Raw genomic sequence first — 68,347 nt, 5'->3', positions numbered from 1 at the left:
CCTGCCCCAGCTCACTGAGCTGCCCCTGGAGGAGGTAAGAGAGGTGCCCATTGTCGGCAGAGACTACTGGCGTCTTCTCCTGAAGTGTAATATCCTCCGTCCACAGGTCCTGGTTGTTGATCTCGGAAACGGTCGATTCCTCAGACAGGTAGGCCGTTTCCTTCTGACGGCTCGGCTTGGTGCACATGGATAACGTTTGACATTTGACATCCTTTAGTTGGACGACGAGGACTCCATCCTGCCCTCTAAGCTCCTATCGGCCCTGGAGAACATCCTGGAGAGGAGGAGGGAGCTCGCGAACGAGAGGGGAGGCGACACGCCGACGGGTGAGGCAAAAACAAGGACAACTTCTGTGCAATTTTTACAACCAAGAAAGTTCAGCAGGATATTCTGGTCGAAGCGCATCATTGAATTTCTTCTTCCCGTCTTCAGACTCTGGCCATCTCAGCACCGTTGTGTCAGAGGCCTTTGTTCGTTTCTTCGTGGAGCTGGTGGGCCACTACCAACTCTTCATCGTCGGAGAACGGGAAGACGGCTACTCCTCCTCTTCGTCCTCCCCGACCCCCTGCACCTTCCGGCGGGACGGCTTTCGCAAAGCCGTCCCCTCCAAGACAACGCGCCGCTTCCTGGAGGTCTTCATGGAGACCCAGATGTTCGGCTGGTTCATCCAGGAGAGGGAACTCCACAGGCAGGCCCTGAAAGGTAAAGACCCGCACCGGGGAAGAGAAGACTCCGGTGATCCGGATCCTCGTGACTCCTTCTGTTGCCTCTCAGGACTGTTTGAAGTGAGGGTGCAGGAGTATCTTGAATCCATCCACGAGAATGAACACAGGAGAGTCAACCGGTTTCTCAAAGGATTGGGTAAGACTATTTGCAATTGACTTACTGTCGGCTCATTTTCATCTATAAACGCTTTTGTTTCTCTTCCTTTGCTCCAGGAAACAAGATGAAATTCCTTTCCAAGAAATAAACGCTCCATAGTTCCAGACAAAAAAAAAGAAAAAAGAAAAAGTAAAGTGAAGAAGACGTGGCGAGACGACTTCAGAGATGACGTAGATTTTCAATTCATGTAATGAAAGTGTATAATGTATAAAAAGTGACTGAATATTTCGGCTCCCACTTGCAGTCTTTTATCAATCCGCCAGGGGGCAGTAGTATATTACGTTGACATTGATAGTGGCATATCTGCTTTCTTGTTTTTCCTTCAGTCGTGACGTCACACGTCTGTGAGGCTTTGACAAGCAAATAAATAATCTTTTGCCATTTTGCCACAGACGATCATCGCCTTGATGTCGCCGTGGATTTTTAATTCCCTGAAATCCCCACGTATTTCGAGCTAAAATGACTTTGGAAAAGTCCGTAAAAGAAAGTCAAAGAAAGCTGAATTGTGTTTGCTCAGCATTTTGCAGCGCCTGTTTGAGCACGCTATCCATTTGCTAACCATCCGTCGCTGCGTTTTCGCGCCTGAATTAGCTCGGCCGCTTCACTCCAAACAGCCGCGACTCCGAGTCTGCGACTGCTTCGCTATTTCAGTCTCTGAGTCACGGAAACAAAGCCGATCTTTATCCCGCGAAGAGGAAAGCATGTCTTTGTCAGCGTGAAAACAAAACACAGGTGCAGAGCAGAGCATAGTAGTGCATTGTCTGTGCGCCGGTGCTTCTGGGTTCGTGCACCCTGACTCAGCCCGAGGGCCCACCCCCCACCCCCGGGGGGCGTCGCGCGGTGCCTAACCTGACACCTTGTTAGCTGCAAGTTCACGCCGAACTGCTGACACAGATGTTGATGCATATACACAAACACAAACGCACAAGCGCATACATTCCGTCCATACGAATATAGCGGATAAAAAAAGGGGGGCCAGAAACACATGTGATATTCAGAGCCTGTATTAGCAGCTGTCACGCCACCTGGACGCAGGTAATGTAAGACAGGGCTCAGATAATCCATAGCAATGCTAAAATGACCACCACAGGTGCGAGGTTGTTTGCGCTCGCACCTGTGTCTGGCTTGTCTGACCTTTGACCCTTTGCAAAATCAATTCAGAATGTATTTATTGGTTTAAAACGGTTCAAAAAGGCTAGCATAGCAGTGTGAATCCAAAATATATTCCGGAACCAGATCCCCTGTTCTGTAATTAAAGTTGTTAAATAAATTCGAGTCAACATCGGCTACCACGACTTCCTGTCTGGGTCCCGAGGTGGGGAAGTTGCGGCGCTGCGAGAGACAGGAGGCGTCTCAAGGAGACGCGGCGAGAAACTAGATCTGACGGCGGCTTTTCCGCTCGTGTTTGTGTGCGGATAGGCGAACGCCAAAGCCACACCGTCGCTCAGCGTTTCCTGATAAACACACCTGGCTGCCGCTGAAGACCGCCGGCTCATTAGCGTGGCCGTAATTAGCGTGGCGGCGAACCCGCCACAACAGCCTCTCACCCTGTTTGCACAACAAACGTCTCGGGGTAATCATCATATTGTCGCATGTTTTAACTCTAAAAGAGCCTTTCAAGATCTTAATTACACCCAGCAGGATCGCACTTTTAAAGAGAGACGCTAAAGGCTAACGCCGCGATTAGCTGGCAATAAACAACTCGTCTACCTGAAGGCGAGAGCCGGCTGCAAGACTCACTTCGGTGCAACGTAATTATGCCTATTATTCTCAGCAGGAATAGAATCATACAAACATCACGGCCCATTACAGCCGACCACCGATTCAATTAGAACGTCTCTCCAGAGATTTGCAGACCTCATTTTAAGGCTCGCAAACTTGCATCTGAAACTCTCCGAAGGTTGCCTCTGCTAATTACATGATTTATGGTGTAATTTATGGAGGCAGGGGGTGCGGCGACCGAGCAAGACTTGCTATCAATCAAAATGAAAAGTCATTTTCCATTATTATGCCTTTATAGATTTAGACCCCCCCCCCCCCCCCCCGCAAGCCTCAGTCAAAATGGATTTTTTGGCACCGGTTGAGTTTGCTGAAAAGCTTGGGGTCACGGTGGCAATTTTGCTCAAATTATGCTTGTGCGCCTCGGGCATTCTTGTCATCGCAACACAAATATGGAACCTACGGGTTCCCATAGTCGGTTTGGAGCGCATAGAGTCCACAGCTCCTCTAAACGTCTCGCGTTGATTTTAATTTGTCTGCCCGTGTGAGAGCAGAGAGACGTGTGGGAATGAAAACAGAGCAGAAAGCAGGAAAAGAAAAAGCGCGGGAAACGGCGAGGGGCTGCCAAAGAAAGTGCAGAAGTTTCGATGCACGAGGAAAAAGTCGTGCACGTGGAGAACGCACAATCACACGCACGGAAAAGTTTCCGAACATGCGTCCGCCGGCTTGTTTTTCCGAGTTGCAGGTGCAAGTGTCCAGCTGCAGAGCTGCCAATGCATGCCAGGGGCCTGAATCATCCCCCCCCCCCCCCCCCTCTCAGAGGAAGGAGCCATCGGAGCATATGGACAACATACCGAGCAGGAGGAGGTGGGGGAGAGAGGAGAACGGAGGAGAGGTGAATTTGACAGGGGGGGAGAAGTGAAGTGGTACAAAGTACAGAGGAGGGGAAAACAGGGATTAGCAGTGGAGGATTTCCCTGCTGCTAATCCGTGTTACAGAAAAGTCTTAAGACTCTGGAATCAGACCAGGAGCTAGCAAAGATGGTGGTGGGGGGGGACGGAGGCTGCTGGACATGAACAGCAAGGGTGGTTTAAGGAGAGCAAAACAATCGTTGGTTGTGAGGTTGACCCTTTTTCGTGGCCTCTGGTTCTGTAATCTCAAATAGAGGATGGGGGGGGGGGGGGGGGGGGGGTGCAGAAGGAGGGGGCAAGGAAGCCGAGGCCACACACATTGATTTCCAGGCTTGAGGTTGCATCAGTCAGACCTGTCTGCACGTGGTCTGCCGTATTGTCCAAGTTTATCCACGCAACTCTTGCGCCACCATTAGTCATGGCGTCTGATGACGGGGGGGGGGGGGGGGGGGGTTGAGGTCCCTCTCCCTCGCTCTTTTGTCTTTGTCTCTCGCTCGCTCGTTCAGCTCAAACGGGCCCTTTAGGGAGTCGCACCCACAAAAGACTTGACATTTTTCAATCTCACCTTACTGGCTTCGCCTGTGGTTAGCATTAAGAGGAGTCTGTCTGGAGCCCAAGAAGTGAAGGCACACATCGGGGGGGGGGGGTTCTTTGTCAGGACAGCTCCGGGGTGGTCCGTCCTGCAAGTCAGGGCGTCGCTTATCCATCTTCACGCGTTGCGTTTCCTCGCGTCAACCTATTGCACTTTAAAGATTTAGCAAGACAATGTGCAGCTCCAGAAATGATGCAAAAACAATGGCCGAAGGGCTTCGAGCGTGAAAGTTCACGCCTTACGCGGAATGTTGCTCAAATGCAGCACGTACGCTACGTAAGCTAGCAAAAAAGCAGAACCAGAGTCGTTTGAAAGATGCAAAAAAATATACTGGCACGCTTAAAATGACAAATCGAATACTTTTACATTTTGCAGCTATGTCGGCCATCTTCAGTTAGCGTGTCCTAAAATGTGCTAACATTAGCCTCGAGTATAGTCTGATAAATAATGTGCAGACATGGCGAGAGAACAAATTGACTGACGACTGGAGGCGCCGCCTGTGAGTAATGTAGCCACGAGGACGTCTTTAAGCTGCCACTCAGCCGTTCATCACTCCGGGTTCTTATTCCCAGGGATTAGAAACGCTCATGTCCTGGCAGCCGTGTTTATTTTGCTCTGGAGCTGTCCGGAGAGCGCCTTTAGCAGTCGTATCCGTGATGCACGTCTCCGCTCAGGTGTTTCTACGTGCTTTAAATGTCATTTTTTTTTAGGGGTTTCCTGTTGTTGAAATCTCGTACATTCTGTCTCAGAGGATTTGCAGCATGTTGTTTTTCTCTCGCCGCTTCCAGCTTCGGTAATAAAAAAACATGTTGCGATGAAGAAGAAGACGGACCCCCCCCCCCCCCCCCCCCCTCACGGTTCTGCTTTATTTTGATCCTCGTTCATTTTCCACTTCAGCCGGTCGTCGGAGCGATTCGTGCTGCTGTAACTGAAGTCTGGAAAATTACGGAAAAGGGTTATGGCAAAGGTTTTTTTTTTTTCCACCGGTTCGGATCGTGGACGGTGTCGAATCGGTTATTGCGGGTCAAGGGCTTTTACTGCCGCATCGTGATGTGATTCACATTGATGCTCTAAATACTGAAAATCCATTACTGTAAAAAATAAAAAATAAAAATGGGCTGAAGTAAATGCGACATGTTTTCACCTAAGCTGATTTGACAGGCTCAGAATAGAGAGCGGGAGGAATAGTAAAGGTTTGGCAAGCAGCCCTGGGGCACATGGCGAATCCATCACCGAACAGGAGCGTGGTCGTGAGTGAGAGAGGAAGAGCTTGTATACCTAAAGAAACAAAATATTAAAGAAACCCACCCCATCCTTCAGCGTTGGGTAGAAATCTGTCCAATGGGAGACGAAGGTGAACCGCTGGGCCCCGCCCCTTTCCCCCCCGCTAAAAGATGCACCCTAGAGAATTCTGGAGGGGATCTTTGAACGCTCGAGCGGGACCAGAGTCGCTTTGCTTTGCTATTCATACGCTAAACGTACATATGTTGCACTTTGTCAAGTTGCTCACGCAAATCATTGCCTTAAATGACCTGGAGCAGCACTGGTGGTGGGGGGGTGGGGGGGACTCTGTAATGGTTGCAACATGCCAGAGACACATCCGCTCTTGGCTCATGGCCGACACCGCGGCTAACACACGGCGCTGCATGTACAGTTCACACGAGGTAGCCGGACCGTATTTTGATAAATGTGGGAAGCGGCTGAGCGGTGCGTTATCTCATCTGCGTACTGTCCAAGCCGCTGGCCGGGAATGACAAGCACAGTTGTGTGTGTGTGTGTGTGTGTGTGTTTGTGGTGGCTGGCAGCTGCACCGGGCCTGCATCACCATGCATCCGAATAAGCCGGAGAGGTTTCGGCTCCGTGGCTGCAGGATGTTCCAGAGCCGATGGCGTATAAAACTGTCCGGCGAGAGAGAGAGAGAGAGAGATAATGTCGTTGAGGAATGTACGGCGTAATTGCACTGACCTCATAAGCTCGCGTTTTGAATAAAGAGGAAACCAGAGAGATTTAATGACCTGCAGAGACGTTTAATGAAATTCCCTGAAGGCCGATTTGCCTGCAACGACCTTCGGGGGGGATTGGAGTCCAAAAGGAGAGATGAGAGCTCCGTTACTGGAAGAAAGGTGATTCTGACGATTCAGACGCAGCAACTGACCCCCCCCCCCCCCCCCACCCCCCAAAAAAAACAACACGCTACCTTTTCTGCAAATGCACCATCCTGACCTTCCCGACCTTTTAGATTGAACAACCGATCGGCTGGTTCATGGACTCTGAATTAGGGAGGCCTCCTCTGTGGTGGGAGATAAGCTCTCGTCCTCGGCTTGTGTTTTGGTCGTGCGCTTCCCGATACACTCTATTAACGCCGTATAAATCCCCGGTGCGATGGAGCCAGGTACCCATAGATCATCCTTCCCCCCCAAACTTCTGAAACCAAACATACGATGATCGCAATGCAGTCGAAATTTCATTCATAGTCGAAACTGTTGAAATTTCACAACCGGCGCCGCCACAGATGTCGACTGCTGATTAATGCAAAGCGTGCAAAACATCCCGACTCGTGCAGGAATTGAGGACACGAGGGCAGCGCGCGGAGCGGTGGCAGGTGGATTCCTGGGTCTGAAGACTCCGGGATCCGGAAGAGGAAGTTCAGATGCAAGAGAGACAGAAATTCAACTGCCCAGATGGTGGAAACGATTCGATCCGCGTTGGCATCGGGTCGTTTGTAGCTCTCAAACCGACGTCAATTACAGTTCACCGTCAAGTGGCGAAAACAAGTCTCTTCTGTTTGTCCGTGCAAAATGTGCTTTATCCAAGCTTGTTATTTATGCATCCAAGACTAAAAGAAAGCTCTTTGCCCCCCCCCCCTGCTACCATGGTAGCAGCAGCTGTTGACCGGAACACCGGTCACATGTGCGAACAGAAAAAACATTTGTGTGTTCTTTATTTAATGACTCCACGAGGAAAAAGAAAAGAATGAGCGTCGTTTGCTGCACAGCGGGAGAAGAAACATTCTCATTCTTCTTCTTCTGGAAGCGGTTTTGCTGATAAATACGAGTTTGAATTGGACAAGCCGAACCCGGGAGTCAGCAACAGTTACACCAATTTATTGAATTGCTATTCAATCCAGATGTGTGTTTATGGGAGCCTTCAGGTCGCTGCAGACTCATCACCAACTCCCCGGCTAGGCCCGCCCTCGGCCCCAGCCCTGACGCAGCTCATTAAACCGACCCCCCCCCCCCCGCATCCCAGGTTGAAGCAGCAACCCTCAGCATCGCCCACCAGGGTGCATTTTGACTCTTGCAAAGAGAGCAAAGTTATTTTCCACACAATTGGAGGATGGAAAGAGTTACTGGAGAGAAGACTCGACTGAACGCTACTATCGCCGTTTCCTCCCTCTGAACTTCAGCTCGTCCTTCTCGGCATGTCGGGCTGGCACAGATTAGAAGTGGTGTCGAGTATCCGGCTCGACAACCTTCCTCCCGTGTTTTGACAGTCATTAATGAGCGCAGATAATGCAGAGCGCTAAAGCCCCTGACGGAGAGCACATCCAGACAAAAGCCAAAGCAAGCATTCTTTGTGAAGCGAGGACAGGATGTTACTGTAACACCGCCGAGCAGAGCGGTGCCAGGCTGTGGGTACCGGTCCTGATGATAGCTGGCGTGGCGAAGGCCAGGCTGAATACCAGGACCGTCAGCCAAAGGGGATACGATAGCTTTAGCAGATGCTAATAGTCTTTTTTTTCTTGGAGGCCTTGGAAATGAAAAGTCCTTTAACCGAGACAGTGTGAAATATGAAGGACACTGCAGGACAGGAGCAGGACAGGAGCCCGAAGCAGGACAGGAGCAGGACAGGAGGAGCACAGGAGGAGGACAGGAGCAGGACAGGAGCAGGACAGGAGGAGGACAGGAGCAGGACAGGAGCCCGGAGCAGGACAGGAGCAGGACAGGAGGAGGACAGGAGCAGGACAGGAGCAGGACAGGAGCAGGACAGGAGCCCGGAGCAGCGCTCCACCTCACTCCCGAGCGAGCTCATGTGTCATGTTCTCCGGACACAAAACCGAGTCTGTGCACCGGATGTGTTTATTTTAAAATCTCCAGTAATGACTTAACTATGTCTTAAAAAGATACGCTCGGCCGAGGAAGAATGTTGTGTGTATATCTGGAGTAAATTCTGAGATAGTTACAGTCAAAACACTCCGTGGCAGCGCTGATACACCGCCGGCGGTAAAAACGAGCGGCGTCCTGGCACCGATGTGCTGGAAAAAGTCAGACTCGAGTTTAAGAGACGAGTTTAACCCAGTCAAGTGTTTTCAGCGTAGTTCGAGTGTGTGTCTAATCACACACACACAACACACACACACACACCCTACAGGTGCAGGAAGCCGTCAAATCTAAACTCGGCCCATATTTGGGTCCGTCACATGATCACACTGAACCCAAAGTGTTGACTTAAAGGCTTACAGTTTTTTTTTTTAAAGCATTCAATTGAACAGAAGACCACTTCTTTCCGCTCGCCACGGCAGCCAGGAGCTTTAGCCCGGCTGGATTCGGATCCTTCAATGAATTCACCTCTTTGGATCTTTTCTTCTTTCCTTCTTCTTCTATAAAGTACAAGCAAAGAACGTAAGAATCTCATCCAGGGTGAGATTCATTTTTCAAACGCGGTTCGTGATTCTGGGTCGAAGCCCTTCGCTTTAGTCGCTTCCCTCACCGCCGTGGCCTCGCTGCACCGTCGGAACGTGTTTAGCAGCGATTAAAAGCACAACAGAGAACGTCTGGTCGACTCTTAAACAACACGTCGGAATTAAATGGAGGCTGCAGAATGTAATAAACAGTAAAAGCCAGAAACGAGGCTATTCTGACAAATATTGTCCTTGGATGGCGGCCAGATTCTTGTCGCCGATGACTCGGCGCCAGAGGCAAGACTCATCCGAAGCCAAGAGGACTCTCAAGTGGGCCTGAGTGTTGTTTTGGAGTTTGAAGCAAAAGTGAATGGGCCAATGGCTCCCTGCGAGATAAGCTATTAAAATCCACTCAACGCTCAAACACGGAACGGCCCGGTTCTCCAAAAATGTGCACGGAACAGACGTGACGAGGACGAGGAAATGGCCGATGTATTTGGTTTTAGAGAATAATGTATGCCCTTTTAAATAAAGTTAGCTTTTTCCCCTTTGATTCCACTCCTTATGCTAAGCTAAGCTACGTGGCTAGCATTTTATTTAATATATGCAGGCCTTACAGAGGTTTGACGCATCAGTGTCGTGCAGATACTTCCCCTCGTTTGATTGGTCGAATCGCATGCTCTATTTGAGCATCTGTATCAAACATGCTGTGTGTGTGTGTGTGTGTGTGTGTGTGGTAGCCTTTCCCTCGCTCCTTGTCACGTCTCATGCTAAAGTATTTCCCCTGTCATTATTGCCATTATGAATAATATTCCTTCTCGTCGCGGCCCTTGCGCTCGGCCACATAGCTTACTTTTTTTTTTATTTTTTACACACAATCTGTTTACACAGCTGCGCGTCCTTCGGAGCCCGGTTTCGGCCCGTTTTGGTGCCATCTGGTACCTCTGGCTTCCAGCTAAATCTAACAGGATGCCGAAGGGAGAAAGGAGATGAGAAAAATCAGAGAAGCAATGGAGGAAGCGGAGGGAGAATTGGCTGAAAGTGGACATAGGGCAGCAGAAGTAGATGCACTGTAGACAGGAAGAACGATGGGGGGGGGCTTTGCCTTTGAGACTGGGGGGGTTTGTATTAGGAAGCAGGAAACAGCAGGCTGAGCAGGAAGTGTTGGCATTCTGGTGCAAAATGTCACACTCAAAGCTACAACGCTAACAAGAAGACGTTTGACCATTTCCTTACGTTAGAACCTCGATATGAACCGCTCTCGACTTTTAGAACCTTCGATTTCTCGAGCGAGTCGGTCCGTCCGTCCTTGCAGGGCAGGATCCAGCTGCTGAACGCGGGCGAACGTTATGAAACATCTGGGCGATCAGTGGTGAACCGTCATGTGACTCTGGCACAGGCAGCTTTCGAGCCATCTGACTGGTCATAAGTGTCGGAGGGCCAAACCGAAAGTACAGACGGCGATTGTGCTGCGTGCAGGGCTGGGGAGCACCGTGTCGACTTCGCCGCGTGATCCAATGATCCAAAGTTCACCGGATGATGGGCGCGAAATAGCGGAACGACTGGCTACGCGGCGTTCTTTGACCTCCTCCCCCCCCCATCGCAGCAGATACCGGCTTTGTCCTTGAACCTTTTGAAATGAGTTTGATTTCCTACCAGACGACGACTGGCAGGAAATGGAGACCGCTGCAAGCGACTCGCTGAAATTCCATCCAGTCCTACTCCATTCTAAAAAAAAAGAAAAAATCCACGCACCGTCTGCAGATCATCGCCCCGAGCCACGCCACTCCTTCCCCGTCTGCGCCCCTGCCACACTTTGATGCAGCTCAGCTGCAATAACAATATGTACATGTTTAAGTCATGTAGACCTACCCCTGTCTTCGAGCTACGCGTCATTCGGCCACTAGGGGGCAGTTTGAGTGCGTTCAAGTCTGCAGCAGCTGAGGTCAAAGGAGAAGGCCCCGTTTTCCTATTTGAAACAAAGTGGCAATGAAGACCGATGCGTGGGATTTAAACTAACAACTTTGTTTGAATTGATGTCTCGTTGTCGTTTAATGCATGTCAAAGGCGTCCAAAGACTGCGCCTAGACATAGTGCACCGCTGAAAACGCCACCCCTTAAAGAACACGTTCTTTAAGCTGTTTCTAAAGATGGTAATTCTTGATTTCATATCAGAGGAAATGTTTTACGTTTTAAAATGCTTAACCCCCCCCCCACCAGTTTATGAGGTATGCCTCATCCGAAAGAAATCCCACACACAGAATGAACCACAGTTCAACTTGTCACCATGGCAACAGCAAAAAACACAAACAACAAACAGCGAGAGCAGGAAGTTTTCCTGAAAGAACGTAAACCGCTTTGTGAGTAATGCTGCAGAAGGTCAACCTGACAGGCGGAGCGATGGGCAGCACTTACCCCACACTTACGCTACGCATCACATCAGCGCCGATCAACTCGTTCTGCGGGTTTTAGATCGTGGCCGTTGGCTGGAAGGGAATTGAACTTGCTGCAGCACAATTAAAAAGCTCCGCTCTAATTGCGCAGATGGTTTATTTTATTTGCACGAAGCGGCGCTACGCTCCCCTCAAGATTTAGATTACACTCTGAGGTATCCAAATGCCCCCCCCCCCCCCCCCCCCCTTCTGGCGCGATCTGAGCAGAAATGCGCCGCCGTGTCGGCCCGTGTTGCTTTAGAACTTCTACCAAAGGCTTCATGGTGGACAAACTGGTCCCTGAAATCTAAATGGTGCAGGCTTGGGGCCTGCACAGGTGCACACACACACACACACACGTGCCACCTGCGTCTGGTTCGCATCCCGCCGGTGAGTCGGGCTCTACGCTGAAAGACGAGGGTTCGAATTGCATCTCTTTCCATGTAGCGGCGAAGGCCGATGTGGCAAACCTGGATTTCCTAAGCGGCCCGCCGTCTGACTCAGACGGTTGGCGTGTGGCAAGTCTGCTCGGAGGAGGAGCTCGGCGCGATTCTGTGGCGTGAACGGCGAGCGGAGCGTGGACGAACCCCGCGACCTCCACATGCTCCTCCCCCTGCTCGCAGCTCCTGCCAGGTCGGGGCGAGCTAGGCTAGCATCGCTTCACACAATAAACGCATCGCAGCGGAGGAGGAGACAGAAAAGCGGCGTCTCTAAATGGTCCGACTCTTCGAGTCTCTGGAGACCCTTTAGCTGCAGAGCCGGACTCCAGCTCCTGGTTCCTGCGGAAATCTCATCCCATTCCACACGGAGACAGTTCTGGAATATTCCTGCGTCACCTGCAGCAGCCGCCTCCTTCAGATCCCAGGATTCCATTCTGGGACGGCCTCCAGGACGTCTTTTTGGAACCGGGTTCCTCACAGATCTGCGTCTGAGGAGCGGAATCTGGAACTCTATGGCTATAAAGACGGACCTTCTTCTGAGGGATGCTAATCAGTGATTATATAATTTCCAGCCTGCAGCAGCTTCTTATGTTGAATAGTATAAATCGTTTAAATCCCAAACTGCGTTCTTGTTGCTCCGCCCGGCGCTGGCTGCGTGTTTGAGGCTCTGAACATGACAGTTGTAGTTCCTCTTTACTCCGACCTCAGCGGTGGTTTCACAGCCCCGAGCGGTTTTAGCTGCACCAGACGGGATTTATCAACAGTCTGTATCTCGGTGTATCACACAGCAACCCCCGGGCCGTCACTCAGACACAACCGCCGAAGACGCGAAACAAGCGGCGGCAAACATCCACACGCCCTGCAGCGGGCGCCGCATCCGTCGGGCGACCGGTTCGTGTTCGTCTTGCTCATTTGTCTTCAGACACTTTGAGCTAAACTCCCAGAAAGCCATGCAAGAACCGAACGAGTTTCTCCCCAGAGTTCCTGCACCAGATTTATTTTTGTTTTACAAGTTCATCCCGGAGCAATCGGAACGCCGCCACGATTGCTTTGAGTTATTTTCAGCTGCGAGCGGTTTCGCTCTTGCATTGCGGAACAATGGCGTCCGTGTAACGGCGCATTTAGGAATCAAGCAAACCCACTTTGCTTATTGACACCTTTAAAAAGTTCCCCGCGGCGTCGTTCTCACGCGCAAAGGCAAAGTCGTGTTTACGAAGGACTTACTTCCCCCCCCCCCCCCGCCGAACAACTTCGTTAGCACGTTGCTTTTCTCGCTGAGCTTCCTCCGCTGGCTGGAGGAGAAGTGAAAGGGAAGGAGAAGGGTTTGTGGCTGGCGGCTAAAATCACAAAATCACGTTTCTGTACGAGAAAGGAAAGACACAGAGATTCCAAAAAGAAGTCGCGAAAACAAACCCGAACGGTGAATGGCGGATTATTGGGACCGTCCCTGGAGCGCCTGGCGAGGACGACTACGCTCGGAGGCCTGGCAGCGTTTAGACTCAGTGTCTCATGAGAGACGAAAGGATGCAGATCCTTGGCCACGGGGGGGGGGGGGGGGGGGGGGGTCAAAGGTCGGAGCCCGGATCGCATTACGAACGCCTGAACCCGCCGACACATCGGCGCGTGATGAAAGGATCCGCTGACTCATTTGAAAATCCCAAGGAGAGGTTATTTATTTTTCAGATTCAGAACAAAGAGGAAGAGGAGGAGGAGGAGGAGGAGGACGACGACGACGCCAGCGAGAGAAACGGCACGCTGGTCCCTTCGCCTTGCTTGTTGTCGACAGGACGCGACATTTCCATCAAGCGCCACATAAATAAGTCGGGTTTAATCATCCAGGCGGAAACTCGCCCAATTTGGCGTTTTCTACCCGGAAGGCGTGAGACCCAATAACTGAGCTGATTGATGCTCTGTCCGGGTCAAGAACCCGTACTTTCATCCGCCGCCGCCGCCCGTCCACGCCAACAAGCGCTCCCTTCCTACAGACTCTCCCATTGTCTTTAACACCGTTCGTCATGTTCATCACGCCTGACCCCCCCCCCCCTTATGATCCTCCGAAAGACGCACGCCACCGTCTGACAGATGGACGCGTTCTTTTCCGTCGTTAGGACTTTCCTGCAGCTGCCCGGCGACCCCAAGGTCATCCGAGGATGCCCGACAGTGGACGTTCTTCACATTCCTGCAGCATCACATCCTCGGGGAAGGAACAAACGGCTCCGCGGAATCCTCCGCGGGAGCTTTTGAAGTCGGGGAAATGCAGGAAGTGTCCGAGCAAAGGTCGCCGTGTTCATGCATCAACTTGAATTTTAACGGCTTCGTTGATGTACGGTACGGGTCCAGCGGTCACCCGTCTGAACCAGCTCGGACTTTGGGAGACTCGTTCTGTTGTTCGACGGCTCCCAAAAGCGTTTAGCCATTCAAAAATAACTTCCATTCAACAACTATTGGATTTCCAAAAACGATAGAAGTCCATCCAAATGCACCAGGGCTCACTGTTGGGAATCCTTTACTTCTCATGCACTTTGTGAGCATCCGACATGCAGCGACAAACCAGATGTGCTGGACATCGTGTTCCAGTGAAGCCCTTCACCCCGACTTGTCCTCCAGCCAGCCAGGCACTCAGTCCCCACTCCCCCCCCGGGACAGCGGTTGGCAGGACGCCCCGTGTTTTTGTCTTGTTATCCATGTCTGCCACTTGCAGTTCCTCTGGCTGCCGCCCCCCCCCCCCCCCCCCTGCCTCGGCCAATCGCGGAGCGCCTCCAGCTTCCACAGAGGCCAGACAGGGCGGTGTCCCCTCCTCTGCAGACGGGCTGGAAGAGGCGCTCACGTGAGTCCTGTTTATTTGTCAAGGGGGGGGCAGGAGGGGGGGGGGATGCCTGTGGAATGAAGTAAAAAAAATCTCAACTGGCGGGAAAAGCAGGAAGGGAGGGAAGTAGGGGAGGGGAAGAGGGGAGGGGCAGGACCGGGAACTGGACTTCGCATTTACGGGTCCTGGGACTGTAGCCGACTCGTCGAGTCGACCTTTGTCACTTTAAAGGAAAGTCCGGTGACTCAGATACATGATTCAAAGGCAACGCAGTGACCTCTGTGACCTCTGGGCCTGCCCCCGCAAGGGTGCATAAATCAGGACCTTGTCGGGGTAGCTTCTACCGCTTCAGGTTTTTGGGTCACGCTCGCCACATTTTCACCAGATAATGAAATTGAAGCTTGTAATTTCTCATGTTTGACTCGCCTCAGTGTGCAACTGTCTCCCCCCCCCCCCCCAAGCACCTACTTTCTCTTCACCCAGACTGAAGCACAGGCCGCTTCTTAAACCAGGCCCTCCCCCCCCCTCGCATTTCCATCGCTCTCACCAGTTGGAATCAGCTGTGGGTTTGGTTTCTCTCTCTCTCTGGAACATCCGAAGGGTCAGAGAGGGGTCAGGACGGGGGGGGTAAATGTTCCTCACCTACAGGTGACCCGGTCCCGATGCCCTTATTAAACAACTTATTAGTGTTTTATTACCCAGTAAATTATTTCTGTGCCTGCAAACGCAGCAAATTCTTCAAGGGCGAAGATTTTAACTGCCCACATAAACACGATAAACGCCGGCGCCAGGCTCCTCGCCGTGCTTTAGCGCAGGACGGGTACGTTCCGTACACTCTGTCTCTAGCCCCGCCCACTGAGACACGCCCAGTCAAGGATGCTTGCATGGCCGACATCCCTGGAAGGTTCCCGTTGCTCTCGGGCTGCAATGATTCCCGTCGTGCAGGCGGAGCGCTGGAATGTTAATGTGTGCTTTTTAAACCCGTGAAAATCTACGCTTCGCTCCCTCACACTCGTTTAATCCCATAATCGCTTCCTGCAAGTCCCAGACTTTTCTTTTCCACTCGAGGCCTTCGAGCGGAGCGTGCAAACCGGCGTCGTCGTGGACTTCAAGCGGAATTCTATTCACCACCTGTTCCTGATCCGGAGGCATTAAAGGACGGGTGGAAGCCTCGCGTGCTGCCTGCGGTCCAGACAGACAGACAGACGTGCGCTCGGCTCCTCGTGCACATAAAACAGAGACGAGTCCAGGCACGAGGGGGGGGGGGGGAGGAAGGTGAAGGCGAGCCTGCGGGACAAAGTAGACGATGAAAGGTGGCGCGAGTGGCTTTTACATCGGTTTCCTGGTAATTAGAGACGTTTTCCATCCGGACGAATTTATGACCGGCGCTTCGTAAAGAGAAGATCGGAACGACGGCTAGAAGGAGCCGTCGCTCAGACGTGGAGCCTCGTGGCAGCGTTCAGCGCAACCACCTCGCCACTCGCCACCCGCTCCATCCTCCCTTTCCACTTCTCATCACTTACAAACCCGTGGCCCGTCAGCACCAGCCGGCTGGCGGGATCAGTTATCCGGCTCGTTTTGGAACGCTGCAGGTGACTTCAGGTACGAGTATTTGGCCCAAAAAGAAAGAAAGAAAGAAAGAAAAGACACTGAAGGTCGGCCTTCTTCATCGATCTGAAATAATTCGTTTTGCAAATGTCGGCCTTGAGGACGGATTCCGGATATTTGATGGCTGCACACGTGCAGTTTTTGGGATGTGAAAGCTCTTCCTGTTTATTTGCCTCCAGACGAGGATGCCGTAACTCCTCCTCCTCCTTCTCCTCCTCTGGATTGAAATAAGCAACAAACCAGTAATGGCGAGCTGAAGGCGACAGCAACCAGCGGATCTCTCGATCTTATTGACACGGGTCTGGATTAGAATAAATGATCAGAGACGAATGAGGCGTGTTCTCTTTACTTGATGACCTCAGCTTGATAAGCTGTGTGCTCATGACGCGGAGGGCAGCGGTGTTTGCTCCGGCGTCCTTCCTTCAAGGTGAGTTTCGGTGACATCATTTACCAAACAGGACTCTTGTTAGCTCAGGCTGCAGCGTTCAGACAAGCCGAGTCTCCGTTCGCTTCGCTTTACGCCCGCGAGGATGAGTCGACTCCCCGTCTGAAGCCGAACGCTGCAGGCTACAGATGCTGCATGTGGATTTATTACAGCTGTGTTATAGCAAACAAAGAGATGGGGGGGGGGGGTCCACCTGTTATAATCGTGCACAGGAGTTGATCTCTTGCTTTTTATTAAATGTGATCGAGTTGTTTTACGGCCTTTTCACACGTGCGTGTGCAGAACAACAAATTCTAAGCTACGGTAGTGAATGCTAATCGGATTAGCATGATCATGGGGGTTTGAATTTCTCACGCCTACTAAAGGCAGTTCTGTTAGCGACAGTCACATCGCCTAGCAAAGCTACGTCTTCTGCACCCTGCAGGCTTTAAAGCACATTTACTTACTAAATTTGGCGCATGCAAAAATCAATGCATGCTAACACAGGTGTCTGTCGGTGGCATCGAGCCGTGACGGGACAAAGAAACACTCAAGACATAAAAAAGAGCTACGTGCAAACAATGCCACACGATTAGCTTCAACACTGTTTTCCCCAGCTTGGATCACCTTTAGCAACATGAACGCTCTTTGCATTGCAAATCATTTGGACCTCACGTGCAGCACTTCCCACCTCATTTGAATTCCCAAACGGCTGGAAGCACGAGAGTGGAAAGCGACCCGCCCGTACGGTTTTGTACAACTTCCCCTTTGTGTTTACCTGCCCAGGTGTCGGGCAGCGGCGTGGGGCCACCCTGCATGCAGGGAACAGAGCGTCGCGTGTCGACCTCGCTCTCCTGGGATCTTTTGAGTCGGCGTGCAGCCCTGAGCTCGTAAGCCCGCTCGCACGCCACGTCTCAAACCGGTCCGAAGTCGTGCGCCTGCACGCGCGCGGCGCCATTCATTCAGTAAATCTGGTAGAAGCTACACAATGCGGCCTCGCTAGCACCTTATTAAGCCGCCACGCCGCAGCCGTTGAAATTACCATGTAATCTTTGCAAATAGTGGGCGTCCTTTTTTTACTGTAATTGGCGTGCCGCTAACGCTCGCCAGGCGCACGGGGCAAGCAAACAGCCTGAAGCATTGTGACATCGACAGAGCAAATATACTGTAACGGTTCATGTTTTAGGAGTGTTCATTATTCCTACGCTGCAGAGAGTCCGCAAAGGCATCCAGGGAGGAGGGGCAGTGTGTGTGTGGGGGTGCCGCGGGGAGGAGGAGGAGAACGGCAGAGCTGCGGGAGTTAGGGACAGAGTTACCCGTTCTGTTGTTGTGGCGTGGTTACGGCCGACAGTGACCATTCATTAAAAGCTCTTTGTGAGATCCGCCGTGTGCTTATTCCAGCGTCCGACGGACGCTACAATACAAATACAAAAATATAAATGTACACATGTGGCATTCTTTCCAGTGACCTCGGCGGCGAGTTCATTCTCCCCCCCTTGCACATATGGAGGCCTGGCATCGCATCAGCGCTCGGCGGCTGCCCTGCTACTATCAGCACATTTTTTAATTGCCTGGCTTTCGAACGCAACAGCCTCCGTGATGACAGCATGCTTGTTTATTTTTATACGCAAGCAGAAAGGCCCAAACCGCCCCGGCCATATAAGGTACATTTACGGTACGATGCCGGCCGAGTTGTATTTTTTTTTAAGCCTTTATCGCTGCGGAAATATGAAAAACAGAAATATCTATGAGTGAAGACGTCAAGATTGTGCCGCGGGTTCGGGTTCGGGTGGCTGAGGCTCTAGAAGAGATAGATGGGAGGGTGAGACGCTAATGAGAAGCTAGCGTAGCGCCGTGGTATTTCATCCGTCAGGAACTCATCTCCACATAGCGAGGCTTAATAAGCCGAGTCACGTCACCCAACTGTCTGGCGTAACTAGACAAACCGGCCCTGCGAACGGAGTCTAGTGCTGAGTCATGCTACAGACATGGCAACCGAAGCGCCTGACGAGAGCATCGCTAGACGCAAATAAAGTCACGAAAGGTTCAGCGAGTCACGTCACGCGAGTAACAAAACCCATCGCGCGACTTTACGGATCGTAAAAACGAGTCTTCTGTGTGAAAGTCAAGCGTGATTCGTGCAAAGAACCGTAAATCGCGGCGCGGAAGTCGCCCTGGCGTGCCACCGACGAACTGCGCTGGCGCGGCGCCGGGCGTGTTGCATCAGCTGACGAAGGGCACGGCCCTAGCCGTTAGCATCTCCAACAATGAGGCGGTTCTCGTTCGACAGGTCCCGTGACTCAGTCGGGACTTTCACGGAACACGTCCTGAAGCCCGGCCCATCTCCGGAACATTCGACATCCCGATCTGTGTGACTGCACAGCGGCGGTGGGTGCACCTTCACGGGCAATCAGAGCCCGCTTTATCTGCGCCGAAAGGTCAACGTGTTTTCATGCCGCGATCAGATGGTTTCTGTTTGTAAACAGAACTAAGTAAGCTCTCCACGCACCGATAAATCGACGGGAAAGTCCCTCGGCAGCGGCGCCAGAACAAACGGGTTCATTGTAAGAACTCAGATTTAGTTCTTCCCGCTCGCATTGCGCTTCTAGCTCGCTGTGGAGGTACAAGCCGCCATGCTACGTTCGCTACAGCACGCAATCATTCACCGTTAGCGAAAAGGTTCGTAGCAGAACCGCGTCGCCGATCCTGAGGAGGCGACGGCGACGCACAGCTGAGCTGAGGCGTTTGAATCGTCGCCCGTTTGCGGTTTTGACTTCCAACGTCACACGACTGTAGTTTCGTAGCAGAATTAGCAATAGAAGGTCTCCTCGGTGCAGAAGAGATATTCAACCGTGACGAGGAGGGTCGAAATCAGACCTTCGGAAACTTCGGAAGCATCTTGGTGTAAAATGCCAAACTTCAAATTACACAAACACACAAACGCCTCACTGCAGCTGGAAAGTGAAACTCAACTTGATGGCGAATCGGACTCATTTGTACACTTGAACTTTCGTTGACCACCTTTTTTTAAAATGGCAGTAATTTCCTGCGTTCTCTTGTCGATGCGGTTTCTGTATTTCTATATGTGGAGCAGGAATAATACGTCGGCAGAGCAGCGAGAAACTGAAGGGAAGCTGCGGCTCAAACTGCTGACGCTCCGTCCTCGCGGTCCGACCAATAGAAATGCACATTTCACCGAGCGAAATTCAACCTGCGCAGGAAGTATGCATGATCCCACTTTTCCCCATTCTGCACCCGTCCTATGGACGGGCTGTGTGGCGTAGCATGGACGCTAACGAGGCTACAGGAGGCTACAGCTTGGTGGGACGACACCGACTGACATCGTCAGGCCGGATCCTCTGCCTCGTGACTGATGGAGTGAGCAGCATGCGAGGCGAGGAGCGCTCCCTATACTTAGTGAACTCCTGGCGTTCTAATGGGCCTGACGTCGCTCCGTGCTGCGGTCTGAGGTCGTTCCACCAAGCAGAGTTGGGGAAAAAAAAAAAAAACACGGAGCGTTCGAGCAGGCTAAAAATGTATCTGACGGCGACCGCTCTCGGCCGAAAATACCCTCAGAAGGGTATTATTACCATTAATGAGGGATACATTTGACTACATTTGAGTCGTGAGCGAGACCAACGAGACCGTCTGAGGAAGAAGAAGGTCCCCCCCCCCCGGGGAGATTCTAGATTCCGCTGACGCAGCGTTGAGACTCTCACGTTGGTGACCGTGCGAACTGCCTCAGATGTTTCAGCCCGTTAACTTCAAATCGCTCGCACGTCGTATAAAACTTCTGCTCTTACAATTTCTGCTGATGTTCTTCCAGTACAAAAAGACGTTCTTGGGATGGTTTTCATCTCGCAGGGGGGAAAAAAACGTGGCATCGGCAGATGCGGGATTCAGTTCCAGATGTTTCATGGAAAGGCTAAATGTCGCCGCTCAAGCCAGAAAGACAAATTCAAATATTTTGTCAGCGTCAAAAGAAAATCTGAAGGTTTCTGAACACATGATGATACCGAAGCCTAAACGGTAAATCATTTACAATAACAGGAAGTCGTCTTTAGACCTGCCTTGAACAAATCAATCACTATATATATATATAAAAACAACTAGCTAATCCTTGTGTGAGCACGTCCCACAGGTTTATTGTCTGTAATGTGCTTTTAATCGCCTCCTGCACGGCCCGATTTATGGTCGACTTGTAAACTTTACGCATTTATCGTAACCCGACTGAAGGTCACAAGCACAAATGACTTTACACTTCCCATTGCATGCACGCACACACACACACACACACAGACTGCTGACGGTTGAGTGGATGCAGCGGCGTCTAATTCCATCTCATCTGCATCACGCTAGGCGAGAATAAAAGCTCCGGAGCGCCGCTTGTTATTACGGCCTCTCTGCTGCAGCTCCGCGCTGGTGAGGATTCCCGGAGTGTGTTTTTTTTATCTCTCTCTCTCTCTCTTTTTGCGTTTGTTTGTTTTCATTTATATGTGTCTCTAAATCTGCCCTTGCCTGAAAAGAACAAAGAGCCGTCGGCACCGCGGCTCCTCCCACCGGCACGGAAGGAAACCATCGGAGTCGAGATGCTGGCCAGACTGGTTTGGCCGTTTGTGCTCGTTGTAAAATCACGCGTTTGTGTGCATGCTTTGTGTGTTTGTGTGCCTTCTGATGGTATGAATCACAAAACGTCTGGATTCTTCACATGCAAAGCTATAAATTAAGGTAATGCAAGCATTCTTGGAACATATTAAATTTGAGTGAGGATACAAACCCCTAAAAACCTCCCTACACTGCTATAGAAAGCAGGTCTGTGTTGCAACAAGGACTTTTTAGAACCTCTGGAGGTCAATAGTCTTGAATATCTGACTTTTGTTTTGTTTTTTTACTTTCAACAGCTGCCACACAAAGACAAGAAGAGGAAAAACCAGATCTGCAAATACTGAGTTCCACATTTTCACTCGACCGGTCTGGCGATCTCGTGTTTTCACATGTGCACACATTGTGGTGAAGTCAAATCGTAGTAAAATCACACACGCATCTCCTCCACAACACAAACAAAAACCTACTTCTGCTGACGAGGCGCGCTTGCGTTACCTCCGGACCATTTTCTACGTCCGTCGGGACGTAAACTATCAGCTGAAATGCACGACGGCTCGGCCCGTTTGAGACGGGGAACATTGAGCACATTGCATATACGTGCGCTATGCGATCGCCAGCGCCCGTTATTAATCAGCCACATGTGGCGGTTCGGTTTGGAAAATATCCCGCCGTTTGTATATTTTTGGCAGGAAATCGAATACCCGGCATGTCTCGCATTTATGAACCGTTTAGCTCAGATCAAAAGGTCGACGTGCCCTTGATCCGGCACTCGTCACGGGATCACCGCGGGCGACGTCCCGCGGCGTACCTGCAGCAGGCTTTACAGTCAGCTGTCAGAGATACGATCTTAGCCTCAGAGCTACATCGCGCCGGAGCACCTGTCAAACAGCGAGGACGGGAAACGGAGCAATGGCGGGGGAGGAACATCCCCACATCACCCTTGGAGCTGGATATTTTCCAAAGTCCCCCCCCCCCCAAAAAAAACCCCAGAATCTACGAGCTGTGCTTCCACACGGGGCTCCACTTGATCCCGGGTCCTGATTAGATTAGCGGGCTCGGCCACAAAAACAGAGCAGAAAAAGTAGATGGAGGAACAAAAGCCGGGAAAAGTCTTTCAATAATCGCCCATGTCATTCCCGTTTGATCCCTTCTTGCCTGTGAAATATGCCCTTCATCCCCTTTAAACGCTCTTCATCGCCGCTTCGCTCTCAGGGTTCAGCGGGACGGGACCCCGGGCACGGCAACAGCACCTGTCTTTCATTTGGCCTCTCCGAAGCGAGCCAGAGAACTATCGAGACACGCTCCCGGCATTCCTTACGGTTTAACTGCTCCTGTTGAATGTCCTGGTTTTTAAGAGGGAATGAATTCGGGGGCCTCAGCGGATGACTTATGTCGGAGCGTACGAGGGGTTCTTCGCCAGGGATGTTTAGTTTTGGGGTCAAAGGATGACCTGAAGCTCATCAGTCAGCTCTAGATTTTCAGAAGCAGGTGGGGAAGCAAGTTGTTTTTTTTTTTTGGAACAGTTCAGTTCCAATTTACTCTCAAGGTTGAAAAAAGAAAAGAAACTCCCTGTTTATTCGCCGTCAGCTGATGCAAGCGGCCGGTTCCATCTGTCGTTTTGGATTATTCCCCGTTTGGCCTTGGACGAAGATCAATCCCAGCTCAACTCCTGATTGGTCCGCGTTCACACTGTAGCTTTCCGTGATACAAAAAAACCTGAGAAACGAGTGTAAAACAAGTCTCGCGTGAGCAGAAGAGCGACTCCAAACGATGCTAATCTGGACCACTTTGCAGCCACTTCTGCGTGGCCACATGGGAAAGTTTAAAACGGGTTCAGCGAAGCACGCACAGCCCCCTTTAAGGCCGCCGCCTATCTCTGCCTCCATCTACCTCCTCCGTGGTCCAATGGCTACGCTCCTGATGGGGAGCAAGACAAACAGCTTGACCAATGACCTTGCGCGACCCCGCTAGCTTTGAAGTAGCCTGGCAATCTGCCTGGAGGTGGATCGGCATTTTAACAGCGCTGGACATTAGAGAGAGCGGCGCTAAAAACCACTCCCTCGCTTTTGTAGATTGCCCCAGATGAGAACACGGCCTCCCGCGGGACTAATAGCACAAGTCGGACTCATTCTCAGCAGGGTCATCAACCGCCACCGCCACCTCCAACGCCAGTCGGTCTTGTTGTTTAGGGCGGATGCTTTGCACAATCTCCCTGAAACAACAAACACCCATCAGACTATTACCACACGTAACCCGGTGTAATTATCTTTAATCGCCAGTCTCTGTTGATTTAAATTTATATTTGCGGCTTTGCTCTCTTCAGTCCCGAAAATACCGGAACGCACATTTACAGAAACGGCTAATTTTGCCAACAGTTCCAGAACGCGACGACAAACGGTCGTGAGCAGAAGAGGTGTGGCCGCTGGTGCAAATCTGAATCCGTGTTGCCGCGGTGCAAAAAGATAACGGAGGGCTTATGGCTTTTATCAGCTTCCAGTCAACGTACGATTGCGGAGGACGGTGCAGAAACTCCGGTAGTGGCGCTGAAGATAGCAGAACAGACAAAGATAGCGTCAAAATCAAATTCATGGCTTCCACGGTTGGTTTCACGCATTTGATTTAGAGGCCGTTCCTGCCAGCGCTCGCACTCCCTCCTCTCGGCTAATGGCCGGAGTCGTCTTTGCAGCCGAGACATTCTTTGGGTGGACTTTTTGCTTCTTTCACTGATATTTCTTTCTTTCTTTCTGGGTCTTACTCATCCTCTCCTTTATCTCCACCATCCATCCCTCGCCGTCAGAAAAGAAAAGCTGATCTCAGCTATCTGCTTTTAGCGCTGCCCCCCCCCCCTCGCCTTGCTTTCATTTGCAAACCAGAGAGAAAACTGGCAACCCGGTGTGTGTGTGTGCGTGTGTTTACCCTACAGCCCTTGGGACGTGACTCAGTTTGCAATCTAAGACAGCCCCTATCATAATGACTGCTCATTACCTACCATGCTATCATGTAAAGATATATTTATACACCCGAGGACATAACCTCATCGCTCATCAACATAACAATTATGGCTACTTTACAGGCCTTTTTTTCGGAGCCGAGGAGGAAGCTCAGAATTCCCTCAGTTGCAGAAATGAGCCCGAGCGGTTGGTGAATTAACAGCCACCTCCCGTACGCCGGTTGTAATTCCTGCTGCGACCTCGAGGTTAGTTGGACGAGTTATTCAGCGGTCGGATTTTATCTCGTGGTCGGCTGGTGGATGTGACAATAAAAGACTTGTCCTCATTTGCTCATAAACTCAGTTAATCTACTTCAGCAGGACGGTTCGACCGTGACGGACATGACCTGGCAACGCGAGGGCGAAAACACACAGTTGCGGTCATACTTGGATTAAATACATCTTAATTCGCATTAGCACAGATCGATACGTGACTTCATTCTCTTCCAGCTGAGCCCCTAGCGGCCAGATAAAGAAACAGTTAGCAAACCCAATCTAGCCAAAGGGATTCTCTATTTTAAAGCATCTTGAAACGTTAGCTACGCTAGCCAACAGCTAACTAGCACGCTTTAGAAGTTCTCGCTATCTATAAACTTTCGTCTCACACACCTGGTGAAAGCCATAACTCAAATTACTTATAGCTAATTAGCGAATCAGCTATATTCTAACTAGCATGACAAGAACACAGCTTGAACTCATAAAATCACATTTATTTATACAGGCCATGCTACCTAGCTTTGTTTGTTCAGAACGTACCTCTGAAGGGTAGCAGTTTTTATTATAAAAGAGAGACGTATGGAAAATTGGCCCAAGACTTCAAACAGAACTCTAAAAACAATTGCTGAGAACAGCACATTTTTCCCTCTTCGATGGCAGTTCACTTAATAAAATTAGGAATTGTCATTGGGGGCTTGCGTTTGCAGAAGGATGTTGTTTAAGACTTGGCAGCTGGCAGTAGGAAGAAAAGTGGAGGGGTAATAAATTACGCTGAACGTCAACACAGTACAGATGTGATATTACGGCGCAGATAGTAAATCAAAATGAGAACATATGGAGAGTTTCAATCAGAACCAACCTTTAAATACAACTTAAAATCATAGGAGTTGATAGAAAAGGCGAAGCTTATCAGGACGGAGTGTTTCTATCTAACCGAATTAGATTCCGTTCACCTATCGGCTCCACGGCGACTGCCCTTTGTGCCAGTCCACTTCAAGAAACCCCAGAGTATCGCTTACGTGTAATCCTAGAGCTTAATTTCAGTTAATAATCGACCGACACGACCGCATTACGGCTTATCACGGGCTAAAAGCATCATCATCATCATCATCATCAATCATAAAAAAAAAAGGGGGGGAGGGCATGATTTTGGATGGCGTCCAAACGCATGCAGGTGCGTCTCGTCGATTTCACCGTGGACTGCGTGGACAGATGGTTAATGTCCAGAGGGGAGGAGAGACGGCCGGCGCTGACCGTGCTGATTTACTCGAGATTTTATATCGCGCTATTGTGGGGAAAAAACAAACAAACGTGTGTTTCTCCCAAACCCGAATGTAGTATTTTTAGATGGGTGAATTATATTATTCACTTGCACGGAGAACTCTGTGGTTTTCCACTCAGCACCAATGCAACTTTTGGCTTGTGGTTTAGCAGGAAACGCTTCTCGCTCTCTTTTTCACCAGCAAAAGTGAAAAGAAGTTCAGAATCACAAAGCGTGGGTGCAGTTTTTATTTTTTTCCCTTGTTCAACCTGTCGTTGCATGTGGTGCAAAATGTTTTTTTATCGTGCCAACTCTGACCTGTGAGATAATCCCACAGTTTAATGGGCATCTTTAATCCCACACAAGTCAAGTGGAAAAAAAAAAAAAAAAGCGTTACCAACTCACCCGGCCGCTCTGTCCATTTCATCACCCCCAAAATGCCGATAAATCACCGGCTGCAGCTGCAGATGTGGAGTCTCAACATCTGTGAGTCATCTCTCCGGGTAAACTGAGACAGTCGGGATAAATGCGGGCAGTGGAGGTGAACAAGACGCGCTTCCCCCTCGCTGAACTGGTCTCACAAATGTGGTTGAACTGGGCAGGGAGACATTTCCAAAGGAAAGGAGTATAGTTAGATACCTTAGACATATATTACTGCAGTATGGTCTGGATTCTAAAGACAAATCCACCCTTCTGACAAAGTTCAGATGCATTTCATCTTCTCTTGTTTAATAAATGGTAAAAACACAGTGGATGTTTCCGGCACAATCCCCAGCGATTCGTATAGGAATTTAATAATTCCCAGAAATCTGGTTGAATATTTGCCGTGAAAAACACTTGGATGATTTCACACACAAAAACATTCACACACGTCTTCTGGTCATGTAACCAAGTCACCTTCCTAGATCACGCCCCTGGTGAACTCCAACAACCTCATTTTGCTCATTCACACTTTCTATGTCACGAGTCTGGACATTCAGTACCGATGCTCTAATGTCCTGACTCGGCTAGCACCCTCATAGCGCCTCCGGTGACAGCGACATGCTAATTAAACATCACATTTCCACCCGACGCAACTCTCGGTCTGCTCGACATCAACTTCGAAATATCTCAACGATCATTAAATGGATTGTCGTGAAATCTGGTGGAGACATTCATTTCCCCCTGGAGATGAATTGTTATAACTTTTGTGATCCCTTAAAGGCACGGCGCGCATTTATTTTTGACTCTGGGCTTTTATGAGGTACTTATCCACGGTCAGTATATTAAAGTAGATGGTTAGGGCTGGGCATGCCATGACACAACTCTGGCTGCAGGTTCTCCAAAGACGGCAAAAAGAGGGAATCAGGTTGAATCTGGATTCTGGAAGGCCTCACCTTCACTCTTAATGAAACGTCAGCAGCGTGGAACGAATCCCGGGAAACTCTGATCCCCATCCGTCAGGTGTCTTTGAACCAGGACAGGCGAGAAATTATGAGACAATCTGAGAATGTAGATAAAAATATATAAAGATTTTTTTAAACATTTTAATAATCTACAGAAAACAGCATTTAACATCCACCCCCCCCCCCCCCCCCCCCCTGAAAGGGTCACGACCCGATCTCGCCCTCTCACAGTGGCGATCGCACGCTTTACAAGCACTTGTTTTGCCCTCGGCGTGAACTCTGAGTGCCGAGTGTCCTCGGGTCAAGCCTTACTCACCGCCCCAAAAAAAAGGCCAAGGTCAGAGGTCAAGTGTTCAGAGATCATCCGCCGCCAGTTTTCATCTTCAGGATGTTTTACTCTCTGAGGTTCGGTGAGAGACACTGACGGATCCGGCGCGTAGAATCCGCACAGAAACAGAAACCGGCCATTTCCTACCAGTAAGAAATAAAGTGTAGCATAAACAAGGAAGTAATTAACGGGGAAATTCACCCTCCGTAACAGGTGAGACCAAACTTACACCGCCTCCAGGCTGCTTTCAGTTCGGAGACTTGCCCCGGGGTATCAATCGCAGCGCGAGTCACCTCAGCAGTTCATCGTTGCCTCACTTCACCCTCCTGCCCGGAGGACGCCGAAGCCCCGGGGCCAGATGAAATGAATTAAAGGGCGTGGATGCGCTGCCCCCCCCCCCCCCCCCGATGGATTTGTTCATGTTTACGGCCCTGTGATGTAAAGGGAACGCGAGTTCATTCCGTAAAGGCAGGAAGGGGGCGGTTCAAGTTTCAAGCAGTTTCGACTCCTCTTCTCCCCGATGCGTCTGTTTGACCCCTGGTTGGGGTGGAGCTGAACTCTCACTGCATGAGTCGCCCCGCCCAGAGCGAACCCAGTGTGTAAAACCGTCCCATTGGCAAGTTGCTTTGTTGACATCCTGCACTCGGCCAAAATGCTTCTCTTTCCTCCCTTCTTTTTTAAAATCACGCTTCCTCCTTTTCTTTCTCTCCCAACCACCTCCACCTCATCGCTCCGACTCCAAGAGCACACGACCGTGAGGCGGAGCGAAGCGGAAAAATAAAGCTGCCCCTGCCCTCCCCGAAGAAAAAAAATTAAATGAAGTAAAAAAAAAAAAATCAAGTCAAATTAATACCAACACGAAACAGATGGGGGAAGTTGTATTTCCAGAATTAAACAGGGCAGTTATAAAAGAAGGAAAAAAGGAGAACGCTCCTTCCCCTCTGGTGGAGTTTGCCAAATTGTGAGCTCATTCTTTGTAGGCCCTCTGCTGCACATCTATTCATAGCGCCGGCTCCAAGATGTCAGACGTTTACGACCCATTTCTCCTCGTTATCTGCAGCAACGATTACTGGCCCGCGAGTTTAACGCTGGAAATACGGGCCGCAGATGGATGGCGGCGAGCCTGGGTGCACAGAGACCGATTAAACTCCTCGCACTTCTTCAAACGTGCGAGAGTGAAAGCCAGCGTGAGGAAGCCGCTTTCTGAGCGTGCTTTTAATGAGCGGCGTCCAGAGATCAAAGCTAGGGAATCATGGATTCCAAACTACAAGCTTTTGTGATTTCAGGAAAATCCATCCATCCACTTCCGCTTTTTGCCACAGGAGTCAATCCCAGCATGCTGTGGGGCGAGAGGCGCGGTACACCCCGGATGCGTCGCCAGCGCGTGGCGGTGAGACAATTTGGAGTAATCAATTAATCTCAATCGCATGTTGGGTGGGGGGGGGAACCCCCCTGGAAATACCCCAAGGGGTAGATTTTGTGCTAGCAATTAAACAAACTCACCAACATTCCATTTTTTAAAGAGGTAAAAATAAAAAATAAATCAGAAATAGTTCAGCTGAAACAATGTTGCACCAAATGACCGAACATTGTTGCTATGACAACAAATTTCACGTCCTTTCTAAAATGCAACACGGCGGCGCCGCCACAGAAGATAGGAGGTGGGAATGATTTTTGTTGCGGGTGAATTTGATTTTAAAAGAACGCAGAAAAACCGGCCCAAGTTTGGAGACGCCGGATTTAAAGCTTCCTTAAAATGGCAGGAATTAGACAAAATGACGTCACAGCAGATTTAAAATAAATAAAAGCGTCGTTCCTCTTTAAATGTTTACAGCGGGCCGTGGGCTCACTAGTAAACAGTGGCGCGCGAGGCAGCCGCGACACTGTGGGGCTCGCGCCCCACGCGGCTATCAACAGGAAGGAGGCAGCCCACGGAACTAATTGGGCGGTGTGTGTTTTGTGAAAAGAACAGCCTGTGCTCGCCGACGGTCCCGCCCCCCCGCCGCTCTCCGATTGGCCGGTTGCTAAGTGGTCTGCTTTTCCTCTCTCGGCTGTGATTGGGCGCCGCCGCAAGCCAATCACCAAAAGGCTTTTTTTTTTCTTCCCTCCCTTTCTGCTCGGGCCCGCCCCTTGTTGTTTTCTGCAGAGAGGCAGATCCCAGATCTGGTCCCGCTGAGGCCATGTTCGGATTTCAGGCTAAAATGGACTCTTGTGTGCCGGATCAGAATTCCAGAGTCACTCTGAAGCTTTTTCCTTGTTGGAAAATACCCCATGCGAAGGTGTGGGAATGACTCAGAACCCCGTGAGGGCAATAAAAGGCATCATGGAGCCGGAGCAGCTTTCTTTATGTCTAGACTGATAATTATTCTAGACTTCTATCTCCTTCGGATCACACTCGAGTGTTTGTGAAGGGCCGAGTGTGTGCCCTGCAATTAAAATAGTGAACACACTCATTATTCACACCGCCTTAGCTTTTTAATCAGTCAAATTACACAGCGAGGAAAAAGAAAAAAAAACACACACAGCGTATAAAATCTATTTTTAGGCTCAGTTTTGCAACAGTTTATTTACTTTTAAAACAATAATGAAAATATATATTTACAAAAATTTTGCTTCGGGAACAACAACAAAAAAAACTCCACATAAATAAGTTAGTATAATATTTTCAGTGTTTTTCAAAATAAAAAAAGAAGAAAAAAAAATCACACAGGTATACACTTCAAGGGGTTACACTAACGGAGGCAGTGTCACTTTGTTTTTCTGCCCCTGCGAAAAGAGAAATTAACAATAGTGCAATTACATGTTCCACATGAATTCCACACAAATCTTTGATTCACATATTTGCATAAGTAACCGAGTGACTTTAACACGTTGTGGCGTTAACCTGGACCGCTGGCGGGAAGCGAGACCAAAAGGCCGCTGGAATAGCAACTCTCCGAATTAAAAAACATTACGGCTAATTCTTAGGATTATTAGCAAATACTTGGTTGAATATTGCTCAGAAGTTTAGCCCCTCCCCCCCTCCAAAACCCCCAATCCCCAGAACAAAAGGCACAAACTTTGGCAAAATAAAAAATAATTTTTCTTTTAAAAATAAAAAAGGGGAACTAAGAAGACAAAATTTGCCTGTAAACTTTATCCGTCATGGCTGTTCCCGGTTCAGAGGACACCCCCACCCCCCCCCACTCCCGTCTTACAGTGTGACCATCCGAGCCTTCAAAACCAAAAATCCACCGGGACCAAAAACAAAACAAAAACAAAAAAAGCCACAGAAGAAATCTGCATATATATTTTTTTTAAACTTACATCAATTTACCTGAATAAAGATAAAATATGACAACTTAAACAAAATTATATTTCTCTGTTGGAAATTGCACCGCAACTTCCCGAGTCAAAATCACACACGTATACATTTAACAACAACAAAAAATCTGTGTGTTTTTTTTACGTGCTACATCTGAAACATAGGTAGTAGATTTATTTTTTATTTTTTTAATAAATGAGCAAAACCCCGTTTGCACAATGCTACATCGTCTGCTGCTTCTGAGGCAATTTAATTGAAATGAGTGCCAAAACTTGATAGTGTACATTTTCAGTGCATGCACAGCCCCCCCCCCCACCCCCTCCCTGTCTGCAGGAAAAGGCTGAGTGCTACGTTCTCTCCCATCCGTCAGATGATGAGAAAGGCTACAGTATTCCACCAGCGACAGGTCTCCCCACTCTGTGGGGCAGAAAGAGGAGACAGGCTGCTTGAATGGTGCAGTTGGGGGGGGGGGGGGGGGGAATAAAACAGGTTTTAAAGGTGATGACGTCGACATGGCGTGTCTGAATTATAACCGTTTACAGGTGGATGAGAGTTAAACACGCGTACAGTCACTGTTATAACGTTATAACGCCTGCTTATAACGTTTTACATGCGTTATAATGCTTTATATTACAGCCCACCGGTGGGGTGGAGACGCGCCCTCACCTGCATGGTGCCGTGCTTCACGGGACCTCCGCGCCGGTCTCCGGCCTGCTCGGCGCATCCTCCGCGACGTTCCCCGCCTGACTCGCAACGTCCGACTCCTCTTCATCGTCGTCTTCATCGGTATGCGACCTTTTACTGCGAGTCTCGGTGGAGGAGGGACCTGGCAGGAAAACAACAACAACAACAAACACGCAGGAAAGTTGTCAGTGTCGCTGCGCAGAGCCGCACGTCCTCGCGTCTTTATTTAAAGACACCTGAATCACCTGGAGCTTCCGAGCCTCTCTTCCTGGAGCCCTCTCTGCCGGGCCCCTCCGCGCCTCTCCGGGGCCGCTGCCCCCCACCGTGCGGCGCTCTGCTGAAGAACTCCGGGGCGTCGCTCACCGCTTCCCACTCGTAGTTCCCCGGAGGGAGCGGCGCCTCGCCGACCGGATCGTAGTTGTACTCCTCCCTGAAAGTCCGCACGCCTTCCCGGATGACGCCCTCCAAACACCTCCGCACGTCCTGCGGGTCAGGTGAGCCGAAAAGGTTTTTGCGCACAGAGGTTCTGGCCGCGTCCTGCTGCCGCGCGTCCACCCGCTCCAATGTCGGACTCGCATTAGAAAGGCGAACATCTGACATCTTGTTGCACATGCGACAACGCGCAAAGGACGCGCAAAGGACGCGCAAAGGACGCGCAAACTTCTATTTCCAAGTGGTATTCCGTTCAGAGGCAAAGTCGCGGGAGCGATGCGTGCATGCTCCGCGCGTATCATCCGACCACGCGTACGCACAAAACTGAATAAGGCGTCTCCAAAGGCGCAAGGTGGGGGGGGGGGGGGGGAAGCAAGCCACTCCTGTCAAGTCCCGTGTTAAGGCAGATAAAAACAACAAGTCATAACAGCCAATATGGCGTTAGGAGCTCCGAGTGGAGGAGAAAAGTTGACATCAAGGACTATTTAAACAGACAAGGCGATTGGTCCGCGCGTAAGGACCGCCCACCGAGGGAGCGACACAGAAACGAAGCGGGACGGCGCTGCACGCGAACGTGGCCTAATTGACCCCCCCCCCCCTTTGATGAATTAAATGCACAATAAAGAGCAATCGGACACGCGCCTTGCGATTTCCAGAATGACACGGGAGCGCGCGCGCGCTTCGTGTCTCCATTAGCGGCTGATTTATTATCAGGAGGGACTTTTAATAAAATGATTTTATTTTTATTTAAACGTCATTAACTGTCAGTTGTACGCCGCGTGCACGCGCCGCGAGATGACGCAGATAAAGGCTGATAAGAGAAGCGTTCTGGAGACAGATTTATCTCCCTGGGGGGGGGGGGGGGATTGGATTCACATAAACACTCGATTAGATTCGATCAGCGCGCCTCCATTCTTTCACGGCTTCAAGGTCATCGAAGGACAATTAGATTTTACGCAAAAAAAAACATGAAACAAAAAAACCATAGATCTGCCTCCTGGTTTACGATGACATCATCCGCGCAGAAAGCTCTTACGTCATCACTGGCACGCCGCCTATCTATGTCAGACCGGTGCCACGGGGGCGGTTCGGGGGCTCGTCTGGTTGGGAACGCGCGCGCGCGTGCGTCTGGAACGTTAACACGAAGAAGGAAACGGAACGTGGAGTTTTTGAAGACTCCTCCTCTTTTACGCTCCGGAGGAAGCCCAGCGGCGCAATGCACCAAACGTGTCGCGGACGCGCGCGCGCGCGCGCACGCCCGACGCACGAATGTCCCAGCTTCAACTCTGCACCCGGTCTTCTTTGCGTTCCTCCGCAGCGCTCGCCAGAAATGGGAGAAATCGGCGCCTTTTAACGCCACGTCGCTTCAATCGAGGCCTTCAAAGAGCCGAACGTCACGTGACGCTTCATCCGCGGCACCACCGACGCGTCAGCGACAGAGGAACATAGTGTTTGTGTCACGCACGCCGATTGCACAACACGCAGTCAATTCCACCGCCACGCATTGTGTAATTACGCATTAATAACGGTTTAGTCTTATAAAAGAGAGGATGAATGTGTGGAAGTAAAAAAAAAACACACGCGATGATGCAAAAGGTCAAAGAGCAAGAGTCGGAACATTCATTTATATTTATTATATGAAACATTATTACATGTTCATGAAAAATAATCAAGTATTTCGTTGTAAACTTGTTATAACAGATGATTTTTCACGTTTCATGGCTAATAACAGAATGTTATGGCGCTCGGCAGGCTGCCTTTTGGAGCAGCACCGAGGCTTTTTCATCGGCATGAAGCACCCGGTCTGGTTCTGAGCCTGCAGCCACACGAAGCCCGCAGGAAACAAGGAAACAAGGAAACGAGGAAACAAGGAATCACAGCGCAGGTAAACTTCTGCTGCCCATCTCCCCACCTTATTATTTACTAGCTGGAAGCTATTGTAAACGATAACGTGCAGGAGGCTTAGATTCTCAGTGGGGTGTCTTTTTGGACTTGTCCCATGTGTCAACACGGAGACATGTCTCCCCTGTGGACTCGTCCCATGTGTCAGGAGACGGCTGGCTGGGAGCGCTGGTTCTTCTTCTTGGCCAGCTCGGCCCGGATCTGATGGGGGAACTGGTCCAGCTGCCGGTTCACACACTGCATGCAGAACCTCTTTGTGTAGAAGAGACTGCAGTCCTGACAGAAGACACAAAGCAGGAATCCACCCTTTAAATGCTTGCAAATGCGCATTCCCGAGGGGGGCGTCCCCGTGTCCCCGTGTCTCGGTTTCAACCGTGAGCGTTTATGCAGCAGATATTGTCCTAATAATTGGATAAACGCACCGATCCGACGCAGACGCGTTTGCTGCACAGACTGCAGGTGGAGCCCAGGACCAGAAACTTGTCCTTGTCCGGACTGAAGGGGTCCCGGCTCACAAAACACTCCTCGAGCAACCTGACAGGCGACAGTGATGGCACATTTATAACATAATTCTTATATTAATTTGTTTTAATGCCCCAAAACAGCGCCTGAAATGCGACGTACAAATCGCTCAACGCTAGCATATCCGCTAGCAACGTTAGCTCGCAGCATAGCTAACGTCAGAGCGCTAAAAGGAGTATTTTTGCTTCACGTTCACTTACACAATGGCTCTGGTGTTTGGAGGTTTCTGGCCAAAGTACGTAAAAGGGCTACTTAAATCACATAACTGGCACGTAAATATGTCTTCAGGGGTTTCAATTGATTTATACTCCATCGTTCGGACTGCTAACTTTCGATCCCTACTATTGTGAAGTCATAACCCACCCTACGGTGTCTCTGATTGGCTAGTTTGGTATTTTTAGGGATTTTGGTTGGTTAGTTTTGTGGAACGATCGCAAAGCAAGCCAATCAGCGACAAACAATAGGGCGGGTCATAATTTTGCAGTAATAGGATTGGAAGTTGTGCGCTGAGGGGCGGGCAGCAGGAAAAGTTACTTCCTGGTTCTGTTGTGGGACGCAGATACAATGTTTCGTGAAGTTGTACCGCCATCTAACGGACGGGCGGGGCAGAACCCAAGACGTCGGAACAAATTGTATACATTTTTTATATCGAGTAACATTAACGATCGTAATACATTCAGTGAATAATTAATGAACAGTTATGACTAACAAACTAAGAGCTAACACCAACTCCATCAGACGGATGCCCAAATCAGAGATTACAAAATAAAACCCAGTTAAAATATTTTATTTAAATGTAGATTGGCACTTGTCAGTACTGCATGAGACATAAAAATATATTTAAAGATTTTTATCATCCTGAAAATTTGAGGAGAATACATTCCACATTCTTCTATGTTTACCCCCCAAAAAACAGTTTAAATGATTATTGTATTTGAGGTGGAAATATTCTGAAATCTGTATCTTGGTGTACGAAACATTTGCTTCTACTCATCCCTGCTAGTTCCATCCTGTTTTGTGGCATCCAGGGACAAATCTGTTTTCCACTTGCGTGTTAAAACTTCACATGCACTTAAAAAGAAAAAAGAAAATCACAGATCAAAACAAAACTTGTTCCCTGCTGAAGATCAAAAAGAATGTTCCCCGCTGCGTCCGGCCTTTCATGGGAACAGTCAGGAGCTGCCTTTCCTGGTTTTCATTTATGCTTTCGCTCCGGTCTAGAGAGAGAGCCGCACTGATCTGCACGACGGCGTCCGGATTACTCGTCTGCAGGGTTTGCGTCCGGCTCGCTCTCAGTACATGTCCCTGTAGATCTCCTGCAGCAGAGGATGCAGCGACGTTTCCTCCGTCGTCTTGATCTCCTCCACCAGCTGAGCGTGCTCGGTGACCAGCTCCCGGAGGTCGGCCAGCTTCTGCAGGAGTCTGGGGAAGAGGAAGTTGTCGTCGGGGTGGTTGACCAGCAGGTGGAGACGTAGAACTTGGACGATGTCCTCCTGCAGTCGCTCCACCAGCGGCACGTCCACCAGGCCGGGGCGGTCTAGAGGGGAGGGGGCGGGGGAGGGGGCAAACAGATGCAGAGCGATCACTTCCATCACTTTTAGGTAGAGCCGAGCCGTCTTCCACGCGGCGTTCTTCACCTCCGCAGCAGATGATGGCCGCCACAAACAGGGCCAGGTCGCTGTCGTGCAGCTCCAGAGAGTTGAAGCGTGTGGCGAACTGGAATTTGGGCTCCATCATGTCGCCGAACGGCCGCCGGAGGCTCTTGAGGAACTCTCTGGTGATGAAGCCCCCGCCGCCAGCCACCAGCAGGCCGTCTTTGTTCATGCAAGAAGCCAGGAGTGTGAACATGGCTTCATAAACGCCGTACTTTAAGAGAGTCACCTAGAAAGGCCACAGCACGACTCACACGTGGGTTTTCGTGTCTCGATCTCGGTTTGCTCATCGTTTTATAGAAATTAAATCCGCTTTCGACTCTTCTAGACCGACCTGATCGTTCAGATCCAGGCTCTGGAAACCCGGCACCGCCTTGGCGAACTCCGTCAGCTGCGTGACCGTCTCCACCGAGGTACTCTGGCAGCAGTGGAAGAGCCGGGCTTCAGCCTCCCTCTGCTGGAGCTCCCCGCGTCCCACCGCCGGAGCCGCCCCCCCGGGCTCCGGACGCTCGCCGCTCACCCAATGGGCGGCGAGCGTCCTCTCTGCCAGCTGGAACGTCTCCATGTTGTGAATGACGAAAGGCTGCAGGGAGACGACAGAGAGGAGAGGACGTCGGTCGGCGCGGACGAAGAGCGAGGAAATGCGCCTGCCGTGCGTCTCCTCCCCGTACCGGCGTGCCCGTTTTCCCGGTGAGCACGAGCCGAGCTTTCGCCTTGTTCATGTTGAAGTTCCTCATGTAGGCTTCGTGGATCTGCCGGACCAGGACCCTGTGGTCGGCCAGCATGAGGGTCGCCGCCTCTTTCTTCGCCGCCTTGCTTTCCACCTTCAGCTTCATCTTCTCCGCCTGCGGCATCCGACCGAAGCGGATGGCTAAGTGCACAGAAACATCCGTTACAGCCGCGCACGTCGCCGTCTTCCTCTCCGGTTTCTACGCCCTTCAGCCTGGGAGGTCATCGTAACGAACCCGCGTGACCCCCCCAGCTGTCTGCGGGCCAGATGTGGAGCGATACGGGCCTGTGTTTTCTCACCCGACACCAGCGGGACATTCTATAAACTCCTGCGTTGCGAAGAAGCCGCGCCGCCACTCGTCCCTTACGACGCGACCCGGGGTCACGGTTCTCCGGCGGTCCCGCGCCTTACCGTTGTGGGACATGCCCACGGAGAGACACTTGTGGAATCGGCAGTGCTGGCACTTGTTGCGGTTCTTCTTCTGGATTCGGCAGTAGCGCTCGCACTTCTCGTACTCCAGGTTCAGCCTGACGGTCCTCCGGAAGAAACCCTGGTGGAGACGGAGGGACGCAGACATTAGCTCGTCCATTCTCCCGGACGTCCCGTGCAACATTCCGTACCCTTTCCCCTCGGGGACCAACATGGCCGATGCACTGGAGGTTTATCCCGGCGTTCCATCGACTGCCCGGCTCCAAACGGTCCAAACACTTCACGCCTGCCGCCACCGCAGACTTAGACCCTCGCGCCTCAGCGTCACGGCATTCCGGACACACTCCATTGATCAAGGGCCCTCCCTCCCCCGCCCCCCCTCCAGCAGGGTAACTGTGACTGCGACACTATTATGCAAATAGCAAACAATGGCGCCGATTAGCTGCGACCACCTGCAGCTTAGAGAGAGAGTCCAACGTGAGCCCCCCCCCCCCCGCGACTCGGCAAACAATGCAGGAAGTTAACCCTTTAACGATCCCCGAGACGTTCCGGTCTGGAAACAGTCTCCCACTTTCCAGACCCTTCACGTGCTGAGATCCAAGCCCCGGCGCTGCCGACGGGTATCGGGTGTCGTGGAGGCGGGATCTGTGCCAAGCAGGGGAGAGGTAACGACTCAACCAAGGACGCCCTGTCCCGCCCACCTCATGTGAGCTGGCTGCCAGTCACACAAACGTTCCACTGGCCTCCAGGTCGATGACTCGCAGGGACGCTCGCTCGCGGCACGCATGCGTTTGTGCACGTGAACGCGCACGAGCAGCATTAGCATCGTTCTGAACGGGGCTGGGACTATTTTCTGTCTCACCTTGCAGCCCTCACACGCGTGCACGCCGTAGTGGAAACCCGAAGCCTTGTCCGAGCAAACCCGGCACTCCAGCTTGAGGGGGGCGGCGCTCTCTTCCAGGAATGGAGGTGCTCCACAGACGTCGGTCGATGGACTGGATGCCGGGGTCAGTGTGTCTGCAGGCGGGGGGGCAAATAATGACCGATTTGACTACCCCCCCTCCTCAACGGATTCACATGAAGGCTGGCACTTTTTTGGAAAGCAAAAGATTCCCAGTAGACGTATATTTAGGAGGAAAGCGGTCTGATGACTCGTCACCTTAGCGTATGCTAACCCTAGCTTAGCATTTTGTAAGCTAACATTGTATGATTTGCACATCTTTAGCAGATGAGCTATAAGGTAAAGCACATGCTTTAAGAAGAAGCTTTAGCCATTGCTTGCTTTATGCTAAGCTAAATGCTAGCTGTACAGCTAGTGTAGCTTTAGATACAAACCGCTCAGGAACATCGGGCTGTCCCCCCCCCCACAGAGGCCTTTCCAGGACTCACCCAACCCGATAGAGTTCTCGGACCCGATGCTCTGGTACTCCGGGAAATCGAACCCCATCGAGTCGTCTCCGATAGCCTGGGACAGGTCGCGAAGGTCCTCCATCAGGTCTCCACAGAGCGGACTGTCCAGGAGGGACGGAGGGTGGGAGAGATCCCCGGCCATGGCGGGGAGGAGGCCTCAAACACCGGACTGCGATGGGAGCAAAGACAGAAAGGCCTCATTCAGAGTACGTCCCAGCCAAAGTACACCAACTGATTTATTGATCAGCCGTCTGAGCCGTGGCGAACCCCCTGCTTTCCCCATCGCCTCCAAGGACATTGTCTTTAGACCTCAGAGGAACCGTAGTCCCAGACGGCGGGCTGCTATCTTTAGGCCACAGGGGGAAGAGGAAACAGGATTGAGCTGCGCTCGGCGAAGCGTCAACAGATGAGGGCCCTGAATCCAGATCAAAAGCTGCTGCTCAGATTTTTACTTGTTTCGTCTTCAAGCTTTTAATTCTGTTGCTTAATTTCATGGAAATCCCCCCCAAAATTGTAACATTTCAGATTAAATTAATTAAAGTTCAGCCTTTTACGTCACTTTTCCCACATAATGAGAAGAAATGGAGCTTTAATGAAGGCAGAAGGGCTAAAATAAACAATAATAGATAAATAAACCTCGGAGGAGAGTGCTTTTACTCCTGCGTCATAAAAGTTGATCAAAACACGCACGCGAGGTCTACGCGCGCCATTACGTCACAGATAAGTTCGTAAAAGTGTCGTGAGTTACCTCAGGAACTCCGAAGCATCTCCGCCGTTTGGGTTCGATTCCCGGACGCTGCCGATCGGCTGCGACGAGTCGCGTCCCTTCTCGTTGTCAAAAAAAAAAATCCCTTCATCCTTACCAGGAAGTGACGTATAAATCACCGCGACACACCCATGGTTTCCACCAATGAGTGGTGCGGAGATCCGAAAGCGAGCCCGCCCCTTCCGGACAATCGCTGGTTGGTCTCCAGCCCTCATTGGTTTGAGGTTTGAGTTAAAAACGTAAAATTAATCAGCTGTTTTTAAAACGTAAATCACAAAATAAGGGTTTAAACAGGTAAATATAGCAAAACAAAATCTAAAAAAGTGACAGAAAATACTATTTTAAAATTTATATCGCTCAAAATATATATATATTAAACATAAGCTTTTACAATAGATATTACCTGAAATAAACACAAAACTCTACCACTGGTGTTATAAAATTGTGTAACCCATAATTTAGATTAGGCTTACTGGCAAAATAATCACAAGAAGTTTAAATAGGTTAAAATTTAGAAAGAAATATGAACAAATTCCTAAAATAACACGCAAAATCCAACGTTCCCTGTTGTTAAATGATTTAACCCTTTAGCTGCACATTGGATGCATATTTTCCGAAGACAGCGCACACTTGGAATCCTGCTTCATTTAATCAACAACGTTGTTTTATTTCATCACTTTCTGCAACATAAATCTTGTGAAAGAACATCAAAGCTTGTTATATGTAATATCTGGCGCCATCTGCTGTGTGTGTGTGCGTGTGTGTGTCCACGCTAAGGCAAGGGCCTCTCTGGGGGTATTCGGACTTCATCCTTTCATTTTCCTGTCTTCTCGCGTGTGTTTCCACTCAGGGAGACAACTTGTGATTTTTTATTAGGGTTGTTTTGTTCCAATAGTGAGAGCTGGTTCATGTTTTCTGAATTATACTCAGCAAAGCAGAAAAAAATTGTCAACGTTCCCGCCAAGAAAATGCTGCAATTCCTTTTATCCTGTGCCAAGGGGTGAGTTTCCACCTGTGTGTGTGTGTGTGTGTGTGTGTGTGTGTGTGTACATGCGCTCGCTGACGAACTGAATGGGAGAACCGGACTTGGACCGGAATAGACCTCTTTAAGTGTTGAAGTGGATCTTAATGAACTGGCAGATGCAGGATTTTCAAAAGTGTAAAAAATAAATAAACAAAATCAACCCATATTTTGGGGTTTTAACGTTCAGATTTTTAAAACCTTCACAAAGATCACAGAGAAAACTTTAGTAATGAAAAGACTCCGACTCCAGACATCCTTAGGTTTAATTTCCAGTCTCTTTATTGAGGAATATTAATGACGCCACTCACCCATCAACTACGGAACGTCGTTCTTTAAATGTCAGTTTCATCCCGGCCGGATGAGTTGGATCCCCGTGATGTATTGCTGCCCCCCAGGGAAGGCAGTAGGTTGTCTAGTTAGCTCCTGATGGGGCAAAATCACAACCCTGAAACCACACAACCTACTACCTCACCCTGTACGAACACCATGAGTCCCCCCCCACCCCCCCGGCGGGCGGGCAGGAGGAGGATCAGGACCGGACGCGGCGTGGGCGGGCACGAGAAAACCTGACGTATGAAATAAAAGCTGCTATTCGGCGGTGAAGTTTCCCGCGTCCGTGACGACGAAGATGAAGGCGATGACATCACCGCCGCTCCAGGAAAGACAGTAAGTTGTATAGTCATCTGACAGCTTGGGAATGACCCTAAAACTATACAACCTACTACCTCACCCCGAAGGACGGTTTATCTCCCGTGGCTCCTCGCCTCCTCTCGGGTTTCCTCCTCCTGATGGAGACAAATGAGAGGAGAGAGCGAGACGGGTCACACATTAACCTCTTGTCTTACAGGCGTGTACGACTCGCAGAGAGCGGTAACCATCCCTGTTGTGCGTCCAAATTATTAACGAGCGCCTCGTTTGGCACGCCTCCCGTCGTTCTCGGGTAGCGAAGTGGCGAGAGGCGACGCCTCTAACGTACGACCGCCAGGTTAAGCCTTCTGGAGACGATCCGCCGCGCCTCCTTTGCAGCGCAAACGAGCCTAAATCTGGATGCCCGTGCGTTTGTTTTGTATGAAGGGTCACCCAGACGGGTGGAGCTTGCTGCAGCAGCTGAGGTGGAGGCCCACTCATTGAAGTGAGTCACCGCTCCGGCTCCTCCGGCTGTTTTATTGCAGGTTTATCACATAAACGCACCGCAAAATCTCCACAAGCGCTGCTTGATGTCCCGACCCGCGGGCCGCGCGACAGACTGAACCAGAACCGCTCCTCCACGTGAGCCATGATGCAAAAGTTAAGGTGCGTTCAGTTTTAGCATCATATTTCGTCAGATTGTCACCGGGATAACACAAAATCTACTTGACAGAATGTTATTAAACTTGGTGGAACGATGGATCTAAGATCAGAGTGGATCCCTGTAAAATATGGGGAGGATCCAGAATTTGGTTCAGTAGAGTCAGGATCCGTGAGGTTCAAATACAGATTCTAATGCTGTACAGGGGCTGTGAGTTCTGATTCTGGACTGTCTGAACCGCTACAACTTAAAGCTAAACTTCCTGTATGGATCGAATCTATTCCAAATTAAGCAGAAATTATTGTGTGTTTTTAAATATTATATCTCTATGTGCTAAATCAAAAACCTTTAATTACCATTTAAATATGTTCGAGGGAGTGTATTATCATACAAGTACACTGTAAAAAGTTTGCAAAAATATAGTTGTAACAATATAGTTTGTTTTGTTTTCTGCTTTTAAAATGTCAGAAAGGGAAAGAGATAAAAACTAATTTGTGGATTCGGTCGCGTAGAATCATTTTGAGCGTTTGCGTGCATCTTCTCTCCGGCGTGTGCAGTGGAGCCGAGTCACCAACAGGTGTCACGTCTCTCCACGTATGCAGGGCGAGCGTGTGCAGAGGCGAGGGCGGCCGTCACAACCAGGCCGTTATGCAGTTCCGGGTGCTGCCGGCCTGCCCTCGCGTCCGTTTCAATCTGATCTTCATTTGAACTTTAGGCTCACGGCTTCCCTTTGCCCCCCCCCCCCCCCCCCCCCAAACTAGTTTTCCTTTAAGGAGATTCTCTCTGAGCAGCGCCGCAGAGTTCTAGCGACCCAGGTGACCCCGACCTTAAACGACACGCCCGTCGATTTCGAGGGTGGGGGGGGACATCGAACCCGCCGCCGCAGACGCCACTCCGGACGGGATGAATGAATTATTATTTTGGAATGCAGACGTGAAGTGATTTTGATGAGCGTGAGGTAAAAGTGTCGTAAGATAAAATAAAAAGTGTTGAAAAATATTCATTTAAAATGAAGAAACTGACCTCGATGCTGAGGGTCGACCAGGAAATGATTTAATTCTCACATAACGAGCCTGGAAGTGAAAGATAAAAAACATGTAAATAGTTTACACACACACACACACACACAAGGTAGAGCTTGGGTCATAAACCTGCCAAGCAGTTACTCAAGTGTATCATTAAAGCTGATGTAACATATGTTAGAGTGATCATGGCTCGGAATGCTGCATCCGAATTTAGACTGGAAAACTACACATCCTGGTCAGAAGATTCCAAACAGTCCCTTTAGAGGGAAACGTTTTAGAACGTCAGAGGAAATTGTGTTTCTTTTTATCTTTTATTTTCTTCAGCAAAAATTCATAATTAATATATATATATATATAAATTTAATTTCCTACAAATACTGTAATATGAATTATTTAAAAAAATAAAAAGGCTGAAAAGTTCTAAAGTTTTAAAATGTTTGAAAAATAAGAAACACAAACCGGAAAATAATGAAATAAACAGGCATAAATTTAACTGCAAATAAAATCCTCTTACTTTGGTTTTCGCTAGATAGCCTTTCGTACTAATAAATCATTTAAAATATAACACACACACACACACACACACACACACACAACATTGCGTACTTCCAAATACATTTTTAAATTAATATAAAACTGATTTTTTTATTTTAAATGGAACAATATGCATTTAAGAAAATCTAATAACACTAATAACATTTAAGAAATATCTCAAATCTCAAGTACTTCCTGGTAACGCTAAGAAAATAAAAAGTTTGATTTTCCCACAAACTTTTTTTATGCTTAATTTAAATTCTACATACAACATACACACACACACACACACACTCCGATAAATAAGAGGAGGTGTAACTGAAGTAACGGACAGTGGAACCCGGATTCTTCCTCATTTTAGTTCCTGTTTGCTGCTTTACAAATTAAAAGTCACCTTTCATGGCGTTGGAGTGTTTCCAGCTGAACTGCTCGTCAGCGCTGTGACCAATAATCAATATCTGAAGTATTGCTTTGTATAAAAACCTTTGTCAGTATACGCTTGCGGTTGTCGTATACGCCTGTGTACGTTGGTATACGCCTGTGTAGGTCGTATACGCCTGTGTACGTCGGTATACGCCTGTGTATATCGGTATACGTCTGTGTATATTGGTATACGCCCGTGTGGGTGATTGGTTAAAAACAGTGCTTCTCATTGATCTGTTACTTATTAGATGACGACGAGATAATAATTAACAGGTAATTACTGCGTATTAAAACAAAACCTTTTCCACATTTTGCGAGAATTTATCGTTTTTAGAAATTCCTAGTTCAAACGGCATATTCTCATTTCTGTGCAATGAAATATTATTAAATATCAGAAACGGACTTGAGATGATTTCCCACCCCGTTTACTTTCGGCGCGATGCGAACATTTATTCTTCTACCGGCAGGAGCTGGAAAAGAAAAGAGGAGAAAAGTAGAATTAAAAAAATATTCACATCCTTCATTTGTCTCTGCAGTTTTCAGCATCTTGCAACCCGATTGGTGCTCAGCAGTGACGTATTAATCGGAATATCACCGGGGGCAAGTCGGAGTTTGCCCCGCTGAGGGGGGGGGGGGGTAGCGGCGAAGCTCCACCTGTGTGTAACGTAGGTGGGTGTAAGTGCAGGCGGGGTGAGCAGAGTAATCTGGGATGACTCACCCCGCCTCCGCTGTCGTGGTGGAGGTGTTCTCCTTGAAGCCACATCGACGGCCAAAAGACGAATTAGTACGAGTAAAAAATCTAAAGCGAGGTAAGCGTCGATGGGGGTGTGGCCAATCCGGATTCTTCAATGATACGCAAAAGAAATGACTTATCGAAGAAGTCCCTCCACGATAAAGCTAATGTGAAAATAGCCTTTATTTATCTTAAATAATGGAAAGTAAGTAAGAATTAAATAAGAATAAAACGGCGTTTGGATCCGACGGGCGTCTAACCGGAGCCGACAGAGAAACGTCCGTAACCCAACGCTTTGGCAAAAACAATTGTCGGGAAAATGTGGGGAAAAAATGAAACCGAAGGCTTATATTTGGATCAATATTAGCTCTAAAGCAGAATGACGGCCGTGTCCAGGAGGCCCGCCCAACCCAGATCAATCCGACGTGTGGCCACGTGTCAGCAACGACCCAAATGTTTAACCTTCCGCCATCGAACGAAAACCGGGCAGATAGTCGCAGAGACGAGGTTCGAATGAGAAAACTCATCATCTGAAAAGAGTTCGTAGTTTCCTTAAGAGGGAGAGAGACATAGGGACAGAGCCAGAGAGAGAGAGAGAGAGGGAGCGCTGCGGCGCGGCTGGGCCTTGGCCCGCGGTCCAACATTACCGCCCCCGTCCCACGCCGCTCCTTCTCAAACCTTCCTTCACACACAGAAAGCAGATCCCGAGTCAGGCCAGCAGCAGACGCGAGATAAAACTCAAAGTCTGCGCCCGAGCCTCGGCGCTCTGGGTGCCCGGACCCGGACCCGGACCCGGACCCGGACCCGAAACACGCCAACGTGGAAGTCGAAGCAAAGACTGTCTCATTAGAAAACCTCCTCGCATGCAAACGGACTTACCCCCCCCCCCCCACCCCCCCAGAGACTTACCCACCGAGACTTTCAGGCCCAGCCAGCCATCCGGGGTGGGGGGGGGGGGAGAGGCAAAATCTGCGCCGCTCGTCGTGCCGGATTCCTGCTGGAGCCGCCGCGTCCACACGTCCTCTCTGCAGAGACAAGCAGCTCGGATTCAGTCGCACGGCGCGGCGCTCCTTGCAAGGAGGAGGCGGGCAGGCCGACAACTCATTCAGAGTCGTCCCCCCCCCCCCGTCTGCCCCTCTGTCCCGGCTTTACCCCATCAATTTGTTTACCTTACCAAAGAGCTCGAGTAACCTGCCTCACCTCAGATAACCAACCCCCCCCCCCCGGGTCCGACACCGGGACTGTGAGGGCTCGCCACCATTAGGAGGCCATGTGTGTTTCCCGTGGAGTCGCGTGTTCCTCCCGTCTGGCTTTGAATGAGGAATGTTAGCAAACAGAGCCTCTGAATGTCGGCCGAACGCTACGACAGGCAGCCAGTCAGCGCGCAGCGCCGGCCCGGGCGCATGAATAATGCAGCGGACCCACAGGAAGGACGAGGAGGCAAGGCCACGCCTCCCCCCCGCTGCCCGTTCCAAACTCCTCCCGCCCTTCCCTCGCTCCCCCCCCCCCGGCTCCAAACTCAAATGCCTTCACGGGAGCAAAGAGCGGATTCCAGATCTGTTGCTCCTCGCTTCAAAAAAAAAAAAGTCCTGCGAGAGACAAACGGCGATTCGTTATCACGCCCTCGAACGCGCAACTTTCTGCCCGTCGCCGGGAGCCATCTCACTTTTTATTGCCATTCGGTGTCTTTTGTTCGGAATTGGCACCTGTCCCAGAAAAAGGCCGTCGCCGCTCCGCCCTCCTGCTCCCCTTTCAGACTGCCCGAGAGAGAGAGAGAGAGAGAGAGGGAGAACGAAGGAGGGAGGGACGGGGCAGAAAACCCAAAAAGAGAGCGAGAGGGTGAGGAAGGACAAGGGCGAAGGAGATAAGAGCGCAGGATCAAAATCATCCGTCGAAATCAAGGCGGCCGGCGAGGCGATCCGAAAAACAAGCTCACCCTCCTCTCCGAGGACGACTCGGGAGACGAGGAAGCATGGCGGTCAATCAAGAAGCACGTGCTCGGGAGGAGGGTGGGAGAAGAAAAGAGCCCCCCCCCCCTCACCCCACAGATTCTACCGGGTCCGGTTTAACTAGCGAGAAACAACGAGACCGCCGAGTGCAAGGCGGACGCCGGGGGAAGAAGACGGGGCTGCTGGGAAATCTCGGCAAATGGCGCAGCCACGCCAAAGTAGGAGTAAAGTAAAGCCACTTGTTGCATGATATATAGAGGAGTGGGGGGGGGGGGGGGAGCAGACAGGGGGTTAAAATCCTGGAGCTGGGAGTAGTAAAAATCCCTCCCTCTCCTGGCAGCGAGGAGCGAGAAGGCGGCGCCCCCCCGCCCGTAGAAATAGCAGCAGAGCTCCCCCCCCCCCTCTCTCTCTTTTTTCCCCATAGCAGCAGCGTCCTAGTCTACCCTCTCGCATGTGGCCGGGACCCAGGGAGGGAGGAGGAGGAGGAAGAGGAAGAGGAGGAGAGCGATGGATAGAAAAAGAAGCGAGAGGAGGGAGGGGAGGAGAACGGGCTCAGCTGATGATGAAACGGGGGGGGGGGGGGGGGGGGCGTGTGGGAGTGCGCGTTTTCTTCACCGGCGCGACGGGGAAGGGCGGGCAGGCAGGGGAAGGGGACGAGGGGGGCGAGCAAGTGAATGATTCCCGAACTTCCACATTACCAGAGATCAGCCATTTATCTTTTCACTCCGGAGCCGCCGCCGCTTCCAGGCGGAAGCCAGACATTCGTCTTCGACCCAAACGTCCTTCATCTCAAACCCCCCCCCAATAAAGAAAGGTCAAAAGAGAAGCTCCAAGAATACTAACGTTCGGCCTCCCGTCCTGCTCGAGTCCAAACTATATAAATACGTATATTCTTTGGCCGACGTTTTCCGCAGTGCACCCGCCAGGTGTCGTTAATAGGCCGTCGTCGCCAGGCTGCGGTTCTACTTGGCCACCAACGGGCTGCGGCGTCCCTCCCATTTCGCCTCCCCTTCGTCCCGCCCTTCCCGGTCTTTTCAGGAGCGCCGTCATAGCATACAGTAATAAACGGCGCCGCTCTGAACAGCGAGTGATAATTTAAGCCTGCATGAAGAGGATCTTTTTTGGGGGCCGGTTCCACCCTGCTGTTCCCCCCCCCCCCCCCCCAATATCTCACCTACCAACCTCTGCATCGGAGAGCTGAAGGTTATTCACGCCCGGCCCCTCCCTGTAGTCAAAGTGCTCTAATGCCCCTTAGATCCCCCCCCCCCCTCCCCTCCTCGCTCCCCAAAGCGGTTGTACAAAAGAGAAGGACGTGGGGGGGGGGGCACTCACAACCTCTTGAACGCAGGCGGGGAAACCTCGCCACGTCTCGGTTTTCCCTCGTGCGCGAGGAGGAAGATGAAGACCAGAGCGAGCGAGCAGCAAACCAACATGGCTGCTCGGTTGAGCTCCTGCCTCGCCAACCGCCTCGCTCTCGAGGCTGGACGACCGACCCGGAGGAAGAGAGGGAGAGAAAGAGAGAGAGAGAGAGAGAGGGAGAGATAGATAGAGCTAGAGAGAGAGCTAGAGAGCGAGTGCACTTGTCTCGCCGAACTCTTCTCAGCTTTCCTGCTGCGTTCTTCCTCGCCATATCAAAAGAAACACACGTGGAGGGGGGGGGGGGGGGTTGAAACGGAGCAAGACAAGCATCAGGTGATCAGAAGGATTTCGATTCGGTTTTTTAGCCAGATAAAAATAACACACGGCGTCCGCTGACAGAAGCGGCGCAGCCGTCGGTTTGAATCCCGGCGACGTCACATCTCGCCACGTCTATGAGCCAATCGCGGCGAAGCGCGCTCGCATGCTGAATATAAATCAAACAACGGTGTAAACAAAAGCGTGTTTTATCGGCGATCTGAAGCCCCCCCCCCCCCGCCCCCCGTCCTCCTCCGAGTCGGTTGTTTACCATCTAGCATGTGGCAGGAATTCAAAAAACTTGGCCGAGCCTGTTGCACCGAGTTCATCCGAGGATACGACTCCGGCTTTGGCTCGGCAGCCAACTCCGGGAGGCCGCGCCCTTCCAGGAGCGGCCGGCGCATCAACGGCCCCGTTTACGACGCCGCCGCCGCCGCCACAACGCGCACACATCAAAGTCCTCCACCTCCGGGGCCAAACGTTGCAGCGCACGTTTATTGTGAAAGCAAATGGGGCGTCTTAAAGCTTATTAGAGTCAGAGGTAGAGGAGCTGCAGAAAAGAACGAGCAAGAGGAATGGCGTGACCCGGAACGCCCCGGGAACGCCCCGGGACCGAACGACCCGCACCGCACGCCGCTCCACCCGGAAATCAGGTGAAATTAAAATCAAGCAGAACCAACAGGCTTTGAAAAGATTCAAGAGATTCGTTTTTTTGGGCGGCAGTCGCTCAGTGGGTGGGGCCTCGGCTCAGTGGGTGGGGCCTCGGCTCAGTGCGTGGGGCCTCGGCTCAGTGCGTGGGGCCTTGGGCATCGGTTCGAATCCCAGCTCAGACAAAAAATGTGGAGTGTGTGCTGGTGGCTGGAGCGGGGCCGGTCTACCTCCAGAACACTGCCGAGGTGCCCTTGAGCAAGGCAACTGCTCCGGATGCGCCGATCATGGCGGCGCCTTTACCCGATGGGGCCCCTGCATGTGTGTGTTTCAAGGGGCCCGTTCTCTTCTCTTCTTCACCTGAGAGGAGGCCAAACATCGGACGCGGCGTGGAACACAGCAGAACCGCCGTGTTCTCCCGTGAGGGGGAGGGCTCATCTTGCGAGGAACCTTGGGGCCACGTTGAAGAGCGATGTTAACCCCCCCCGCCCGCAGCGCGACACCCGCCTGCACGTCCTCGCTCCGACCGACCGGAGCGGCCGCTACAAGGTGGTCCGGCGAGGGGGCCCCTCGGCGGCACGCGCCTCGACAGCTTCTCTATTACCGCCGCGACCCCGGGGTCAGTCTCTGAAGGGCTGTGAACAAAGGCCACGACCCCGGGGTCAGAAGTGTAACGCAGGGCAGGTCGGGCGCCCCCGCACCAAAGGGAGCGCGCCGTTTGCTTTGGGAGGTGAGGCCTAATCAGGATTAAGGGGCCGTCTCCTTTGGGATGTCACTCTGGGGCCTCATACATCAGTCTCTATTAACCCCCGTGACCCCCCCAGCGGCCTTTATGGGGCCACGGGTCAGTCGCTTCTGCACCACGGAGCGCTAAACGCAAATGTCGCGTGCGACCTCCGACACGGCCGAGAAGCTGTTTTACGGACATAAGCGTAGGTAAAAGGCCGCCCCCCCACCCGGATGCTTCTCCCTCACCAGAGTATTCAGATTACGGAGTAGTCAGATTACATTTCAAATGGAAGGAACTTAAAGGCAAGAAGTGAATCGGCAGCTGCGGCGTTGGCGTTTTCGGTGGATGGAACAAACAAACGGGTCTTAAACAAATAAATTAAAAGTAGGCGGGACTATCTTCCACCAGGAGCCGCGGCGGGCGAAACGAAGGGAAACGGGGAAGGAGGTGAGGAAGGAGAATCACAAAATGGAGGACAGGAGGCAACATGGAGGCGACGCGCTGACACAGCACAGACTCACAACCCGACATTCACAGCTACGACGGAGCACGACTCCGATGACCCGACAGCAGGACACGAAAACGAGCCCTTCCGCTTCTCTTTGCTCCTGTTAAATTTAATAGAAAAAATAAACTCTTTTAATTGTTGTGTCAAAGTTTAAAACAAGACTGAAATAATTACTTCATGTCGGAATGAGAGAATAAATGTATTTAAAAGCAGGAAAAGAGACGTGAAATATATAGAATCTGTATAGACCTTAAATTAACATTTATATACCCATAATATTTGATTTATTTAATATTTTGATTAATAAAGTTTGGAAAAAAAAGGGCAACATGTGAGCATGAATAGCATTTTGGTGCCTAAAAAAAGGAAACCAAACGGGCTTGAAAAGGGTTTTTCAAAAACCTCTGAATGAATTTATGAAAATATGCATTCACTGATCAAATGTAAAGATTGATTTCAAACTAAATCCTGGAGGATTCAATTAATAAAGTGGATGTAATGGAGCAAAATAAAAGAAAATAAAGTTCATTTATTTATTTGTCCTCTTCCTTATCCAAAAGATAAAATTGCTGAGCAGGATTTCAGAATAAATTACACTTGGGAAAAAAAATAGATTTTAATTATTACAAAAGGAAAATTATAAATGGAATTATCTTAAATTTAAGGATGTGGAAATTTATAAAAATTTAATTTTCAGATGGAAAAAGTATGCCTTTTAAAAGTGCAACCAGAGCACACACACACACACACACACACACACACACACACACAAAACTTTATTAAACTTCTTTAGGAAGATTGGAAATATTAAAATATATTGAAACTTTGGCAGAAACAAGCAATCGCCTGCCTCTGGAAAATTATCCAAGTTTACAAGAACTTTATTGCAATTTAAAAAACAGTCCTTTCTGAATGTAGCATTAAGCTTCGATCCTCTTTTCCAAATTATAAATCTTCCCCACGAAATCGATGTTCAAACGCTTTTTATCCGACACATAAATAAATGCCCTCAAAACATTTACAGTAAAACTTCACGAGAGGAAGACGCAGCCGGCTGAAACTAAATATCAAGCAAACGCACTTCGCTCCCATCGGAGCTTTGATCCCAACGCATTTATTCGATAATTATTAATACGCCACTCACCTATGAAGAAGCCCCCGTGATCAGGTCCGAGGACGAGAGCAGAGGAAGGAGCGAAACAGACAAGCAGCACTTTGATTTCCCGGCTCGTCCCTTCCCTGCAGCATTCCCGTCGGGGCTGCTCCTTCACGGGACGATCGCTGTCCTACTTTCAGCTGACCTCAGACGCCCTCCCTCCACCTTTTCTCTCTCTCTCTCTCTTGCTGCATTTCCTTACAGGTTTAGAAAAGTTTGCGTTCCGATTTGAAATACATCTCGATGGAAAAAAAAATCTTTTAACAAGGGAACACTAGGAATTATTATACGGAGAATAAAGAAGAGCTTCTTTTTCTCTCTGAGGGTGGGAGTGTCGGGATTTTTATATTTCAAGCAAAGCGATGGTTTGGATTTTTTTTTGTTTTACTCAACTTTGCATGAAATGGATAAAAGTATATATAATCTGTAAGAAAAACGCTCCACGTGGATCCAGCTACGTACTGGTTTTCTTTTTTTTCAGGGTTGCTCCGGAAAATAATGACGCAACAATAAATAATGTGAAGAACAAAAAAACACAAATTACCAGAGAGGTTAAAAAAAAAAAAAAAGATCAAAAGTATATTTCCGGATCTGGATCTCTCTCCCTCCTTTCCACCCTCATCCCAACACGACACACCTCTCATGATTCCCAGCTACTTGCGGCTCACATTTCGGCAGGCCCATCCGGTATTCCGGATCCAACGACTGGATCCGGAATGCCGGATGGACCTGCATGACTCAGACAGATAGGAGCCCTCCACACCACAAAAGCATTTAACATGCGTTTGCACACGCCGTCTGGGTCAACGGGGACGAGGCAGGGCGTGCCGACGCGCCTACGCAAAACCGGTTTGGTACTATTCGTGCAATCAAGGAAATCGTTGATTCAGGAGACAGTTGTTGCCATTTTTTTTTTATCCTCACAGACGGAATCAGAGCGTGCGATCGGATGAAAGACGTCCGCGCCGCACTCTTGAAATCGGCAAATTAGAAGCGCTAATAGGTCGGGGGGCGTCGCCCGGCTGCAGGAGCCGTCGCATCCCGATGCGAGTGATTTATCTGTGATTGGAGTTTTGCGGCGAGGTCTCCCAGCGGGAGTCGACGCTCTCGTTCCTGACCAGTCCTCCCTAGTCTGAAGCAAAATGCGTTAAAAAACAAACAAACCTGCAATCAAAAGAAGAAATTTGAAGACATCCTACACCTGATGAAATTATCATTTCTAAATGTAAAGAGCAGCAAAGGAAACATTCCTCTGCATATTTTTTACCCGGAAAGCTTTTGACGGCTAACGACCTCAGCGCGAGCGGCGGCGTCCGCTTGATGCTATCTGCCATTTTCATTCCCGTTTGATTCTATCCTGCAGAAACGCCTCAAATATAAATCCGGTTTCTCCTGCGGAGGGTTAAGCCTCCGCCGCCTCAGTCCAGCGAGGGTGGAAAGAGACGCCGGCTGTCGGGGGGGGGGGGGGTTAAGGTGCTAGCAGTCATGTGCCTGTCGCGCGCAACAAAAGCCTGCCTATGGAGGCTGCATGCAGATGGAGGGAGTTTCTTTGTGTGCCGCGTTTCACACGCCGCAGCCTCCGGGTTGCCAGGCCTGGCGCTCCGGGTCTGGCTGCAGGCCTAACTAGCAGCTCGTAGCACCTGATGCTGGACTCGCACTCCGCCCTCGATTGCTTTGGGACGCGAGAGTAGAAGTGCAAACGGCACGGCGAAAGGCGGCCTCTCGTGCAGCGAGCTCCTCGTGACTGCCTGCATGCGCTGCTGTAAATACGCCCGGCGCATGTTTTAATCACGCGCACAGTTGCGCATGATGTGTACATAGTTTTGAAACCTACTGTATACACTGCGTCTGTATATTCTGCTATATTTATACTACATGCGCCAAGTCTCCTAGGCCAGTTCCTAATAGTGTGCACGTTAGCGTGCACAGCGATTAAACTGGCTAATGTCTGGAACAGGCTTTTTTACGCCGAGCGCACAAACCTTCAAGGCCGAGAAACGTGGTTTGGAGTTGCGTTTGTCTTCTTAGTTTTTCTCTCCGGACATGAATCATCTGTTGCGGACCACAAAGGCAAAACTCATTTTTGCACTGTACTGTGTATTTTTTGTATACAAGGACATTCATACGGGACACACGACCTGCAAGCCACGCTGTAAACAGGCAGAGCGATAAACCGTGAAAAATACCGATGTGTGCCAGAATGTAGCCCGTAATGACATCATTTCTTTGGATCGTGTGGACTCTAATATAAATGGGACACTCCCATCCTTCCAACGAGGCAATGTCCTTTAGATACTCTCCTAAAAGACGTCTGCTAGCATTAAGCTAACCGTTTTATGATGTCAGAAGCAGACAGAACCCCTCGCCACATGTCACTTCCTGCGTTTTCTATCGACCTCTTCACCAATAAAAGTCCCAAAAACTATTTGCAAACCAGACAAAAGTTCTGTCGAAACCATAACATAGAACAATGAGCCCACCCAGACTTCTTTTTGGAGTATGGGTTTGAGCATTGAGCGTGTTAGCTTCTATTTCCTGACCTTGTCTGTTCCTAAACACACGCACACGCACGCACACACACCTGAGTAACATGCTAACGGGAGAAGCTGTGGCGTGACGGCCACAACGATGGCGCGGACTTGAGGGATGGGAGGTGCGAGTTATCTGCCAGGGAGTCCCTATTGACCTGTTAAACCTTTGTGACTGGAACAAATGCAAATGGCGCTGACTTGTTCACACTGAAATACTAAAGGCCCATTGAAATGAGGCCCCGGCCCACAATACCGCAGTGGCTAAGTGCACCATGGAGGCAGGACGGGGGGGTGGGGGGGGGATTCTTTGGGCCATTATGTGGTTCACTCCGGTCGTCTGGTGAGGACTCTAGCCATCCACTCGTAGACAGAACAAGATGAAGATGAAGCAACTCTCTGATAACTGCCGATCATTCCGGAATAACCGCACGGTGCTTATTCTGCTTTGGATCGTCACGTTTGTGCTAACACAGAACATCTACGAGGATCCACTTCGGCGTTTATTTTTCCGCTACTGCAAGCGTGCAGGAAGAGTAGGATTCCTTGTAAAAGGATTCCAAATATCTTTGGTAGTACAAGTACTGACTCGTGTTCCTGGACAAACTGGCCGGGTGGCGTCTCGTTCAGCCAGAGGAAGACATTTTGTACCTTCGGCTCAGGCTCAAGTAGCCGGTCATACCGGAGAGAAGCCTCTTCAAGAGCCATCAAAAACAGATATCGAGGGTACTTCGCCGGAGGACAGGCCCAACAAAACCTCAGCCAGGCTGTGGGGACGGTCCATTGAAGGACTGGTCCATTCTCCGGTCCGTCTCTGCCCAGCAACACGACACCCTCTTGGGTCCCGTCCCAATTCTCAAAGTGATGGACGAGGCTGCAGTGTGTGCTCACTTGACCATTTTCTTTTTCTTCTTTGTGTTGTTGATCACGGCTGTGATCAACCCCCCCCCCCCGCCGACTGATGGCCAGCATGACTTCACTGACAGGTGCCAGAATTCCAGCCAGGATATTATGGACTCGACTCTGACTTGAGGACTTTCTCCGCCGTCACCTCAACTGGCCTGGGAGTGGGAGTGGGAGTTCTGACATGATGTCAGTCCAGCGGGCCCAGCATCACATTTTCCATGTTCAGATCCCCTGGCTGACTTTTGGGCTCCTCCTGTTCTGATCCGGGTCGGATAAATTTTTCCTCGTCTCCCATGCGTGCCTGGTTTTCACCTTCATTTATGAGCTCGAACAAAACAACACGAAAAGTTTGCACATATTCAAAATTCACCTCAATCTAAGTTTGGTTTGGTTTGAGGTCACATTTTAGTCAAGTCAGCATTTTTAATAGTTTTAAAAGCGGCGTAAAACAGTTGCTAACATTTTTTCGCTTGTTGTTCTGCTGAGTAAATGAGACGTGATGACTCAGGCTATTTACTGTGGACTTCCGTGTCGCTTTGGCCGTGGACTCGCGTGTCCACATCCGCCTCTGTCCTCGCTTGCCCCGCACTTTAAAGAAAAGAAAAACGCCGCCGCGGCTTCGCATCACAACTTTAGCTTGTGGAAAGTCCCCGATCCATTGTTTTGACCTGCCCCGTGAAAATTAATCAGGACCAGTGATTGATCAAAACGCGTCGTGCTCGACGTTCCCTCGTGTCCTACAAGCTGAGGGACAGGACATTCCCAGAAGACAAGGACAACCGGAATGTTTTTGTCCTTATTTTCTTTTATAGAACTATTTAATCTTCTCTCCGCCTTGTGGATTTTAAAACGCGTCCCTTCTTCTCGGGCATTTCGGCGACTTAAACTGGCATCGGCGCTTCAACATTCCGTGTGATTCCTTACCGAGTCACGAGAAACCAAAAGCAGAATCCTCCGCCATCGCTGCGAGCGCCATTATCAAGTGCGAGACTCGAACTCGGTGACCTTCATACCCGACGAACCCGAGTTCTGGAACGCCTCCAGCGCGGCGTGTCGTAACATCCAGCTGTAGCTACTTGTTCTTTGTTGTCGTAGCTGCAGCAGGAAATCAGTGTAACGTTTCAGCTCTTCGTCCACACACGAGAGGTTTATCGTTAATTTCTAGCGTCTGTTCTTCGCCGTGCGATCGTAGCGAGTGAGTCAGAATCCCACGTGGCGCCTCGACGCCGGCCTTAACAGAGCCGGCCGGCGGTAGAACCTGCAGAACGCCGCCCGTCAGAAAGGCTAGAAAGAAAGAACGCGAAGGAGGGGAAGCAGACAATCAGGTGTCGAGAGAAAGAGAGAGAAGCAAAAGGCCTGCTCGCTCGCCCGGCCGCTCTCCGTTTTTGCCCTCTATTTTTTCAGCTTTTTTTCTCCCTCTCGTGATTCACAGTGGAAAGAAAAGGCCTTTTCCTTGTCCTCGGCTGAACTCGACATCAGCTTCCTGTTAGACGGGCAAGCAGGAAACACTCCGAGCTACACGCGCGTGCGCAAAAAAAGACGTGCGCACACACCGACACAGAGGAAGGCCTTCACTGGCGGATTCTTCTCTGCCAGAGAAATTAGGTCAAGTACTTAAACGCCCTGCGCTGAGACGTGTGGAGATTTAAAACATCGAGCGTTTGGTGGGGACAGGCGGGCAACACTGGAACGCCGGTTGCTACGGGTTACACACGTTACCGTAGCTACGATGTTTTTACCTTTAAAGAAAGAAACAGGAAACACGACAGGTCGGGAATCGAACTTTTAACAGGATCGTCGGTGCCACGTTTTGGTACCCGGGTGACCGGGCGATGCTTTTTAGCCGTCCGTCTGTCCGCGGCGTGGGGCGGAACGTTTACTAGCTTCACCAACGTCCAAGAAAACATGACTTTTAAGATAAATACGAAGGCGGGAACATCCAAACATTCATAAATCTATAAGAAATTGGCATTTCCAGTAATTCGCAAAAGGCGAAATGCGACGCAAAGTCTTTATTAGCATTAGCCAACGCACTAAAATCAATGCACCTGGCTAGCATGCACACAACAGACGAGACGACGCCCCTCTTCTTTGGTCAAGACCAATGAGAACAGCGACAATTTCATATTATCGATCCTTTAATTATTTAGACTCCTACATAGATCAGTGCTGTATTGATATCCGATCAGTTGATCGGTTCGGTCCAGTTATCCGGGTTTAATGCTAAATAATAGCTTCAAACACCTTCTGTGATTTATTTCTCACAACAGAAACATTCTTCTTGCTGCAGACAGTAACAGAGTAAAAAAAAGTAACTGAGTACTTGTAGCGAAAGAACACCAACCCCAAAGACAAATGTTACTTCGAAAAGGTCAAAGGTCAGTTGCAGTAAGTGCAAACACTCGCCGCCTCCGTGCCCCCCCCCCCCCCCCCATCTTCTGACCTGGAACAACATACCACATCGCGTCCAATCAGACTGCTCACAGCAGGGCTGGGCCGCACATGGCCTGATTTTACCGTTTAGGGTTTCAATCAATTGCATGAGATCAGGGAGGGAGGGGCCGGAGGCTGTACTGAAAGCAAATGAGGGAGTTTGTGTGAATCTTTTTCATATTGGACGCTGCCACAGGGGTGGGGCCCCGAGCTCCGGGGTGAATCCGGTAATAATCAGGACAATCCCCCCCGACTGAGTCCAAATGAACCACGGCCCTTTGTCCGAGGGACACCTGTGTCTTCCCGCAATTTCTCCGAGGTACAGCCGCATATTCCTGTTTATGAACGTGCGATATTTACACTCTAGCACACCATAAAAGGGCGTCGTGGCGAGAGAGCGCCGAGGCCGAAAGGTCACGCGGATCCCGAACACATTTCTGCTGTCGACAGAACGAAAGAGGGATAAAGAAAAGAGGGATGGAAGGAGGGCGAATGTGGAACAGCTTGTGGGAAACACTCCACGCTGCAGTTTTGAGTGACAGACCGGCTGCAGGAGCGTTCGGGCCGGGCCGGGCCGGGCCTGCAGACAAACACACGAGGTGTTCCCGATCAGCCGTCACGGAAACGTGCAGAAAACTAAACCGAGGGGTCGGACCGCTCCGGGAGCGGTAAAGAAATATTCTCATCCCATTGCAGAAGCAGCACTGGATTAAGACCCGGCCTCGAATCCACCGGGCCACGCGTGAAATTTAATTTCTCCCAATACACACTGAATTAAACAACGTTCCCTGAACGCACCACGCACCTGAGAGGTGGGCTGGGAACCCTTTAGAGCCATTTAAAAGTACACCGCATGTCCCCCTGGCTTCCATACCGGGGTCATCTCGGGCCGGACGGCGCGGGAGACGCCGAATTACGAATTCAACGCACTTTTTTGGGGGGGTTGAAATCCTATAAATTGCTTCCTCGGGAGGGCGCTGATATGTTCCCCCCCCCCCCCGGATGGACGCGCCGTGCGCGGCCGCCGAGCTTCGCGTCGGAGACAACAAAGGGGCAGATTACGGCTCTGCGCGAACGGAAACTAGGACGCGAACGGGCGACCTCCTTCCTGCCGGCGGGGGGAGAGAACAACAAGCCCCGGCGATCATTTCACCTCCGCCGGAAGATGTTTGGACCTTGTGCTCAAAATTACGGACGATTCGGTTAAGCATTGTTGTTTTTTGCACACCCCCCCCCCCCCCCCCGCGCACACACACGCACACACCTCCAGGAGCGTCGTCAGTACAGTGTCAATATCCAACAACCCGGTTTGGGATAAATATAGAAATATATGGCTGCGCACGAAACGACACCTCCGTGTCGTTTTACGCATTTTACGCAAATACAAGCCCTTAAAAAAACAGCCTTACAAAGAGAAGAGGTATTTAAGACTACGCACCAAGTTCAAGTTCTTCCTCCGGGGGTGTCCGGGTGTCCAAGTCTCTCCCCCCCCCCCAAAGTCCGCGAGGCTTCTTGTTTCGAGTCTGTCGTCTCTGTGCGTCCGGGACCCGAAAATGCGCGGAAATAAAAACGCGGAACGCGCGAGTATTTGTAGAAAGTCTCCTGGTTCGGGTTCGGGTTCGGGTTCGGGTTCGTCTGGAGATCCGAGCCGGGAGAGGCGACGCGTGCCCCCCCCCCGCCAGTCTCCAGTCTGCGCGTCTCTCCGCGGTCATCCGGTTCACCGGGGACTCGGGCTGCAGACTGCGCCGCCGCGCGTCTTGCGCCACCGATCATCCGGCTGCGCGGAGTTCACCCGAGGTGAATCCGTTACGCAACCGGCCCGCGCTGCTTATTACACGTTCAATAGGATAAATAAGGCGCGCTGAAACGACTGTGCGGCCCCCCCCCCCCGGCGGTCACCTTACCTGATGTCACCTTTTATTCCCTTCATTTCGGTTTGAAATGAACCGGAAAGCGTCTCCGCTCCGCCCGTTGGCTGAATAAAGCGTCAGAGTCGCACCTTTGACTATTTAAAAAACAATAAAGTTGTGTTTTTAAAGCAACAAGGACCTTCAATAAATACATAGTCGCGTCTGGATCATAGTCCAACTCGCTGCTGATTCTTTTTATTCTCATGACAGCTAATAAAATCCGGCTTTCAGGTGTTCACACCTGCTTACCCGCGTTAATGAGCTCCGCGCACGCGCGCGGCTTCTCGGGACGTTAATGAAGGTTTGCTGCTGACCTCAGGACAAGTCCGGACTTGTTCGGTTTCGATTTGGCCTCACGGAGCCTTTATTGATTAATCAGCTGTGGAGATGAGGAGCTAATAAAGAACCGAAAGTTCTTATTTGTTAGTAAAAAGCAGCAACAAGGAGGGAATTTAAAGCTTAAGTTATATTTTATATAACTATAAACTAGCCTGGAAATGTGTTATTTACAGAGAGGAAAAGTAATTCAATCAAAAAATGAATCCACCTTTCCCCACCTGCATGTCCTAAACTTGAATCTTTCTGTGTAAAAAAAAAAGTGCAAAGACAAACTCCAGCAGATATTATTCACTTTTTGCAACAGAATAAAGACAATAAATTGTGTGTTCATAATGTCATTTAATGTAATGAGAGAGCTGCTGTCAGTGTGTAACTTTAAACATGAATAATAGAGTGTTTCCAGATTTAAACATTCTCCCTCGAAAATAGCTAAAGGTCAATTATTTAACTTAAATGAAAAAAAATATCCCCATGGTGAATTAAAGATTAAAATAAATTCTTAGACTTATGCAATGAAATTTGGTTTGCAGAAAAAAAACTCAACTAATTAGAATCTGTCAATAGAGGAGAAATGTTTTATGTAAAATTAATAACATGCTAAAAAAAAACAACTAAAGTGTGTGTTAGTGTGTGAGATATTCGTTGATCACAGTGAACACACACACACACACACACACACACACACAGGAGAGGGCACTGGGAGGTTCGTCTGTATTGATGGATCATATTTCAGGTGTACTCGGTTACCTGTGTACAGTGTGTGTGTGTGTGTGTGTGTGTGTGTGTGTGTGGAGGCTGAGCATTAAGGTTAGAGCTTGCAGAGATTAAACGGTGAAATAAATTCACCTGATCGGTGTCAGGAGACACACACACACACACACACACACTGTGTATTTATTTTAGCTCATAGTCAATAAAGAGGGGCATTATTATATATTTATGTCATTAATTATAGCAATCAGAGTCAAAACCTTCATATAGGAAAAATAAATATTTAGAGCTTTATTCCATTAACAAAACACTATTTAAGTTAAAATGACTTTAAAGGCCTTGTGGCTTTTCCTGAGCCTCTGTGTGGTTTTTATGTTATAATCCTCGTTGTAGCACACGTTCATTCATAATGAATTAATAAACGGATTTTATTTCTATTTGAACGGAACTGTTCTCTCGTGACCTTTTAATTCTGTTTTTTTTTTTTATACGTTTCTGATGTCTTTTCGGATCGGTTGATGCCACGAGGAGAAAAGAGCACCGGTGCAACGGGCTCTCTTGTTTTGTGCGACGTCCAAACTGTCAAACTTGAGTCAAGAAAAAAGGAAGCGTCAGCTCTGAGTTGAATTTTAAAGATGCTCATCTGACGAATGGATAAAGTTTGGATGTGATGTTAAGCCTAAATGGACTCCAGCGATCAATGAGCATTGATCTTTCATTGGAAAGGAGAGGGGGTTAAATCTTCCCTTCATGTCTCATGATGGCGCTAAAGGTAGCCGACACGCGGCTAGCATTAGCGGCTAACTAAGGCCAGGGAAGGACTGGGGGGGGGGGGGGGGTGTGGAATATAAATGGGGAGAGGCTTCACTGCAGGATAAACTGCCGTCTCCACATGTGGCTCCTCCCCTTGGATGGAGACCCGCAGTGCCCCGCCCCGCCCCGCCCGGCGCCACGGACGGACCCGGCGATCGAGGTCGATCGTGACCTTTTCTCCCTGATCGTCGATCAGGTTTCCAAGCGCGGACGTCCGTCAGATCAATTTGGCTTCGACGCCACGCGACACGAGGAGCATCGTCTACGTGGGGGGGGGGGACGTGGGCGGGGCATCACAACAACCACAGGAATCCAACCCACGGGATAATCAATCACAGCTTTGAATCCCGGGGAACAAAAGGGCCGACCGATCTAATATCTAGGCTTGACCCTGACTGTATCTTTAGCAGTAAGTGGAGTAAATTAGCGGATCGTATCGCTCCGCTTTCTCCCTTTCTCCCTCCAGCTGGATGACCACAAGCGGCCATTGTCGTCCCGGGCCGCGGGAACAATTGGGTTCTTGTGCCGTGGCGGGATTCGGGGCAGGTGGGTAAAACTTCAGTAAATTACAGCCCCGGCGGCCCCGTGTGTGATTTCGGAGAAGCCGAGCGCCGTGAGAGGTTCTGCAGCTAAAACCACCGGGTCAGCACTTTGTGCTGCCAGACGGCGAGCGGCGCCAACGGCTTCGGTTCGGCTCGGGACAAGCGGCCCGTTTCAACAACGCTTTCTGCACTATCATGGATCCCATCCAATGTCTTCCCGCGCTCCCGTAGCTCCGCCCCCCCCCACCCTATCCCCTTTCTACATGACATCATCTGCACATCTGTCGTCCCAACAGGGTGCTGGTGACACAGACAGGCCACAAAATTAGCACAGCCCCCCCTCCCCCGTCGTCCATCTTCTCCTTTCCCTGGAATCTCTCTGTTTTCCTCTCTTTCTTTTCTTTCTCACCCTTTCCCACGCCGCATCCTATCCTGCGACGATAAGGCTGCATCTCCCTCGTTTCCTTCGATGTGGCGAATGCGTTTGAGCAGACAGGAAGCAGCCATTAAGCTAAACGGGCCCCGGGTCCGACCCCGGTCCTGACCCGTGTGATTGTGGGCAAACTCAATCAGAGAGATCGCCGCTAATACGTCGATCCAGAATTGTTGGATTCGAGCTATCGCTCCTAAATCCGGTTGAGTTTTGTGATTTTGTTTGTTTGTGGAGTAGGAAGAGTTTCAACAAGGAAAAAAAAGCAGAAACAGATCAAATCCTTTGATCCAAACAGCAGGAGGGGAAAAAAACAAAACGTGATGACGTAAAGAAGTAGAATTTATTGTATAAATAACAGTTTTCTTCCAGTAAAGGTGTTTTTCTTAAATAAAAAATAGGATGAAAATGTTTTTAATATGTATGTATAAATAATAATTAATGACCTAGAATGGAAAAAGTCAAAAATTAAACTCTTGTATCACACACACACACACACACACACACCGAGAACCAAACAGGATTCCCAGATAAATTAAATCAAATTGTAAGAAAATGTCTCTGATAATATTCAAATTATTTTTTTAATAAATTAAATAAAGAATAACCGGTTTCATATTTATAACATGCTGATGAATATTAAATATATTAAAATAACCACAACCAGAAATCCATTTAACTCGGGTTCCAGCATAGACTGTATCGGGTAGGATTTGAACCCAAGATCACACACATGGATAAAGGATCGATAATAACCCTGTAATAAAAGGAACTACATTTATTATTCCTCCATCACTGAGACACAACAAAGAGCTCTGGTGGAATAAAGTGTCTAAATATCCTTTTTTATTGCTGTCATTTTAAATCACTAGAACTAATTTCATAAAAGCATAATTTTATTTTGAGATTAGTAATTTTTTAGAAGAAAATATTGCACTAATTTCTTTTTTTTTTTAAATCTTTAGTTTTTTTAAGGTTATTTTTTGAAATTTCAAAAAGTAGGAACCAAGATGGTGGAACCACTGAGGGGTGGTGGGGACGTCGGGGCTGTTCCGTGGAACACCGGAGTAAAGAGCCCCCTTGAGGATCTCATCGTGACTCATTTATAGTCAAATATTATCAGATTCATCTCAAGATTAACTCCAAATATTTAAATGAGAGGAAGAAAAAAAAAATCCCGAAACCTTGAATAATTAATTCTCTGTTAAAAGACAATGAAACAATTTGAAGATGGAACCTTTATTAGCACTCTGTTGTGACAAAGCACACAATACCTGCTATTGTCGCGCTGTTAAAGAATAAACGTGGTGTCAGAGCGACGTGGTCGAACCGAGCCCACAGGTTTAGGACGTTCTCCGGTGCTGTGGCTCCCTCTGCAGGCTGGGAGGGGAAGCGCAAGCTGCAAGCCTTCTTATGATGCATATATTTATTAGATAGAATGTTAGAGTACAGGTACAGGTTCTCTGGTGTCTTGTAAAAAAAAAAAAAAATTTAAAAAACAACTTTATCGAGGTTGGAAGAATAATTAGATGTATTTCTTATTTCTTGTTAATAAGGACAAGTGCTTTTCACACTTCCTTGGAATATATTTTCCTTTTTGGAGGGTAAATAGGTGAAGCTCAAACTTGTGGATTATTCTCCTTTTGAGTATTTGTCGTCTCTGAACATCTGCAGCTCCTTCGATGTGCTCAGCATCCTTTTTATGTTAAAAGAGGGCGTTTGTTTTATCCCTCACGGTACCCATCTGCTCTCAGAAGGGTTCAAGATGCTCCGGAGACAATAGCCGTTCCGCGGTGGAATTGTGTTCTGTCAGTTCCGCTGACTTTCATGGCTGCTGGAACTGCATAAATTAGAGCTGATTACAGGCTGGCATCTTTATGTTCTCTCATAAATACTCTCGCCGGTCGTAGTTTCTCGGAGAGACCCTTTAATCCCTCGGAGTGGAAGGGGCCGGATTCATTTTGTTTAACTCAGATTTCTGGAGCATTCCAGGAACCGTTTTGCCCTTTTACAAATATAAGAGCATTTTTCATGTACTTTATATGGATGGGTTGCACACATGGGCTCTATTTTCTGCTGCAGATGAAGACTGGAATGGTGCAAATGGGATGAAGAACAATTCCCACTTTCATGGAAAAGAAGGAAAAGCAAACAATGTGTTTTGTTTTAACATTTTTATTGTTTCCTTTAACAAATAATAAAAACACCTGCAGACACTTGAAGTAGGCGGACGTATCCTGTTGAGTTTCCCAAGCAATCATTTATTTGTTACACACTTTACAATGAGCTTTTTTTTATTATTAAAATGTAGATCAAAGCCTGACAAAAGGGAAGTGGAAGGCCAGAGGAAACAGAATGAATGAATTTTGCTCCGGTATTTTACCCCTGCTTTATTTTTAATATTCCCGTATTGACAGATTTTCGCCGTACTAATTTTCCACGGTACGCCGTATTGCTCAAAAATCTGATTTTCCCGTACGAAAATACGGCGAAACCTTATAAGATGACAGGTATGAAACCATTCCAGGGTAAGGAGTCATCTGGTCAGCGAATTCAAGTATTTAAAATTCATGTTTAATAAATAGATATAAATGCAGAGGTGTGGGGGGGGGGTTCTTCTCCCGGGACCCTGTGGAGTCTAGGACCGCCGCTGTGCGTGGATAGAATGACTCGATGTTGATTATTATAATGGTCCGCGTGCACGTTCGCCCTCGGTGCGTAACGTGATAAGAAGCAGACCTCTCTGCGCGCACGCCGTCCCGACGCCATCGGCGGCGGCGGCGCCCAGCTGGGCATCGACGGGTGTCAGCACCAGTTCCGCTGCGGCCGCTGGAACTGCTCGGCTCTTGGCGAGAGGACCGTCCGAACTGAGAGTAGGTCAGTCTGTCTGGGAGTCGGCTTCTGGTTCCGGGTTCGAGGGGCGGCCCGGAACGCCGGCGAGGTTCTGTCCAATAGGACGGAAGTATAGAGACGGGAATGGGAAAATAAAACTCCTTACTGTTCCCGAGTGTAAAACAGAAGCAGGAAGGGATCTCACACGGAAGCGTTGCTGCAGTTTCAGCATTTCATTTTCACCTTCAGCAGTCTTTGCTCGTCGGCCTGAGGAGCAACGTTCCGTCTCGCTGCTCCACCTGGAACCCCAGCTGCCCGAGCGCCGAGTAGTCGGCGGCGCCGCGGGCCTCCAGGGCGGCGACCAGCCGCTGGTTCTGCTGGTTGTGCTCCAGCAGGTTCCTGATGGCGAAGACGGCCCACTGGCCGATGACTGCCGGCGTCCAGTTAGGGAGAGTAAGGGGTCGTTTACCGTTTGTGTGAATCAGGCGGGAGAAGCGGACAAAGGCCCGGGATGAAAGACAACCTGGTGCCGTGCCCTCGGGTCAGCCGGCTAACCCCGACGGTTAGGCGCCCAAAAACACAAACCGGTAACGAACGACCTCGGAACGCGAAGGTCGTTAAAGGATACACGGGTTGTTGCTGTCGATGTTGCAGTTGTCCAGGATGAGGGCGAGGCCCTCCAGCTCTCGCACCTGAGGAAACATTTAGAGGAAGGCTAATTTCACCGCCCCCCCCGAGGCGAGCTACCCGGACCCACTGACCTTGTCCTGGTTGCCGGCGTTGCCGTGGCAAAGGTTTCCTATCAGCCTGATCAGGTGGGCTTTGAAGCTGACGACGGGAGAATCGGATGACGAGTCTTCGCCGAAGGAAGAGAAGTCCTGCGCGGCACTGAAAACATTCCCGCCGGCCTTCCCGACGGCGTGAACCTGCCCCAGGAGCGCTGCGGGAAAGATGGCGAGGAGTTCGGTGACTCCAGGCCGACGTCTTTACGAACCGAACCCGCTCAGAGAAGGTTCCGCGCACCGACGGTCGCCGCCAGAAGGCCGGGGTCATTTTGCAGGAACATAAACTGCTCGTGGTCGGAGGTCATCTCACACAGGACGTCCAGCAGACTCGTCACCGTCAGCACCTCCGGGACGACCTGGAGGGTCACGGGGAGAGCGCGCGTCAGGGCCCGAGACCGAGAGAAGATGCGTCAGTCGGGTGCCGCGTCACCTCGTCACTGGAGGCGGAGCCAACGGCGAGCGTCAGCACGGCGCCGCAGCCTTTCTGGAAGGCACCGGACAGAAAGCGAGCCACGCCGGGAGCGACGCGCCAACGGTCCGGGTCTTCTTTCAGCCGAGCGAGGATCAGCTTCAACAGGGCGACTCTGGGAAAACACGCGACACGTCCGGAGAATTAGCAGAACCACGACGTTTCCATGGTTACAAAGAAGAGATGTACCTTTCCAGGTGAGGCATCGCGGCGTACAGGCTCTCCACCAGGGACGAAGACTTGAGGAGATGCTCGGTAGCGACGAGAACCCTGCGAGGGAACAAACAAAAGGAAGAGCGCTGGTATCCGTCGGCGTCGCACCACAGCCGCGTCGCGCAGAAGAGCTCACGTCCAGTCCAGGTCCGAACGGGTCCGGCAGAGCGCCATCACCCTGAGCGCCACCGGGAGGTTCTGCGGCTCCGACAGCCGCTCCGCCTTGGCTTCATCCAGACACGTGTGGAGCACCATGGAGGCGTAGTTTACGGCCGTGTCATCAGCAACGTGGAGCAGCTTCCTGTGGAAACGCACGCGTTTTGAGAGCCTCGCCGGGGGTCACGGAGACGGAGCGGCGAGCGGAGACTTACAGGATCAGATCGGGGAAAGTCAGCCGCCAAATGTCATCTTTGCACGTTTGGTTCGCCACCGCCAAGTTTCCCAGAAACTGGATCCCACAACGAAGAGCTGGGCCGCGAACAAGAGCATTAAAGCACCCGCAAAAACGACGTCGTATCGATAACCGGCGACCGGAACGGAGACCTACGTTCACATCGATCACATCTGCTGTCCGGACCCGAGGACTGGAGGCAGCTCAGGATCCTCACGGACGCCTCGATGAAGCCGAGCTCCCTGAAAGAGAGCGACGCATCGTCGTGAGACCCGCCGCACACGAGCGTTAAGCGTCGGTTCGCATCCGGAGCTACCGGAGAACGTTCTGGTTTCTCGAGTTCTGGACGCAGGCGTTCCTCAGGGCCCGGAAGCACTCGGCAGTCAGCTGCAGCTGCAGGCCCCGCGCCTCGATGCCGACCGCCTGAAGGTCATCACACAATCCGGACACGACCTTGAAAAGCCCGGAGAATACCTCCTCTTCCGCAGCATCCCTGGGACAACGCAGGAGGGGGGGGGGGGGGCAGCCCAGGTCATTGAGGGCGGGGGGTGGAGTTGCTTTTCCTGCTCGGACAACTCTGGAGGCTGTCAGCAGAGCCAAAGAGACTCTTTAGCCATCAGCTAAATCAACATTTGGAATAGGCGAATTAAAGGATAATTTATTTCCGTTAAATTTATTTTGGTTTTACTCATTTCTATCCTGTTAAATTCTTATTCTATATATATTATTTTTGGTATGTATTTGTACGGTGTCCTTGAGTGCCGAAAAAGGCGCCCTTAAATAAAATATATTATTATTATTATTATTATTATTATTATCTTGGTTAGCTATATTGCGGCTACGTAGATGTTTTATAAGCCTAAACGGACAACAAGCAGACCTGAATAGAATTCTAAATTCTTCGTAACTGACAGATTTGTTGCTGATCGTTGGACTTTTAATAAAGTTAAAAAACAACCAAAAAAACCCTTCAAACTAGCTTAGCCGACAAGCTAACGACCCGCCGTTCACATTTGGCACAGGAAGTGACGTTAACGGCTTTGTCCACACCTGTTCTCCTTCCCGCGGAACGCAGTACTGAACGTTTTTAAAACCTGCAGGTGTTCCGGGCAGCGCTTCTCGTTCAAAATACGCGAAAGCGCCGCCGAGCTATCCGGACCGCTGTCTGCAGAAGCCGCCATGTTTTTGCCGGAGCCACGCGCGTGGGGCGGGATATCCGGAGAACGTCCCACACGCTATTGGTTCGCTCCGGGACATGGGCGGAGTCAAATCATGCGTTGTTATTGAACTGTTCGTGAAGACTTATCAGGGGCAAAATATTAATATCTATATAGATATGAACTAATATATATAATCATATATTTAAGAATTAAAGTATTTGTATTCATATATGCATTTGCCCAAGTACTGTGAATCTCAGACTCAATTAGATGTATTTCTTACTTTAATTTATTGCATTAACCAGGCATGCTGTTTTACATAATATATTATCAATAAATAAATTATAATGTATTATTACAATGCAGTAAGTCTTTTTAGAAATCCAAAGTAGTTTTTGCACGGGTGTAAGTTGAACAAAAAGGGACATTTCTAAATCAATAAATGCTTTATACAATACAAATACAATATCCCTTTAGATTTTTTATTACATTTAAAATATAAATTTATAGCAGGAAAGTATTAGAATAAGCAACAGTTGTGTAAATGTGTTTTAATATCTTCCTTATTCACGGTGCAGTGTCATTTATTTAAAAATTAATCAGAAAACATTCTGAAGTTTTGTGAACAAATATTAAATAGATTATCATCCATCCATCTTCTCATAGATTTTAAATTGATGCTAAATTAAAAGAATTCCAGCGGGGGTAAAGCACAGGTCGGATCCACATGTAACCCTGTTTATTACAAACACGGTAAATGCGGGCATTTTATCATACAGGTCGTCAAAAATAAATAAAAACGACTGAGCAGAAGTTGTTGTTGTTTTCACACAGGAGAGGAAAGGGAAGGAAACGAGGCGTGAGGAAACGAATCATCCTGAAGGTGGGAAGCGCTGCTGATGAGGAGGCGCTGAATGAATCTCGGCTCCATGCAGCCTGAATTATTGCATTATTTACAAACACAAACGACAAGAGAACGGCGCCGATGAGCCGATGAGCCGCGCTGAAGGACACAAACGTACGAGAGCGCAGGCGCTCTAATCTACGGGGACGTCTTACATACGCGGCTCACAAAGGAGCCTTTTGTTCTTCTTAGCTTACTTTATGTACACACACCTTCACTGATTCTCGCACTGTGCTTAA

The 68,347-nt window shown here is 49.9% G+C and overlaps 6 protein-coding genes and 1 long non-coding RNA gene across 11 annotated transcripts in view; 1 reads left to right on the top strand and 6 right to left on the bottom strand.

The window, feature by feature from the left end:
- Positions 1-1,092, top strand: part of LOC137911121 (DENN domain-containing protein 2A-like) — a 5,416-nt gene extending 4,324 nt beyond the window's left edge. The window contains exons 13-18 of the mRNA XM_068755540.1: positions 1-34; positions 107-148; positions 218-326; positions 433-702; positions 775-861; positions 939-1,092. The exon at positions 1-34 is cut by the window's left edge and continues 144 nt beyond it. Coding sequence (XP_068611641.1) covers positions 1-34; positions 107-148; positions 218-326; positions 433-702; positions 775-861; positions 939-970 — 574 coding nt within the window. The 3' untranslated portion in view covers positions 971-1,092. The remainder of the gene's footprint in view (positions 35-106; positions 149-217; positions 327-432; positions 703-774; positions 862-938) is intronic.
- Positions 1,093-30,839: 29,747 nt separating this feature from the next.
- cdkn1ba (cyclin dependent kinase inhibitor 1Ba) lies at positions 30,840-31,943 on the bottom strand. Of its 2 annotated transcripts, none has more exons than XM_068755348.1 (3): positions 31,444-31,943; positions 31,190-31,349; positions 30,840-30,940 (listed from the first exon to the last, which is right to left on the bottom strand). In XM_068755348.1, the coding sequence occupies exons 1-2, from the start codon at positions 31,817-31,819 to the stop codon at positions 31,207-31,209; spliced, it is 519 nt and encodes a 172-aa protein (XP_068611449.1). In that variant the 5' UTR covers positions 31,820-31,943; the 3' UTR covers positions 30,840-30,940; positions 31,190-31,206. The 2 variants fall into 2 exon arrangements, with proteins under 2 accessions (XP_068611449.1, XP_068611451.1); XM_068755350.1 differs by having other exon boundaries at positions 31,453-31,943.
- Positions 31,944-33,305: 1,362 nt separating this feature from the next.
- Positions 33,306-34,396, bottom strand: cdpf1 (cysteine rich DPF motif domain containing 1). Its single transcript, XM_068755351.1, has 3 exons — positions 34,264-34,396; positions 33,964-34,075; positions 33,306-33,817 (listed from the first exon to the last, which is right to left on the bottom strand). The coding sequence occupies exons 1-3, from the start codon at positions 34,374-34,376 to the stop codon at positions 33,686-33,688; spliced, it is 357 nt and encodes a 118-aa protein (XP_068611452.1). The 5' UTR covers positions 34,377-34,396; the 3' UTR covers positions 33,306-33,685.
- An 822-nt stretch (positions 34,397-35,218) lies between these two features.
- LOC137910798 (peroxisome proliferator-activated receptor alpha-like) lies at positions 35,219-38,898 on the bottom strand. Its single transcript, XM_068755207.1, has 7 exons — positions 38,264-38,898; positions 37,737-37,891; positions 36,857-36,995; positions 36,387-36,586; positions 36,050-36,298; positions 35,701-35,944; positions 35,219-35,600 (listed from the first exon to the last, which is right to left on the bottom strand). The coding sequence occupies exons 1-7, from the start codon at positions 38,424-38,426 to the stop codon at positions 35,356-35,358; spliced, it is 1,395 nt and encodes a 464-aa protein (XP_068611308.1). The 5' UTR covers positions 38,427-38,898; the 3' UTR covers positions 35,219-35,355.
- Positions 38,899-42,394: 3,496 nt separating this feature from the next.
- On the bottom strand, positions 42,395-58,281 carry LOC137910957 (uncharacterized). Of its 4 annotated transcripts, none has more exons than XR_011106085.1 (4): positions 58,048-58,281; positions 44,991-45,102; positions 43,765-43,814; positions 42,395-42,435 (listed from the first exon to the last, which is right to left on the bottom strand). It is a non-coding gene; the product is annotated as an uncharacterized lncRNA (long non-coding RNA). The 4 variants fall into 4 exon arrangements; XR_011106082.1 differs by having other exon boundaries at positions 42,398-42,435; positions 44,987-45,102; XR_011106083.1 differs by lacking the exon at positions 58,048-58,281 and adding an exon at positions 45,744-45,831 and having other exon boundaries at positions 42,398-42,435; positions 44,987-45,102.
- A 5,672-nt stretch (positions 58,282-63,953) lies between these two features.
- Positions 63,954-67,225, bottom strand: atxn10 (ataxin 10). Its single transcript, XM_068755353.1, has 11 exons — positions 67,095-67,225; positions 66,361-66,537; positions 66,201-66,286; positions 66,025-66,121; positions 65,790-65,954; positions 65,630-65,710; positions 65,402-65,555; positions 65,210-65,327; positions 64,948-65,126; positions 64,815-64,878; positions 63,954-64,616 (listed from the first exon to the last, which is right to left on the bottom strand). The coding sequence occupies exons 1-11, from the start codon at positions 67,223-67,225 to the stop codon at positions 64,432-64,434; spliced, it is 1,437 nt and encodes a 478-aa protein (XP_068611454.1). The 3' UTR covers positions 63,954-64,431.
- A 376-nt stretch (positions 67,226-67,601) lies between these two features.
- LOC137911120 (transcription intermediary factor 1-alpha-like) overlaps positions 67,602-68,347 on the bottom strand; it is a 4,927-nt gene continuing 4,181 nt past the window's right edge. Inside the window, exon 11 of the mRNA XM_068755538.1 lies at positions 67,602-68,347. This exon is cut by the window's right edge and continues 697 nt beyond it. The gene's annotated coding sequence lies outside the window, so the exon portion shown is untranslated.

This window comes from Brachionichthys hirsutus, chromosome 22, assembly GCF_040956055.1.
Source record: "Brachionichthys hirsutus isolate HB-005 chromosome 22, CSIRO-AGI_Bhir_v1, whole genome shotgun sequence".
NCBI classification, from domain to species: domain Eukaryota; kingdom Metazoa; phylum Chordata; class Actinopteri; order Lophiiformes; family Brachionichthyidae; genus Brachionichthys; species Brachionichthys hirsutus.
This window is presented reverse-complemented; position numbering and strand designations above follow the sequence as displayed.

Bases quoted from the DNA above. Each gene is read 5' to 3' on its own strand.
- cdkn1ba (XM_068755348.1), bottom strand. From the start codon at position 31,819: ATGTGCAACAAGATGTCAGATGTTCGCCTTTCTAATGCGAGTCCGACA. The intron at 31,350-31,443 runs GTGTCTTTAAAT...TTTTCCTGCCAG, and splicing joins GGAAGCTCCAGGTGATTCAG to GTCCCTCCTCCACCGAGACT.
- cdpf1 (XM_068755351.1), bottom strand. From the start codon at position 34,376: ATGGAGTATAAATCAATTGAAACCCCTGAAGACATATTTACGTGCCAG. The intron at 34,076-34,263 runs GTAAGTGAACGT...GTCGCCTGTCAG, and splicing joins CCAAACACCAGAGCCATTGT to GTTGCTCGAGGAGTGTTTTG. The intron at 33,818-33,963 runs GTGCGTTTATCC...GTCTTCTGTCAG, and splicing joins AACGCGTCTGCGTCGGATCG to GACTGCAGTCTCTTCTACAC.
- LOC137910798 (XM_068755207.1), bottom strand. From the start codon at position 38,426: ATGGCCGGGGATCTCTCCCACCCTCCGTCCCTCCTGGACAGTCCGCTC. The intron at 36,996-37,736 runs GTGAGACAGAAA...CGTCTCCACCAG, and splicing joins ACGCGTGTGAGGGCTGCAAG to GGTTTCTTCCGGAGGACCGT. The intron at 35,945-36,049 runs GTCGGTCTAGAA...TGGCCTTTCTAG, and splicing joins GCCTGGATCTGAACGATCAG to GTGACTCTCTTAAAGTACGG.
- atxn10 (XM_068755353.1), bottom strand. From the start codon at position 67,225: ATGGCGGCTTCTGCAGACAGCGGTCCGGATAGCTCGGCGGCGCTTTCG. The intron at 66,538-67,094 runs GTGTGGACAAAG...GCGTTGTCCCAG, and splicing joins TTCCGCGGGAAGGAGAACAG to GGATGCTGCGGAAGAGGAGG. The intron at 65,955-66,024 runs GTAAGTCTCCGC...GCGTTTCCACAG, and splicing joins ACTTTCCCCGATCTGATCCT to GAAGCTGCTCCACGTTGCTG.